At 36.8% G+C, this 72,089-nt stretch overlaps 2 protein-coding genes across 8 annotated transcripts; both read right to left on the bottom strand.

The window, feature by feature from the left end:
- Positions 1 to 14,066: 14,066 nt before the first annotated feature.
- Positions 14,067 to 15,524, bottom strand: LOC132044978 (uncharacterized). The gene has a single exon (XM_059435512.1). The coding sequence runs from the start codon at positions 15,522 to 15,524 to the stop codon at positions 14,067 to 14,069; it is 1,458 nt and encodes a 485-aa protein (XP_059291495.1).
- Positions 15,525 to 55,323: 39,799 nt separating this feature from the next.
- On the bottom strand, positions 55,324 to 65,295 carry LOC132044976 (uncharacterized). Of its 7 annotated transcripts, none has more exons than XM_059435510.1 (7): positions 65,109 to 65,295; positions 59,363 to 61,947; positions 59,137 to 59,224; positions 58,500 to 59,054; positions 58,267 to 58,386; positions 57,291 to 57,532; positions 55,324 to 55,481 (listed from the first exon to the last, which is right to left on the bottom strand). In XM_059435510.1, exons 2-5 carry the CDS (start codon positions 60,718 to 60,720, stop codon positions 58,381 to 58,383), a joined length of 2,007 nt encoding a protein of 668 aa, XP_059291493.1. In that variant the 5' UTR covers positions 60,721 to 61,947; positions 65,109 to 65,295; the 3' UTR covers positions 55,324 to 55,481; positions 57,291 to 57,532; positions 58,267 to 58,380. The 7 variants fall into 7 exon arrangements, with proteins under 7 accessions (XP_059291493.1, XP_059291494.1, XP_059291490.1 ...); XM_059435511.1 differs by having other exon boundaries at positions 58,307 to 58,386; XM_059435507.1 differs by having other exon boundaries at positions 58,267 to 59,054.
- Positions 65,296 to 72,089: the final 6,794 nt, after the last annotated feature.

The raw sequence follows: 72,089 nt of genomic DNA, 5'->3' as shown, positions 1-72,089 counted from the left end.
TGGTTTGACAAGGCATTTGGACAAGAAAGGTTAAACTGAGAAGTACTCTCAACTGAGTCATATATGAAAACAGCTTTCAAAATAAGACTTTGAAACAAAAATGTGTGTTTTGTCCTTTAAACCTCAGGAACTTAATCTTGTAAGCAGAGTTTTAGGGGAGGGAGCTCTTATTCTGTAACCCAGACACAACAGATTTGAACTAAACTATGAAACCTACTGCCATATGCTACAGTTATTAAATTAGTATTTAGAAACAACATCAAACTGAACATTTCTTTTTGTAGTGAATTCATTTCTACAAGAAAAGCAAACTGGTTTGAAGTAGTTGCTTTAAAAAAATCAGTTTTAATGCTCAAACTCATGGAGGACAGTAAAGGAACAAGAGAGTTATGAAACATGTGAGCTAAGATTTCACATAGTATTACAAGAGGTTAATGGTGTTGATATTTAAAGCAGTAGCTATTTTAGAAGAGAAAGGAATTAATTCAGAGAACAATTTCAGATGAAGATATGAACCACATCAATTTTCCTCATGATATTAGCTTAAATTAAACTATTCCCAAAGCATTGTCGACATAGCCACTTAAATCTACCTCAAGCTAATCTAAAACTGATCACAAGGAAGAGGGATGGCCATCAAATACATTTCAAGCTACACCAAGCATAATCAGATTGAGTTGAAGGACTTGTCAATCTCTAAGTTGAAACAGTGTTCTATCCTTCAGAGAAATAAAAGTTAGAAACTCAAATAGAGGGACAAATCAGCTGATCCAACAGTGGCTAAATAATGGAATAACAACATCCAGACAAGTCCTTCCAGTGCAACAAACATTCAATAACATTTGCCTTGAAAATAGGCAACTATTTATGGCCAAAATGCAGCAACAGTGGTAAAAGAAATGCAGTGATAAACCAAGCACAACAACAAAATCCAGTGGCCCCAAAATGGCAGCAAAGGGCATCAGTTAGAGCCTGGCAGCATGGCACAATCATAAATAGGAGATGGCAAGAATTTATAGGGGAAAAGAGTGCACCAGATAGCCAGATGTATGTTAAGTGTAGCATCGACATGTGACAACAGTTCAAGCATAACTGAGCTTGTTTTTTTAGAGGCAGTTTATGATTGAGACTGTGGCTCAACTATTAATCACACATTATTCCCTACTAATTCAGACATTTCATTTCTCCAATTTGTCTTCTATCCTTCAAATGATGGCTATACAGGTTAGCCTTAATGGCACGTTTCAGATCTTTATAACATATAAAGGAAAAAGAACACTGGACTGATTTCATGCAAACACGGGGGGGGGGGGGGGGGGGGGGCATTACATATGAAAGTCATGAAAAATGAGTTTTCATTCAAAGCAGGGGAATGCCAAATCACATTAAGGAAAAGCAACATCAAAAGAGTTGGAATTTCATTTTTTAATACACCGACCACAAAAGAGGAACAGATAGTGCTAATGATATGATTAAGCCATAAGATAAAACACAGTCTCCTCTTGGAATTGATATAAGAAAGTTGGTAGATTACCCAGGATCAGCCTTAACACTCTTGACAATGAAACATGAAGCATACTCAAATATATAAGCTAGGAGGAAACTCATTTCTAGATGGACTGGATTGCCTACCTAGTTAGGAGTATCATGAGGTCATGTTTGAGTTAAAACTCAACTCCCTCAAATCAAACCAATCTTCAAAGAAGTCGTAGTAAAGAAGCAGAAAAAAAATATAATTAAAGCTTGCTATAATCCCCACACAGTTTTGCAAGAGGATTCACTTTAAGGGTTCAGGAAAAAACTAATATGATTTCATCCTTTATCATGGCAAAGCAGTTTCTATATTAGGAAAACAAAATGGGCCAATGCAGATTTCCATAAAATACTGGAGTTTTGGACACAATATATCAAACACACATATGGCATGAGTGATTCATAAAAAAGAGCACATGAATATTGTGTGACTATCCTCTAAATAAGTTGGACTTAAATGGCAGCTTTAGTGAAAGATCTCATTAGTAACTATTATCAAGAGCTTGTCCTAGTTAAATATTCCAAAACATCTTGTTGAAGTGGTGAGATTATGGTCTGAGCCTGGTCCTACTATTATCCCAGATTAGGCTAATCAAGAACAAAGGATCAAACTTATCATATTTAAACAATTGTACTCAGTCAGAAGCCATAATCAGACCTTAATAACTACTGGACCATGAATCATTATTTCAAAATATTATCTTAGGTGAATCTAAATAATTCAACCAAACAACACTTAGACTAAATTGAGAACTGCTAATCCATGAGTTTACTCCAGTTATCACAATAAAGCTAAAATGGACATCGGTGTAACTATGATTAGGCAGTGACCATTTTGGAACTTAAATCACCTAGCTCTTAACTATGTTCATACCAACATTAATCAAACTAATCCAAACTAGAGTTATGATCTATTAACAGCTATACTAAACCAGTGCATAAGCTTAAAACTATACCTTAATCTCTATCCTTGAGTTACTTATCATTACACAATCTTAAACTAATCTAATTTAAACTGAAACAAACAGCAAGCAGACTTAACACATGAAGGTAAAATAGATTAATTATTTAACTCTAATAAGGTTACAACTAAACATTCTGCACAGATTAGGAAACGACAGAATTAAAATGATAAACAGAACGTTAAGACAAGGAGGAGAATTGCACACTACAAATCAGCAACTTAACATTAAAACTAACTAAATTAATCTAACCAAGTAAAACTAAGACTAAAGGTAAATTACATTTTCTTTTTCGAGCAGCGATGGGGTTAAACACATATTCGACGAAATTGGTCGTTCTACACTAATTTACAACGAAACGAAGAGAGAACACATTCTAGCCAACTAAACCAAATAAACGACGAGAAATACTTGAATGACTACATTTCTACTTTTACAAAATTGAAGACGAAGAGAAGACGAGTACGATTACCTTCTTCGTGACAGCAAACTGAGGCTAACGTCATCGTCGAGTCTCCGAATCCGCTCGAAAAGCTTGTCGCTTTAGCCGAGAACCACCAAAATTATGCAACCAAAAGAACTTACGAGTTAAAATGAGATTTTCTGAAAAGAAACTTAGGAAGAACTACGGATTATTAGCTTATGAAGGCTTACGAAAAGAAGAGAAAGGGACTTTTTTCAACTATCTAGAAACTTATGAAGTAGTCGGATTTTCTTTCCAATGTTGAACCCTGTTTTAAAACAGACCTCAAAGGCTGGTATTTATAGGCAAAGCTGAGGGGGTTTTCAACAGCTTCTTCAAGAATAAAAAAAAAAAATTCGAAATTCAAATTTTTAACAAGAGAGGGGGAAAAAGTGACGGTTTTCTGAGATGAGATGGTGAAAGGGGTGGAAAATCTCACCTTTTCAGACTGAATGGAAGGGGGAAGAGCCGTTGGGTGTGGAGTACGATGGTTCTTGCCATTTTTCATCGGATTGGAGCTTCGATTGTCTCCCAGACCGAAGGATTTAAGAATCTTCTCCCTTTACAGCTTTTGGAAACGTCTTCAAAAGGGAAAAGGTGATGGGTGATGTCGGCGCAGGAGCTTCCCGGTGGTCTGACGGGTGCGGTGGCAGCGAGGTGACGGAAGTGACGGGGTGTGGCTGTGTTGGGGGTTGTGCTGGTTGAATGGGTCGTTTGGTTTGAAGGAGAAAGACTTAGGGATTTCATTTGGTTAAGGCTGAAAAGTTTAGGGGTTTGGGCCGGGTCCGATCTGTGGGGAGTTGGGCTGGGGCGGTTGAGCGTTGGGGAGTTGGGCTGGGGCGGTTGAGCGTTGGGCCACAGATTTTGTGGAAGTAGGAGTAGGATTTGGCCCAAATTTTAGGTAGATGAATTAATTTCTAATCCCTCTCTATTTCAATCAATTAAAATATGCTTCTTTGTCCCAATTAGTTCCCAAAAATATATACACCTATATAAATTATAATACCAGTAATTTAATATACGTATTTAGTTTTAAAAATAGAGTAAAAGATGACTAATACGGTAATAAGCAGGATTAAAGGAAAAATGCCAATGCCAATGTTAATATACGAATATCAACATTATTATATTTTTTTTATACTATTTGAATGATTTTAATTATAAAAAAATGTTTAGTCCTTTTCAATTATAAAATATGATGTTTGGTCATTTTTAAGAGACAATAAAAATGTTCTTGATTTTAGCGAAATATATCTCGAAAAATAGTGTAATAATTAGCGAAAATATTCCAAACTCATTTTCGGGGAATTTTCACGACTGAGAAGCATAGTGAAATTAATTAAATAAAAAAAAAGGACCAAAATTGGGTGTCAACAGCTTGTCCCTCTTCGACCAGGGATGATGAAAGAGTCTTTGGGCGAAGACGTTGACATAAACTCAATTTTGTCCCGACGAGTAAATCAGATTTGGTTTGGAAAGAGTACAACTGAAAAAGAGTAATTTTTTGGGAATCGAGAGGTGGGTTTATGAATTCGACCGAACTCTGGTTCCTGAGTAGCCTACATATCTCGGGTCATAAGAGAATCAGGTCGATGTAGTTCGAACAAGGAGATGGTAAAATTTGGAGAGGTCCCCAAAATTTGCCCCAGTGTCTGAATTATGAGGACACTGGCTTTCTTGTTATAGACAGGGGAATGATACTTTTGTTGGGGATTTGGAAGGTTGAGTTGTTGAAAATTTTTGAGTGATCCTCAAAAATTTATCCCAGTGTTGTAGTTATGGTAACACGAGGTTTTGGAGATGGAAAGGGTAGTAGTTTCAGCATGAGCGAAAATAGCTTAGCATGGAATATGACTGGCTTGACTCTGAGTTCCCTACATGTTGAAGAGAACGAGAATTAATTCAGTCGTGTTTCAAAGAAAACGAGAAGATAGAAAATTTTGAGGGATCCTCAAAATTTGTCCCAGTGTCGAATTATGGTGACACTAGGTGTTGTTAGGAAGATGTGGTCAAATTTTGGGAAAGATTGCTAATGAAAAAAAAAAGTCTTTCTGATGATGGGATGTACTTTTACAGCTTCTTAATTATAAATGTGGCGGCCGCAACACACCCATAAGCGAGACTCTACACGAATGCATCTATGTGCCATCATAGGACCCTATCAGCACGTCGTAGAGGACTGACCCTTAGAATTGTCCCAGTGTCGTATTATGACGACCTTAGGATGCGGAAGAATTTGACTGAGTCTCTAGAATGTAGATTCTCAAAAGAAGTGACTTCTTAAAAAAAATTGAAAGAAACTGGTTGGCGAGCTAAAGCGGAGAGCGGATTCATTGACTCAAGCTTGTGAGTTTGATGTCCTCATCAAGCGGGGCGCCTCAGTTCGCTGTGGCAGAGATAGTTCCACGTTGTATTGTGTTCATCTGCAAAAAATGTAAAGATACCTGTGCAGTTCAAAGTTGTAATGTAATAATAACATAAGGAAATAAAGGAAGGGATTGTAGACAAACTAGAATTGAAAGCACCGATTTGCGGAGCGACTGAAATGTAAAGCTTCGGGCTGTTGGAGCAACTGTAATGTAAGGGCTTTCGGCTGGCGGAGCAGCTGTAATGTAAAAGCTTCCGGCTGGCGGAGCAACTGTAATGTAAAGTAAAAATCTCCGATTGGCGGAGCAACTGTAATGTAAAGTAAAAATCTCCGATTGGCGGAGCAACTGTAATGTAAAGTAAAATCTCCGATTGGCGGAGCAATTGTAATGTAAGGTAAAAATCTCCGATTGGCGGAGCAACTATCGAAGTTAGACGGCGGTCCCCGATTGGCGAGGTAATTGGCGTTGTTAGACGGTATCCTCGATTGGCGAAGTTAGTTGACGCAATTAGATGGTATCTCTGACCGGCGAAGTTAGTCGCAGTTAGATTGTATCTCCGATTGGCGGAGTTAGTCGCAGTTAGATCGTATCTCCGATTGGCGGAGTTATTCGACGCAGTTAGATTGTAGATCTCCGATTGGCGGAGTTATTCGCAATTAGATTGTAGATCTCCGATTGGCGGAGATTTTTTTTTTTTATATATATATATATTTATTTTTTTACGAGGTTAAATTGTAGATCTCCGCTTGGCGGAGTTATTATTAAGGAACAAGGCTGCTACGGGGCCCCCATCTTCGAATAATCGACCTTGACCCTATTTCTGGAGATACCTGCAAATTTAAATAAAACGTTCAGAGATGAATAAGCTAAGATAACAAAATAAAATAGGAGAAGGTTATTTTGGCTCATGGTGTAGTGATGGATCTTGTGACGCCTCCCCGAAGCTCGCTTCGATGTCATCTCATCATAATTCCCGTCAATCCGTATTCAAAGAAAAATTCTTAGTTTGGGAGGGGTGTTGATTTGTGTCGATCGTGGCCCTAGCCTTGTCACTTGAATGCTTTGAGCTTCTTTGGTTGCGGAGATCTCTGTCCGGAGACTTGGTAGGTGGAAAAATACATAAATGCACTTTGAAAGAAAGAAAAGAAAAAAAAATATGGTATTTTAGAAATCGGATATGCATGTATATATACTACGTATAAATGCAATAAAACTCTATCATTTTTTAGATTATGACATATTCCGAAACGCATTGAGCTTCTCCATTCTGATGCCTTCATCCAAATGGTGTCTTTGCATAGTCTGTTCCTCTGACGACGCTTCTTCATATTCAAGCCAAGTGTCGCGATGTCTTTGACGATGAGACCGATCCTAATCTATAGTTACATTACAAATAAAAGGTTTCCTAAGGGTATGACCGAACCTTTTTAGGTTGCCTACGTATCCCAAATAGGAATCAGGTTTGTACATAGTTCGGGGGTACAAATGAAAAGAAAATGATATGTAATGTAATGTGACCGAAACGCAGTTCGTAACGACTCGGGCGCCTACGTATCCAAATGGAATCAGGTCGTAACGTAGTTCAATTACAATAAAGGGGCAAAATAATGCAATGACCGAGCCTGACTCAGGCTGCCTACGTATCCAAACGGAATTAGCTCATAACGTAGTTCAATTACAATAGAAAAGAAGATTAATAAAGGGACCGAATCCGGGGATTGCCTACGTATCCCACCTAGGGAAATCGAGTCGAATCGTAGTTCCGATTACATGAAGATAATGTTTTTTGGGATTTTCTATTACAAGAGACGGACCGTGTGGGTTGCCTACGTATCCCACCGGGAAGTCGTAACTTAGTTCTAAACAATAGAAATGCAAATTACAACGAAAAAGAAAAAGCTAGCTTGGATGTCTTCAGATGTAGTACTTCTTGATCGAGTCTGAGTTGATGGGCTTCGTGCTCACTTTACCATCCATTTCCGCCAAAATCAATGCTCCTCCTGAAAGCACTCGATGAACCACGTATGGACCTTGCCAATTTGGTGCGAATTTCCCTTTAGCTTCGTTCTGATGAGAAAATATTCGCTTTAAAACCAACTGCCCTGGTTCGAATTTCCTAGGCCTTACTCTCTTGTTAAATGCCTTGGACATCCTGTTCGATAAAGTTGACCGTGACAGACAGCGTCCATCCTTTTCTCATCAATGAGCATCAATCAAAGTGTCTACTACGTATCCATTCTATCGTCCAAACCAACATCTTGGATAATCCTTAGAGAAGGTATCTCTATGCGGGTATCACGTTCCGAGCCATAGAAGATATGGGAGTGTCTTTGTGGATGTTCTAGCAGTGGTACGATAACCAAGCAAAGCATATGGCAACTTTTCATGCCATTGCCTATGACTGTCTGTTATCTTCCTTAAGATCTTCTTGATGTTATTATTGCCTCCTCACTCCATTCATCCGTATTTTCACAAGTCTCTCTCACCGAAAAAATCCCAAATCGGCAAACTATATTGTTGCGAACAAAATGTCTTGGATACGTGTTCTTTAGTGAAATAATCGATAGACCAAGATGAAGCGATGCCCAATGCGGGGGGTTCGATAGGTCCAATCACATTCGTGCTGACGGAGAACGACTAGGGGAACCCATTACATTGAGCTCGTTACGAACTCGAATGAAATCTCCGTGAACTTGACATTGATGACACTTTTGTACATAGTGAATGTTGTCCCTTTCCATAGTCATCCAAAAGTATCCCGCTCTCAGAATATTCTTTGCCAAAGTGAATCCATTCATGTGGGGTCCACATGTCCCTGCAACAACCTCGTCGCCTCCTGGCATCCACACATCTTAGCAATCCCGGATCCGAAGTCCTCCTATATAGGATTTCTCCGTTAAGGAAGAAGTGATTTGCCATTCTTCTCAAGGTCCGCTTCTTTAGTTGCATTTTCGGATATTCTCTCGTCTCGAGAATTCTTAATGTCGTAGTACCATGGCTGGCCGTCCAATTCCTCGTCGATCTGAAAACAATACGCTTGTTGGTCGTGTATTTCTACCTTGATAGGGTCAATGTAATTCTTGTCCAGATGTTGGATCATTGATGACAATGTTGCAAGGGCATCAGCAAACTCATATTGGATTTGAGGGACATGCTTGAAGTCAATCTCTCTCACCTCAAATCCTTCGTTGAGATTAAGTATGGAAGAATTTTGACATTCTTGGTGGTCCATTCTCTAGTACCGATGAACTAATAGGTCGGAATCTCCTATTACCAAAAGTTCTTTGATGTTCATATCCAAATCGGCAAACTATATTGTTCGTGCGGGGAATTTGCGATACAAACACCCGATCTTACTAGGGTCACCACCACATCTCCCTTAGACTTTTACGTAAATAAGAATGAAAACGTAGTAAAACCTTGAAATTTTCTTTTGTACCCAATTGATCTATATTTATACGAAACATATAACATAACACTTATGACATCATCGATAATTGACTTTCTATGCCCATGAAGCAAACTCTCGCCAATCGATCCTAGCATACAAGCTACGATTCGGCCACACTCGATAGACGGAGCTCATTTGTGGAACATCTTTTATGCTTTTCGCATCATGCGCGAAATCGGTGCGAACAATGTCCGAGTGTGTAAGGCATGAATAGTAACATAGTAAGAAATGTACACATGAACAATAACCATTGAGAACATATTTGATAGGGGAACTCGAATGCGCTATCTCCGTGCATGCTTCTTTCCCTTGAAAAAAAAACATTTCTTTCATATATATAGAAAATAACTTATCATTTGCAAAATAGCGATCCTCCGTTCCCATGAGATCCATGTGTATCCCGGATTCTTTTTTCCCCATCTTCCCCATATACATATATATACATATATATCATACCGTGGTCGAAGGAAGCTAAGTCTATCGTGACGTAAGGTCGGTAACCTCCGATTATATTATGGTAACTATGGGCAATGTCATCTCGATTAATATAACAACTATCTCTCTCATGAGAAAACATCGCCGTTGAGATTGTTCTTTAAAAATAGTCATTATTCACGTACATAGATAATTCAAGAAATAGCTCAACGAATCCCAAATCATGAACTTGGAACCTTATCATGGAATCATCGAACAATTCATCATATAAACGCTTCCTTGACATCATCCTTCATTGTTTCATTGCCTTGTTTGCCAAAATCTTTGTTTTGGGAAAATACCACTTTGGATTTAGTAAAATAATCTCTCGTTTAGTAAGCGGAATGATAACCAAAAGTTTTCCTTTTTTAGAAACAAGTCAAATAGAACAATAGGAGGGGTTCGAATAGGTCCAATCACATCCATCTTCAACGGCGACTTCGGCCATTTATGGGGATTGTACCTATTATAGATGTTGGGTGCAATTATTCGATAAAATGTGAAGAACCTCAATTCTATTGAATGAAAAAGGGCTAATTTCAAACTCGACATTGATGACAAGCTTTTGTGCCACGTAGCGAATGCTCCTCTTTCCATAGTCATCCAAAATCTCGCCCGTTGTTAATTGATTCTTTGCCAATCTTGAATTCATTTTGTCTGATTTGGGGTCCACATGATCGTGTACTTCTCTTCTAACAACAACCCGAGAATGGAACTCGCCAAAATCACTCGTGGCATCCATTTACATCTTACTTTCTATATAGATCATTTTAGGAAGAAGTAAAATATTTAGAATCATTCTCCTCAAGGTCCGCTTATGTTTGTGGTTGGATTTTTTACTCATTTCTCATGAAGCATACTGTCGTAGTACCATTACAACTCCACCATCCAATTCATTTTGGATACGATAACAACAATGAATTCTTACAGTCGAATATTGCTATTCTCTTTTTCACCTTCTTTATGCCTGGGCCATCGATTTTGCACCAATAATTATGCTTACTCGGAGGATGGATTTTACTGATTTTGACAAAAGTTGGCTTGGTGTTGGCAAACTCTCCTATTTTTGGAGAGTTTTTGGGGTGTTTTTCGAACAATGAGGGGGGTCTCCCCCTGTCATTTTCGGTCTGTTTGAACCGACATCTCTCTCGCGTCGCTTGCACAACTCCTTCACGCAAATAATTTCCTTACGTTCTTTGGAAGACCTTCGTTCATGGTCATAACTTTTGATTCCTATCGTGGGGCCACTCTCCTAGGATGAACTTATATACAACTTTCAATTCGCCCATTCCAAACTTATAATACCGTTTTTGCCCCTCGATCATATCTTAAATCGTCAAAGATCTTTTTTGGCTCCATGGGTCCTTCTTAGGACTTACTCAATTTTGCCATATACTACTCATATGTCCCTTCACACGTCTTTCATAAAACTCCAACATGTGGGCTTCTCTTACGAATAGTCCGACTCGGGATACTTGGTTGTCAATTTGAGGAAGCACGTGTCCGTCAAAATCAAAACCAAAGCCTATTTCGACTCCTTTGAAATTTGACGCTCCATCAAAGAACATCCTCCATCCTGAATAAGGCTCTGAAATATCTTCCTCTGCGAACAGTACTTCCTCATCAGGAAAATAGGTTGTAAGCGGCTTGTATTCATTGTCTACGGGGTTCTCTGCAAGGTGATCCGCCAATGCTTGTCCCTTGACGGACTTCTGAGTTACGTACACGATATCAAACTCACTTAACAAAATCTACTATTTTGCTAATTTTTCCGTAGGCATCGGCTTCTGGAAGATGTATTTGAGTGGATCCATCCTTGAGATCAAGTACGTGGTGTACGCAGATAGGTAGTGCCTCAACTTTTGTGCGATCCAAGTCAAAGCACAGCACGTGCGTTCCAACAAAGTGTACCTCGCCTCGTACGGTGTGAATTTCTTGCTTAGGTAGTAAATGGCTTGCTCCTTTTTCCCCGTCTCATCGTGTTGTCCCAACACACATCCAAATGCACCATCCAGTACGGACAAGTACAACAATAGAGGTTTTTCCGATTCTGGCGGGACCAATACGGGTGGATTGGACAAGTACTCCTTGATTCTGTCGAAGGCCTTCTGACACTCTTCTATCCATTTTGTAGCAGCATCTTTCTTCAGCAGCTTAAATATGGGTTCACAAATCACCGTTGACTGTGCGATGAATCGACTAATGTAATTGAGCCTTCCGAGGAAACTCATTACCTCTTTCTTGCTCTTCGGAGGAGGCAAGTCTTGGATTGCCTTGATTTTTGAAGGATCCAACTCTATACCTTTTCTGCTAACAATGAATCCCAATAATTTTCCAGCAGGAACTCCAAACGCACATTTTGTCGGATTCAACTTCAAGTCGTACCTCTGCAATCGTTCAAAGAACTTCCTTAGGTCAGTAAAATGATCTGAACTCCTTCGAGATTTGATAATGACATCGTCCACGTAGACTTCGATCTCCTTATGAATCATATCATGGAACAAAGTAGTCATGGCCCTCATGTAGGTCGCACCAGCATTCTTGAGGCCAAATGGCATTACTCGGTAGCAGTACACTCCCCATGGAGTGGTAAACGCCGTCTTTTCTGCATCATCCTCATGCATCAAAATCTGATGATATCCTGCAAAGCAATCGACAAATGATTGCAGCTCATGTTTTGCACAGTTATCGATGAGTATGTGGATGTTCGGAAGAGGGAAGTCATCCTTAGGACTAGCCTTGTTGAGATCCCGATAGTCCACACATATCCTGATTTTCCCATCCTTCTTTGGAACGGGCACAATGTTGGCCAACCAGGAAGGGTAGTTTGTAACCCTCACAATATTTGCTTCAATCTGCTTGGTGACTTCCTCTTTGATCGTTAAACTCAAATCGGGCTTGAACTTCCTTGGCTTTTGCTTGATCGGCGGTTGGTGGGATCGGTTGGTAGCCTATGAGAGACGATGTCGGTGCTCGGCCCGGCATGTCGTCGTAGGACCAAGCAAATACGTCGACATACTGCTTAAGCAATTCCAACAATTCTTGCTTCCGTTCTGCTTCTAAGTGTGTGCTGATCCGAGTTTCCTTTACTGTTTCGTCGTCTCCTAAGTTAACTATCTCAGTTTCATCCAAGTTCGGTTTCTTTTTATTCTCGAGTTGCTCGATCTCTTGCGGAAGATTCTCAGGCATCATGCTTTCGTCGTATTCCTCGTAATCTTGTTCGTCGTTTGTACTTTGCTCAATGGTTTCGTTACATGTCATAATCATAGAATGAATATTTTTACTAGTTTGAGTCTTTGAAAAAGAAAGGCGAGTATAAGTAAGATATGATATTTTAATAGAAAAATAAAAATGCATTTTCATTAAAGAAGCATTCAATGCTTTTAAAGAAAGAGGCGGATGACAAAAGAGCACAGGCATGATTCAAGCCTCAATTGATCATGCTATTTTGAAAACAAACTACAATTCCACACTACCAAGACTCCCGGCGAACCAAGGATGGGCTGACAGTCCAATTCTGCAAGATCTCTCCTGGTTCGGCGTCACGAATAGTCAGTGTCTCGGCATCTGCTTTATTTTCCCCATAATATTCCTCAATCATTGTCACGAACAAGTTCTCCATTCCTTCTATGATATCTTCATCGACCTCCGGCACAATCATCTGACCCTGGACAGGAGCTTGCTCTGGCACAAAGATCCTCTTAGTGCCGCTAGTTTCTCCAAACATAGGATCATACCCGAGCCCAAAAGTACCCTTCTCGCGCTTCAGTTGGATTGGTTCAATTATGCCATCGATTTTGGGCCTAACTCGGACTTTGGTGGTAGTCGTACTTCAACATCTCGACGCTACCATCTTTCTCGCGCTTGACATCTTCATTTCATCAGATCCCGCCATCTCATCTATTTTTATAGCTTGCATGATTTCCACAATGAAAGGTGGCTCCATCTAATTCTCCCATTTCTTCAATAACCGGAATAGAGCGTTCAGAATAGACGGGGTGACCAAGTTCCCCCTGAACTACGATTTGCTCCCAGCCCCATTCGAATTTCAAACACTGATGCAAAGTGGAAGGAACAACTCCAGCCATGTGGACCCATGGCCTTCCTAACAACAAGTTGTAAGTTGATGATATGTCCATCACTTGAAAAAGGATCGGGAATTCCACGGGCCCGATCTGCAAATGTAGACAAATTTCTCCAATGACACCCCTTTGTGTCCCGTCAAAAGCTCGAACCTTCATACGGCTTTCTTTCATTTCTCCCGTGTCCATCTTCAAACTTCTCAGGGTGTTGAGAGGGCAAATGTTACACCCTGAACCTCCATCGACAAGTACCCTAGATACAAACTTATCTCCGCACCTCACGGTGATGTGAAGTGCTTTGTTGTGTTCTGTTCCTTCTGGTGGAAGTTCATCATCGCAGAAAGAAATCTTGTTTGCTTCAACCATCTGCCCGATTGTTGCGGCCAGCGTTTCACTCGTCGTCTCATTCGATATGCTTACTCCACTCAATACCTTAACTAAAGCGTCCCTGTGGGCTTCAGAACTCATCAACAAGGACATGATCGATATTTGGGCAGGTGTCTTCTTCAACTGTTCCTCAACTGAATAATCTTTGGTTTGCATCTTCTTCCAGAATTCTGCTGCCTCGGCATCAGTAATGTTTTTCCTTTGATGGTGCTCTTTGCCTGAACTTCCTCTGTTTAAATCCTCCGGGACATAACATCTTCCTGACCTCGTCATTCCATGAGCATCGCGGTTTCCATCATCTTAGCCTTCCTTTTCAATTGATAGTCCCATGGGACCCTTCTAGAATCATAATCGTGCTTTCTTGCTACAACGGTGGTCACCACGAATTTTGGTTGGTATGTACGAACGATTCTTGAGCGCCTTCAACTGTACCGTGATGATGGGAGCGGTTGGGGATGTTGCAACAAATGCCTCAGTGTTTCCAACGGGCACAATGGTTCCCTCCAAGTCATATTCCTCATTAAATGATATCATATTAACTGCTCGGTTTCCATGATTTGGTAGCGGGTTGTTGTTCACGTTCGGGGGCGCTGTAGTGCATTGAATTGCTCCACTCTTGATTAAAGCTTCAACTTGGTTCTTCAAACCAAAGCATTCCTCGGTGTCATGTCCCTGAATTCCCGAATGATATGCACAGCGTTTGTTCCCATCAAAGTTTCGAGGAATTGGATCAGGGATTCTCCCTTCAACTGGTTGCAACAATCCTGCTGTCCTCAACCTTTCAAATAACTGGGCCAAAGGCTCGGCTATGGGGGTATAGGTTCGGGTATTTCTGACTTCGGGAGTTGGGCGAGGTCTTGGGGCATATGGTGGTCTATTCTGGTGAACGGGTGCTTGGATAGGGGTGTAAGGTCTTGGAGGGTTTTGGTAAGTGGGGGCTCGTGGTGGGTTGTAATGTGGTTGGGCGTTATAAGCTGGGTATGGGACATAAGGGGCATGAGCAAAGATTTGGGGGTTTGTGGGGTATCGGCGAGATGACTCTCCTCGCCGATAGTAAGGTGTGATATTGGATATGTCCTCCTTCTTCTTCTTAATTCCGCTAATGGAACCTGACTGTATGGCTTTGCTTGCGGCTTGTAGCGCAGCCATTGATTGAATCTTTCCAGACTTGATTCCTTCCTCCAAAAAGTCTCCCATTTTGACCAAATCTGCGAACTTTTGGCCCATTGATCCCATCATCTTTTCAAAGTAGATGCCTTCCTGAGCTCGAATGAAATACTTGCTGAGCTCGCTTTCGTCCAATGGGGGCATAACTCGGGCAGCCTCAATTCTCCAACGTCTTGCGTAATCCTGGAATGATTCAGTCGCCTTCTTTTGTATGTTGCTCAGAGAAAATTTGTCTGGTGTGATCTCAGTGTTGAATCCGAAGCGATTCATGAAATCCCCAGCCATATCCTGCCAGTCGCTCCATTTGCGAGGATCTTGGCGAGTATACCAAGTGAGCGCCTCTCCTGACAAACTTCTAATAAACAATTTCATCCTCAATTTCTCGTTCCTTCCCACTCCTACTAACTTGTCGCAGTAGGCCCTCAAATGTGCATGAGGATCACCTGTCCCATCAAAAATATCAAACTTAGGAGGTTTGTACCCTACTGGCATGCCAATATCCGGGTGTATGCATAGATCATCATAATCCAAACTCTCACTTCCCCGAGTGACTCGCATGTTCCTCATTTCTTTCCTTAGACTGTGCAGCTGGTTCATGATTGATTCGTCTTCTCCTATCTTGGCATCTCTCTCCATTTCTGCATACTGATCCACCTCGAACGGGACCCTGACTGTGACAGGAGCGGTAAAGGTTGGAGCCCCAGCTGCATATACCGGTGGCACGTGTTGCTCGTAGGAAGTGTCAACGTGTGCCCCTGGTATGTCTTTGCCGCACGGTGGGGTAAGTAGGTGCGATGCAGATTTGGGTTAATAGTGAGTTTTGTGAAGTATGAGTGTAGTCAGGGACGTAAGGAGTTTGTTTAGGCAAATTTGGTACATTCGCCGGAGCGACTGGAGGTAGGTTGGAAAAAGAAAGGGGTATTGGAGGTGGACGTGTGGATGGAGGGAAGTGTTCTGGAACCGGCGAATCCAAAGACGGAAAGTGAGGTGGGTTTGGGAAAGCAGTCACAGTGAGATGGGTCAGGTCCCGAACTTGGCGCAGCTCTCCTCTTAGTTCGTCAAGTTGTAGCTTTAGCAAAGCGATCTCTTCTTCATCGTTCAGATTAATCCTCTCTCTTGAGCTTTCTGGATTTTCATTTGTTATGGAAAGATTAGCAGTTGGGTTGACTTCGTTGGTGATAGTCATTTTTCCCTTAGATCTCAAATTGTAGTGTGACTCGGCCAGCCAGTTGAAGATCAACACAAATCAACCTCTCGTTTGGGGGATAAAAACTAAAATAAAGACAATTGGAAAACAAAAGTTAGTCCGAGAAGCTTTAAAAAGAGTAGAGTAACACATTTGATCACATAATTACGTCAAGTCGACGTGCAAACAAGCGTGTCCTAATTGTGGAGCCTCTTTTTGCCAGAGGTAAGCCTACGTTACACACAAGTTGATGATGATGATCCTTTTTTGACACATTCTGTGAATTTTTTTTTAGAACAAACATAACTTCCATTCCAACAAAAGGTAGCTCGAGAGCTTACAAGGATAGGCCTATGGCAGCTTGAAATGATAGAACACAAAAGGGGATGGCCATAAAGGCATACAAAAGGAATGGGTCGATGGAAATTTAAAATGAAAATGCAAAGGGTGGCCACGAGGGCGTACAAAGGGATTGGGCCATACGACACTCTTTTGGAATGTAAAGAAAACAAGAAGTGGAAAGAAAATAGTCTAGGGCCATGTCGGGCCGTCATTGTCATCCCCATCATATGCTGGATCATAATCGGGCCCTGGGTCGTACTCAGGTTCCTCCTCTGGGTCTGTCCAACCTGCCTCCGGATCATACTCAGGTCCCTCCTCTGTACCATGTACTGTAGGCCTGTGCTCGGACTGCACCTCCAGATCCTCCTCGGAAGGTCCGGCCGGAGTATACTCGGGTGATTTCTCAGGCTCCACCTCCATTGCAAGGTCACGTTCTGCTTCCCACTCTGGATCTTCTTCCGGATCCTCCTCCATTGGTTCGTCTGACTCTGCCGGATCCTCCTCCTCTACCAGCTGTATCAAATGGTTTACTGAACCCGGAACTACCTGCCTGTACATGTCATTGTTGACGTTCATGAGGGGCAGTACCTCAACTGTAAGCCAATCGGCTACATCATAGTCTATGAGCCTGTCGAATCCGTCTTCGGTTGGTAGAAGCGCCAGGCCTCCCACATTATACCAGGCGTAATACTCGGGTGTGCACCAACTCTCGTTACCCATACCAATTGTGATCATGTTCAACCATTCTCTTTGTAGAATTCTCACTCGTGCCATGGGAACCACCCTATCATAGTTACCTTCATGCAGTGCCATGCGGGACCAGACTGGGACATCCTGCGTAACTCCAAACTGCCTCAGGACTCTGAGAGGCGCATATGGTTGAATCCCGTCCAACCCGATTAGCTCGATGAAGTATAGATTTGCAGTTCTCACCAAAGGTCTCCCCGACAGCCAGGGGTATTTCCACTGAACAGCATCTCCCGTGAGCTGTACCAAGAATGTGCGCCACTCCTCTGCTCCTGTAGGTTCAGGCCAGTACCTCATTCTTTCCGTATGGCTCTGAATTCTGCTACGAGTATCTATGCAGTAATCCATGATAGGGGGCGAGTATAGAAGTGTTCCACGGCCCATAACTGCAGCAAGAGATTACACCCCTCAAAAAAGTTATGCCCTCTTGAACAGGCCGATAGAGCTCGGAGCATCTCCGCGAGAATCATAGGGACCAATGTCAATTCATCCGGTCCCGAGAAGATATTCATAACAAGTGGCAAAAGGTTGATATTGATTCGGTAGGCTCTCTTTGGGAAGACCAAGACTCCCAACAAGGCTATGGCGAAGACTCGTGGCCGCATTTTCTCCCACCTTCCGCGGTCACATGCAAACTCATCCCGATGTTGATCAAAGCTTTCTCGACGCCCAAATCTCTGAAACAGAAAGTCAAACTTCACTCGATCATTTTCCACGTTCCTCAAGACCGGGTAGACATTAAATCCCAAAATGCGCAAGAATTTCTCTCCCGATATGAAGGATGGTAACACCGGCATTCTTCCCTCAAATGGTAAGTCGGTGAATCCACAAATTTCCTCTAGAGTAGGGGTTATCTCGAAATCTAAAAAATTGAAGGTTACACTGGCGGGATCCCAAAATTCTATCAGCAGCTTGGTGAGAGTTTTGTTAGCTTGGATACCCATTAGCGACATCAACGACCCCAGGTGTTGCCTGACTTCCTCTCCGTGTGCCACTTTTATGTTCCTCCACCAAGTTTGCAGGTCGTGAGGAGGTGAGACTATCATTTGGATATTTGGTAGGTTTTGGTTGATTTCCATCTGAAAAAGAAGGGTAAAGGTTATGATAAGTATTGTTTGTTAAAAAAATCATCTTGTGTCTTTTAAGGATCATTTCATCAATTCACATAAAGGGTTATGTCATTCAGGTTTCAAACCTTTGACAAAATGGTGGATTCCTAATTTGCAGCGACAATACCTTGGATTGTCCTGCCTAAGGTGTATGCAGCATGACTTATTTTTTCTAGAATAAGATTTTTTTCCTAAGAGTTTCGGAGTGGGACTGAATGTTTGCGAGAAGGTACGTAGTAAACTACCGTACCGACTCTGAAACTAGAGAATCCAAAGAAGGGGTGGAGGTGTGTCAGACAACACCTCGCGTGAACCACAGTGTGTGTAAGTGTACGGCCAAAGACTCGATAGAAAGTGCAATGACATTATAAGAAAAGCAGTAACAAATAGTGTTTTCTCAAACAAATAAGGAGCACAAGTTTGGCTTTGACTTGCGTCCTTTCAAATATAGCAATGTAGCAACTGATAAATAATAGGCGATAAAATAAATAAACAAACATCCCTCGAGTATCTACTTCTTAAACTAAGTCTACTAAAGTCAAAACCTAAGGTATGATCCCCAGCAGAGTCGCCATTCTGTCATGCCCTATTTTTAACGGATTAAAACTAGTTCACAACTTATGACTATGTTTCCTCTGGTTTTGTAAATTTTCAGAGTCGCCACCTAATTTTAGGAAAATATTAGGAAACCATTCGTAAAAATGTAAACTCCATTTTTTAGTCTTTGAAACCTGTGAGATTCTAGGTAAGTGTTTTATTTACCCCGAGGGGGAGGTGTTAGCCATCCCTCAGAGCCTATCCGAGGACAGTCTTTAAACTTAGTTTAATTAATACTAGAGGGAAATTATTTAATTATTTATTGTTACCTATTTTTTAGAAGCACTGTGAAAAGAAACTATTCCTCCAAACGACTTGTAAAAGAAAAGCGGATTTTAAGATGGTTATGTTATGTGAATAAATGCACATTTGTAAAAGTAGATAATGATGACGCATGCGTGAGAAAATATATATAACGTTTATTTTAATAGTATGTTTAATGTAGAATAAGTAGATGTATATTTTTATAGGATACTAATGTATATATGTGATATGTAAATTGTAATATGTGATATATATGTGCATGAGAATATACATATATGATATATAGGGATGCATAGTATATTTGTAAACATATATATATATATTTTTATTTTGTATAATATAGTATAAAAATGAGAGTATTAGAATATAATATATATATAGAAAAATAATTAGAAAATATATGTGTATTTATATATGGCATGTCATATAATTTCAAAAATAGTTATTTTGTGACATGGAAATAATATATATATATACACGTTGATGAAAAGATGATTAAAGGAATTATTGATAATATATATATATATATGCGTGTATATAAAATGAAATATTTACCTTATAACTTTCGTAAAATAGCTTGAGCCACTATACTCGGGCCCTAATATGATTTCCTCATTTAAACTTAATGAACCTAACCTGTTCAATATGTTAGCATAAAATAGAAAATGATTACCTATAAAATACGCATCTTATCCTTTTGAAACCCCTATCTTAAATCACTCGTTTTGTTAAAATGGATTTAAAAAAAAAAAAAAAGGAACGTTAATTAACTTTAAAGAAGAGAAAAAAAAAAAAATTCAGCCTTGTCTATTAGTTAGAAAATGTTTATAACCTGTGAAATGCGCGAAGTTTAAATGGAAACCAAGATTTGTATCTAAAGAAAGTGACCAACGACAAAGTTCGGGCGTTCACGAGTTCACAAATAAGCAAGAAGCAAAATACTACAAATACAAACTCATAAAAGATGTTAGTCAACGGGTCCATATGACATAGAATAATACAAAAGATATAAAATTTTAAGAGAGTAAGAGGGACGGAGACTCTTGACACGAAAGAAGGACATCTAGACACGAGATGCGCGAATGCGGCCTCTTTCTTTCTTCTAATATGGGCGAATTGGAGTTGCCATAACTCCAAATGCTCCCAAGTGTGTTCATGAAAAAAAAAAAAAAAGAGAGAGAAGAAAAGAGATTAGAATGACAAAACAAAACTAACTAATCAAGAAACAATATGTTATAAAATAGAAACTTTCCACGATATATGCCATTACTTTAATCAAGTGTCTCTCTCACACACACACGCTTTGTAATAGCAAATTAACAACAAAACACTTATTAAATGAGCCGGATCCTAATATCACTTTTTGAAAGTGAACTAAACTAAGTAGATCATTTTAATAGTGATGCAACAGATTTTAAGGCAAGCAATCAAGTGTACCAATGATAGAACAATCGACGGATGAACAACGGAAAGGTGTACTCACATGAGTATTTCCTTTTCCTTGAAACCATTTCTATTCAACTAACAAAACTTATAACAAAATACGAAATTCAAACTCTATATCAATATTTGACCAAACATAATAAGACTACGGGGAGCTAATATAAATAACATTGTCAATGGGACTAAAACCTAAAAGTTACCTCAAAAAAGGGAGTTCAACCTTGAAAATTATTTCAACATAACAAGCTATACTTAATCGAAGCTACATAAATAAGTAAACAGACATATTGAGATTTTAAAGTCAATTACTCCCTTAGAACCGGAACAAATTTTAAGTTCGAGTTTATTTTTTCAAATCTTGTTATACTAAGTGTTAATGAAAAAATGGAGAACACACGACTAATAAACAAACAACCATGTTAGACACATCTACTTAACATCTTAATCGGGTACTTATTACTCAAAAGCTTGTCCACTATAATTGAATGCATTTTATGATCATTTAGTTATGTGATCCCTCCTAAAACTTCTTGGACAAGACTCATACTTATCCCCTTTTATGTTAAAACCATTTCTCTTTTAAGGACGGACTCAAGAAAGCCAACAAATGGGGTTTTATCACCTATATACATACACACATTTATCAAATACACAAAATTAAGCAATAGCCTCCTCCAATCAAGGACAGATTAAGTTCTTACTTTAATTCCACATTGAAACTCCTCTGGCAACATGTTTAATAACTTTTGGAAACTAATGGACACACCCAATCATTTTATTCAACAAACAAAATTCTTGTTTTTAGGCTAACTTGATGATCTTAAAAAGCCTACGAGTCTGCAATGATGGGCACAAACCCAAAATGGAACTCAAGTTCAAAATCAATATTGCTCTTATCCTTACTAGGAGGTTATGGAACTAAATTCAAGGAGAAAAAAATGAAGTCATATCATTGGTTTACAAAGCAAACAAACCACCCCAATAAAATTTCAAGTGATTATTATAAGACTTCTTTTGGTTTTAAAATCAATTATCTAATAAAAACCAATGCATAGTAAAAACAAACTAAGATACTACCAAACATTTGATAGGCAATCCTAAAAGATTAGACAACTACTTACTGGACAAATTTGAACTGATATATGTGTATCATCAAGTCTCAAACACTCGAGTTTAAAGGAATATCTTGATCGATTCGTTTAAAACCACATCTTAATCATATTGATACGAGTTTGTCAAAGCACATAAATGACTCTATCTCGATATATAGAATCATGAAAGGAACAATCACAAACCACATTAGGATCAACTATGCTACCAACTATCCCTAAAGACTTCGTATTACTAGGTGTAACATAATATCAAATTTAACCTTCTATACCAACTTAAACCATCCGGGAAATTAACAAATGTGAACAACTATAAACAACATTCTTATTAACTAACCCTAGCATTTTTACAAATCATATTTCCTAAAGGCACTAATCTAAAAATCCTCATGAAAGAATTTGGAAACTAAACTATATTTAGCAAATAATCGAACAAAAATGAATCAACACGGGCATTGCCAATGCATCAAGTTTAAACTAAAACAACATTAAGATTTGAAGCCAACAAATAAATAAATCCAAACAATTCCAAGATAACATCAAATATACCAATAATGTTCTTCTGCTTCCAAACATATGAATATAATTAAACTAGGGTCATTTTTTAGTCAAGAGGTCGGGAAAACACAACTGACCTGGACTGAAGATATGCACTAAAGGGAAGAAATCTCTTCCCTTCGAAAATGAAGATGGGGCATATCTCCGAGTTTGAACTACAAAATTAATCATTTTATTGTCAGGGACCTTGAGACTTTCTTGGTTTTCAGATCAGAAACGGAACATACTTTTAAACATGGTTAGCTCTTGAAGAAGCAAGCTAGCTTGTTAATTTTGGACAAGGGAGTGTAACCAAGTTTTCTCATGCCTATCTTTGAAAAGAAGAGACATAGAAATGAGAGAGAATCAAAGGAGCAACTTATCACTTTAAAACGGACATAGGCGGTCAAATATCTCCATCTTTAGTGGGGAAATCATGGTAACATTAGTTAAGACTTAACCTACCAAGAACTTCAAAGATACGTGTATTTGGAGCAAATAAGTTTAAATCCACGGTCATATCACCACAAAGTGTCCGGGACCATCAAGTTTTAAGACACACAACCTTGGTTTGACAAGGCATTTGGAAATTAAAGGTTAAACGAGAAGTACTCTCAACATATGAAAATAGCTTTCAAAATAAGACTTTGAAACAAAAATGTGTGTTTTGTCCTTTAAACCTCGCAACAATCTTGTAAATTGAGTTTTGAAAGTTCATTACGAACCCGGAACATAACAAAGTGAAGACTACACTAAAAACCAAATGGAATAGTGTCACATCTTAAATTAGTATTTAAAACAACAAGAACATTTCTTTTTAAAGTGAATTCATTTCTACAAGAAAAGCATCTTTTGAAACTTGCTTAAAAAAAAGTTTTAATGCTCAAACTCATGGAGGACGGTAAAGGAGTAAATTATTATGAAGCATGTGAGCTAAACAAGATTTCACAAGAATTACTAGAGGTATGAAGAAAGTTGATATTTAAAGCGGAGCTATTTTAATCAGAAAGAATTAATTCGGAAGAACAATTTCGGATGAAGATATGAACCACATCAATTTTCCTCATATATTAAGTTAAATTAAACTATTCCCAAACAACATAGCCATTTTTTCTTGCTAAGTTCTAAAAATGATCACGAAGAAGAGGGATGGCATCAAATACATTTCAAGGCTACACTAATTTTATAATCGGTTATTAAATTGAAGGACTTGTCAATCTCTAGTTGAAATTCAATCCCTTTAGAGAAATAAAATTAAACTCATTTTGATAGAGGACAAATCATATTTATCATAGGAAGGTGGCTAAATAATGGAATAACAACATAAAGTCCTTCGGCAACAAACTTTCAATTACATTTGCCTTGAAAATAGGCAACTATTTATTGATATCAAAATGCGAGCAACGTTGGCAAAATCAAATGAAAGGATAAACCAAGCACAACAACAAAATCCGTTTATTTTTTATGACATCAATAGCATCAAACCCTTGAGGAACACAAACATATCTTGTAGTAAATAGGGTAAAGATGGCAAGAATTTATTACAAACAAACTGCAACTATAGCACATTCATGTATGTTAAGTGTATTCTCGACATGTGACAGCTCAAACAAACACTTGTTTTTAGAGGGCTTTATGATTGAGACTGTGGCTCAACTATTAATCACACATTATTCCCTACCGATTCAAACATTTCATTTCTCCCAATTTGTCTTCTATCTTTCAAATGATGGCTATACATGTTATCTTTAATGGCACGTTTCGGATCTTTATAACATATAAAGGAAAAGAACACTTGATTGATTTCATGCAAACACGGGGGGGGGGGGGGGGGGGGGGGGCAGCATTACATATGAAAGCCATGGAAAATGAGTTTTCATTCAAAGCAGGGGAATGCCAAATAACATTAAGGAAAAGCAACATCAAAAAAGTTAGAACTTCATTTTTAATACACCGACCACAAAAGAGGAACAGATAGTGCTAATGATATGATTAAGCCATAAGATAAAACACGGTCTCTCTTGGAATTGATATAAGAAAGTTGGTAGATTACCCAGGATCAGCCTTAACACTCTTGACAATGAAACATGAAGCATACTCAAATATATAAGCTAGGAGGAAACTCATTTCTAGATGAACTGGATTGCCTACCTAGTTAGGAGTATCATGAGGTCATGTTTGAGTTAAAACTCAACTCCCTCAATTCAAACCAATCTTCAAAGAAGTCTCAACTATTGAAATTTGAGCAGGGTGGTAGTAAAGAAGCAGAAAAAAAGAAAGATAATTAAAGCTTGCTATAATCCCCACACAGTTTTGCAGGAGGATTCACTTTGAGGGTTCAGGAAAAACTAATATGATTTCATCCTTTATTATGGCAAAGCAGTTTCTATATTAGGAAAACAAAGTGGGCCAATGCAGATTTCCATAAAATACTGGAGTCTTTGGACACAATATATCAAACACACATATGGCATGAGTGATTCATAAAAAAGAGCACATGAATATTGTGTGACTATCCTTCTAAATAAGTTGGACTTAAATGGCAGCTTTAGCGAAAGATCTCATTAGTAACTATTATCAAGAGCCTGTCCTAGTTTAATATTCCAAAACATCTTGTTGAAGTGGTGAGATTATGGTCTAAGCACAGTCCTACTATTATCCCGCATTAGGCTAATCAAGAACAAGGATCAAACTTATTGTATTTAAACAATTGTACTCGGTCGGAAGCCATAATCGGACCTTAATAACTACTGGACCATGAATCATTATTTCAGCTTATATTATCTTAGGTGAATCTAAATAATTCAACCAAACAACACTTAGACTAAATTGAGAATTGCTAATCCATGAGTTTACTCCGATTATCACAATAAAGCTAAAATGGACATCGGTGTAACTATGATTAGGCATGACCATTTTGGAACTTAAATCACCTAGCTCTTAACTATGTTCATACCAACATTAATCAAACTAATCCAAACTAGAGTTATGATCTATTAACAGCTATACTAAACAGTGCATAAGCTTAAAAACTATACCTTAATCTCTATCCTTGAGTTACTTATCATTACACAATCTTAAACTAATCTAATTTAAACTGAAACAAACAGCAAGCAGACTTAACACATGAAGGCAAAGTAGATTAATTATTTAACTCTAATAAGGTTACAACTAAACATTCTGCACAGATTAGGAAATAATAGAATTAAAATGATAAACAGAACGTTAAGACAAGGAGGAGAATTGCACACTACAAATCAGCAACTTAACATTAAAACTAACTAAATTAATCTAACCAAGTAAAACTAAGACTAAAGGTAAATTATAATTTTTTTTTTCGAGCAGCGACGGGGTTAAACACATATTCGACGAAATTGGTCGTTCTACACTAATTTACAACGAAATGAAGAGAGAACACATTCTAGCCAACTAAACCAAATAAACGACGAGAAATACTTGAGCGATTGCATTTCTACTTTTACAAATTTAAAGACGAATAGAAGACGAGTACGATTACCTTCTTCGTGACAGCAAACTGAGGCTAACGTTGTCGTCGAGTCTCCGAATCCGCTCGAAAAGCTTGTCCCTTTAGCCGAGAACCACCAAAATTATGCAACCAAAAAACTTACGAGTTAAAACGAGATTTTCTGAAAAACTACGAATTCTATTAGCTGTGAAGGCTTACGAAAAGAAGAGAAAGGGACTTTTTTCAACTATCTAGAAACTTATGAAGTAGTCAGATTTTCTTTCCAATGTTGAACCCTGTTTTAAAACAGACCTCAAAGGCTGGTATTTATAGGCAAAGCTGAGGGGGTTTTCAACAGCTTCTTCAAGAATAAAAAAAAAAAAAATTCGGAATTCAAATTTTTAACAAGAGAGGGGAAAAAAGTGACGGTTTTCTGAGATGAGATGGTGAAAGGGGTGAAAAATCTCACCTTTTCGGAGGCGAATGGAAGGGGGAAGAGCCGTTGGGTGTGGAGTACGGTGGTTCTTGCCATTGTTCATCGGATTGAAGCTTCGATTGTCTCCCAGACCGAAGGATTTAAGAATCTTCTCCCTTTACAGCTTTTGGAAACGTCTTCAAAAGGGAAAAGGTGATGGGTGATGTCGGCGCAGAGCTTCCCGGTGGTCGATGGGTGCGGTGGCGGCCGGGGACGGAAGTGACGGGGGATGTGGGCGTGTGTTGGGGGTTGTCTTTGGTTGAAGGGGTCGTTTGGTTTAAAGGAGAAAGACTTAGGGATTTCGTTTGGTTAAGGCTAAAAAGTTTAGGGGTTTGTGCCGGGTCGGGTCGGTGGGGAGTTGGGCTGGGGCGGTTGAGCGTTGGGGAGTTGGGCTGGGGCGGTTGAGCGTTGGTTTAGGAAGTAGGAGTAGGATTTGGCCCAAATTTTAGGTAGATGAATTAATTTCTAATCCTCTTTTTCAATCAATTAAAATATATGCTTCTTTGTCCCAATTAGTTCCCAAAAATATATACACCTATATAAATTATAATACAAGTAATTTAATATACGTATTTAGTTTAAAAAATAGAGTAAAAGATGACTAATACGGTAATAAGCAGGATTAAAGAAAAAATGCCAATGCCAATGTTGATATACGAATATCAACATTATTATATTTTTTTTTATTTTTATTATTTGAATGATTTTAATTATAAAAAAATGTTTAGTCCTTTTCAATTATAAAATATGATGTTTGGTCATTTTTAAGAGACAATAAAAATGTTCTTAATTTTAGAGAAATATATCTCGAAAAATAGTGTAATAATTAGCGAAAATATTCCAAACTCATTTTCGGAGAATTTTCACGACTGAGAAGCATAGTGAAATTAATTAAATAAGAAGGAGGGCCAAAATTGGGTGTCAACAGTTATGTGGGCTTGTCGCCATATGTGTTATTTTCTGTGATTATCAGCTGTTTGTATCTCTGTCATATACTAGCTCCCTCATTAAATGAAAAGGAATGATAACATTTATATGACTTGTATTTGTTGATTGTATATTGGTGATATTGATGAGACTGATATCATGTATGACATGCCTTCCATATTATTCTTGTGATGATGGTGAGCCGAGTGATTGAGAGACTCCGAGATTTTTGCCGGAGATTGAGAGTGACAGAGAGACTCTGAGGTCCTTGCCGGAGATTAAGAGTGATTGAAAGCCTCCGAGGTTTCTGCCGGAGAGCACGAGTGGTACATGGACTTCGCGGGTCCCCCATGGGTCATGGCTTTGAGGCATTCGCCCTTGGCATGTGTGTGTATGAGAGTGGAGTGAGAGAGAGTGATCGTTGTTGCATTGCATTGCATTCATTCACTCATACATTTGACCGATCATCCGGTGAATTATATATCTGTCTTGGTTGATTTCATGATTCCTTTACACTTTACGTGTATATTATATGTGACCATACATGTTTGCTCTATGTGCTACTTGTTAGTTTTCACTTCTTCATGCGTTATCTAATCATTGTCGGCCTATGATGCTTACCGGTACTAGTGTTGTCTCACGATACTATCGTTCTTGCACTTTTTGTTGAGTGCGAGTACGATCCGGGCTCCGATTCTACACCCCGTGGGCGATACGCGAGGGTGACACCTTTCGGTAATTCGGGGTGAGCTACTTGGTCATCCGTGGCCCCCGATGGACCTCCTCTATTTATTTGTCGTTTTGTATTCGACGGACAATATGTAGCCTTCGGTATTTTCGGACTCATATTCCGTACTATGTTAGCGCTCTTGTACCCTTTGACCGATTTTGGGGTTGTCGTGACATTTCTAGTTATGATAAGTATTTAAGATCGGATAACTTATTCTTATTTAATTTTCCGCTTATTTAACTTGTTATTAGTAATGTGGTTCGCCTACTCGGAGGGATAGTGTAGGTGCCACCACGACTCGCGAATTGGGTCGTGACATCCTTCTTTCTAGAAGGTTATTCCAATCTGTTTTATAAATCTAAACTTGTTGGAAATGGTACATTGTTTGATGGTCTTTTCTCTCTTAATTTACAAAATGATTCCACTCCTAATGTTATGCATGTCCAAGCTGGTACAAAACGTTGTGTTATGAATGAAGATTCCTCTATTTTATGGCATCGGAGATTAGGACATATCTCCATAGATAGAATCAAGAGATTAGTAAATGATGGAGTACTTAGTACTTTAGATTTTACTGATTTTGATACTTGTGTGGACTGTATTAAACGCAAGCAGACCAACAAGTCAAAGAAAGGTGCCAAGAGGAGTTCAACCGTATTAGAAATCATACATTCTGATATATGTTGTCTAGACATGGACACGTATGGTCAGAAATACTTTATCACCTTTATAGATGATCATTCACGATACATGTATCTCTACATGCTTCATAAAAAAAGCGAAGCATTAGAAGCCTTTAAAGTTTTCAAGGCTGAAGTAGAGAAACAATGCGGAAAGCAAATTAAAATTGTGAGAACTGATAGAGGTGGTGAGTACTATGGTAGATACACTGAGGATGGACAAGCCCAAGGTCCGTTTGCGAAGTTTCTTCAAGAAAATGGGATTGTTGCCCAATACATTATGCCTGGTTCTCCATATCAAAATGGTGTAGCAAAAAGAAGAAATCGAACATTATTGAACATGGTGCGTAGTATGCTAAGTAGCTCTAAGCTACCTAAGCCATTGTGGATTGATGCTCTTAAGACGGCAGTGTATATATTAAATCGAGTTCCAACTAAAGCTGTCCCAAAGACACCTTTTGAATTGTTCAAAGGTTGGAAACTGAGTTTGACACATATACGCATATGGGGATGCCCGTCGGAAGTTAGAATCTATAAACCACATGAAAAGAAACTGGATCCTAGGACCATTAGTGGATATTTCATTGGATATGCTGAAAGGTCTAAAGGATACAGATTCTACTGTCTTTCTAACAACGCTAGGATTGTGGAATCAAGAAATGCAAAATTTCTTGAGAATGACTTGATTAGTGGGAGTGATCAATTTCAGTGTACAAATTCTCAGAAGAGATCAACCTCTACTTCAAGAGAAAGATTAGTTATTGTTCATAACACCCCTCAAGTACAACCAGGTGTTGAGCAAACAATCAATGAGATTCCACAAGTTGCTGAAAATATTCCAGTAGATCAAGTTGTTCAAGAAATTCCAGAAATCATTGAACAACAAGTTGAACAACATGATCCTCAGGAAAATATTGACACAACATTAAGGAGATCTACTAGAGAAAGAAAATCAGCAATTCCTAGTGACTATGTTGTGTATCTGCAAGAATCTGACATTGGAGTCGAAAATGATCCTGAGTCTTTTTCACAAGCAATGCGATGTAAAGAGTCAAAATTGTGGTACAATGCCATGAAAGAAGAGATGAATTCCATGAAAAGTAACGAAGTCTGGGATCTTGTCGAGTTGCCTAATGGTGTAAAAGCCATTGGGTGTAAATGGGTCTTTAAAACTAAAATGGACTCATCAGGCAGCATAGAAAGATATAAAGCAAGACTCGTTGCTAAAGGATTCACTCAAAGGGAAGGAATTGACTACACAGAGACTTTTTCTCCTGTGTCTAAAAAGGATTCCTTGCGCATCATATTGGCATTAGTAGCCCATTTTGACTTAGAATTGCAATATATGGATGTGAAAATTGTATTTCTCAATGGTGATCTAGAGGGAGAGGTTTATATGAAACAACCTGAAGGATTCTCCTCTAGTAATGGTGAGCACTTGATATGCAAGCTAAAGAAATCCATATATGGACTAAAACAAGCTTCTCGTCAATAGTACTTAAAATTTCATAATGTTATCTCTTCGTTTGACTTTGTTGAGAACATTATGGATCAATGTATATACCTAAAGGTTAGTGGGAGTAAAATTTGTTTCTTAGTTCTATATGTGGATGATATCTTGCTTGCATCTAATGATAAGGGAATGCTACACGAAGTGAAACAATTTCTCTCTAAGAATTTTGATATGAAAGACATGGGTGATGCGTCTTATGTCATTGGTATTAAGATTCATCGAGATAGACATCAAGGTATCTTAGGTCTATCTCAATAAACCTATATCAATAAAATTCTAGAGAGGTTTCGAATGAAAGATTGTTCACCAAGTGTGGCTCCTATTGTGAAGGGTGACAGGTTCAATTTGAATTAGTGCCCGAAGAATGATCTTGAAAGGGAACAAGTGAAAGATATTCCATACACTTCTGTTGTTGGAAGCTTGATGTATGCTCAGGTTTGTACAAGACCTGATATTGCATTTGCTGTTGGAATGTTCGGAAGATATCAGAGTGACCCAGGTCTTGACCACTGTAAAGTTGCAAAGAAAGTCTTAAGATATCTTTAAGGGACAAAAGACTACATGCTTACGTACAAACGATTAGATGATTTGGAAATCATTGGCTACTCTGATTCAGACTATGTTGGCTGTGTTGATTCAGGCAGATCAACTTCAGGATACATTTTTATGTTTGCCGGTGGAGCTATATCTTGGAGGAGTGCCAAGCAGACTTTGATTACTACTTCCACTATGGAGGTTGAGTTCGTTTCTTGTTTTGAGGCTATCTCACATGGTGTATGGTTGAAAAGTTTCATTTCTGGGCTTAGAATTGTCGACTCTACCTCTAAGCCATTAAGGCTATATTGTGACAATTCAGTTACTGTCTTTATGGCTAAGAACAACAAAAGTGGTAGTCGAAGCAAGCATATCGACATCAAGTATCTAGCCATAAGAGAACGTGTTAAAGATAAGAAAGTGGTCATTCAACACGTTAGCACTGAACTGATGTTAGCTGATCCTTTAACTAAAGGCATGCCACCACAAAAATTTAAGGATCATGTGGTCACAATGGGACTTAGTTCCACTATGTAAAGTTTCATTGTAACAACGAATATTATTGAAACTATATTTTATGTGATATTCTCATATTTGTTATTGTGTACACATTTAATTATTTTCAGAAATATCGCAACAGTATGGACCCCGAATAAACATAGTATTTATTCATAAAGTAATTATGGGCTAAAGTTTAGAGGCGTAATACACTGTGATACATGGAATATACTACTCGCTCTTAGAGGAACTATCGCCATGATTCATGTATAATGATTCTCTTTAGTAACTTAACTTTGGGCATTATGTCATATGGACCAAATGGGAGAATGTAAGTTAAAGTTCAATACTTGAACTTTATAAGGTCCCGTATACAAAGGGAGATAAATTCCCAACTTCTCCGCATATTGCAACTACCCATAACTTCAGAAAACTGCCGCCCCTTATCTATGGAAACTGCCGAAAACTATTCTTGATGGGGAACAATTATATATATGGCATAATCCGGTTCTGGTCCTTAAGCACAAATCTTCTCTAAATTTCACACCATCTAAAGGTAAGGTTGGGTGCTTAGAAGACTCACCAGAATTGAAAAAACAACGCCGACGACGCCGATGATAACTCTGACGACTCCGTTACAATGACTGGAGGTACGCCACACTTTTTCTGTTGTGCTATTGCTCTATAATGTCTTACATTTTTAACCCCCAGCCCAATGTTCCCCAAGCCAGTCCGTCCATAGAAAAGACAAGGTGTTTCTGTTAATTAAATTTTTTGTCTAAAGTACATTTCTACATCTAAACCAATTTTATCCATATCTGAACTAGAACTTTACTAGATTCTCTAGAATATCATCTCTAGCATGTCCTTGTAACAATAACGGCATTTGTCACAATGTGGTGGTGGTAGTAATAATAGAATATAATGCTTGACAATTTCATTCACGCAACAAACTAGCCCTTAAAGTTGATACCTTTTTATAAACTTGTCACGACCCATTTTGGGCTTGTGTGGGCACCTACCTTCCCATCTTGGTAGGCGAACCCTCTCGTTTATACAACGCTTCAATCACATAACTTTCCTTTCAAACATTTGGAAATTAAAAAAAAACAGCGGAATTTCATTTATAAATACCAACTTAAGTGTTACATAAATTGACAATACATTATTGTACAGACTCGATACAAATTTTCCCACAACTTGGTCTAGACTAATACAAGAGCAGCTAAGTAAATTCCAGAGTGACATCATATTCTAAGACTCAACCTCCAATCCCGAAATGAAATGGGAGGAGGCCTTCCCGTGGGAAAGCACCGCATAACTTCAAAGATATACTTCGATCAATCAATTAAACAATTTACACCCCAAAAAGGGTGTAGCAAGTGCAATATCAGTACAACCACACGTACTGAGTAGGTATCATAGACCGACAATGGTTAGTATCACATGTTGGTAAAAAATTCACGAATAATGATGATAATCACTAAATCAAGTCACATATCCCGAAACAATAGATCACAACCTCAATCTAACTTAGGTCACAACTAATCTATCAAAATTTATAAGTTGGCTAAACATATATACAGATTCTCAACATCCTTACCATTCCTATGTCGCTCGTCTGTGTTTTAGGAGCGAACTCATTGTTACGACACCTTCATGTCCAACCTCGCTTAACACGATACACTACTAGTTTTAGGTTTGTTTAACAGGCACGAGTCAGCAATATAAGTCACAAGAGTGGAGTCCAATTTGTTCATCATTACCTACGTATCGCATCTAAACCCTATATGATAATTCTGAGTATATCTAATCCTGGAACAATCAAAACAATAGAATCAACAACACAATGGTCACAATATAGTCATCACGACATCTCACTCAAGTCATAATGTAATGCAATGCAATAATGGTATGTATGTGATGCCAAGCCATGCAAATGAGATGTACATATGTACTCCGGACGAAAATTTCGACGTCTCGGCAAGAAAGACAACCCAGTGTGACTCGCGAAGTCTGAGTGCCACCCGTCCCGGATCTTTGCCAAACAGAAGACGGACCCACGGCTAATTGCTCACAAGGGAGTCTCATCGCACCACTCTGGGGGACCCGCGGAGCCCATGCACAACAATCGAATTCGGGATAACATCGAAAACGGCCATGCACAACGGTGCCCGAATATAACCATCGGACATCGCCCTCCTCACAATCACTCAAAAGAGTTGTCAAATATCAGTTTCTTAAATCAACGATTCCGGAATTGAACCTCGGACATCGGCCTCCTCACAATTACTCAAGTAAAAGAGTTTAGCAAGTATCAGTTTCATATAAACAACGATTTCGGAATGGATCTTCGGACATCGGCCTTTTTCACAATCACTCAAGTAAAAGAGTTTATCAAATATCAGTTTTGCTCAATCAACGATACCGGATCATCGCCGGATATCGGCCATGCATGATAATATGAGAGAATGTGTGCAATGCATATGTCAATCATCAACAAGCAAGCTCAATATCACAAATAACTCAACGGGGTACGCCAACAATATATCACATCACAATACCAACAGTGGGTATGCCAACATATATCAATAACTCAAGTACCAACAGTGGGTACGCCAATAATGTATCCTAGTACAAATACCAACAATGGGTATGTCAATCCTATCCCAAATCAGGACAACAAGCGACATTCGCTATCTACCCACTACACACGACATCAAGCCAACATAATATGAAAAGGAAGAATAAAGAGTTGGGAATAATGGGAAGACTAGGTGGTGAAATGAAAAGATGAAGAAAATGGTGGAAAAGTTTTAAAGGAAGTGTGCTTTGATTGTTGAAAATTGTAGTGCTTAGGGAGGTTTTTGAGTCACTATTTCCAAATTATGTCCTGCCTTAACCAAAAGCCTACATTGAAACCCTTTAAGTCCTAATTGATTTTGAACCAAGTGTGTCTACATTAGTGGGGAAATACATGAAGGGCAAGCTTATAGTACTACTTGTGCATTTGAACATCTTTGTGAGAGAAGAGAGTTAATTCTTTCCATTTGATATCCCATTTGTATTTTGAATTACATTTTCTAAGTGTGGGATTCTCTCTTGAAATTACATTTTCTAAGTGTGGGATTCTCTCTTGAGTGTGAGGGCATATGAGAATTTAAGTTATGAATTTGTTCCATTTTCCAATTGAAAGGAATGAACAAAAGAAAGTTGTTTTGTGATAATAAGGCAAATTTTGAAGCTTTAGTGTCATGACTTGATTGCTACTTTGATTAACTTGGTGTTTGAGCACTTGAAATGAAAATGAAGTTTTTGAGAAGAAGTTGGTGATTCATATGTTTTGGATTAATTGGTGGTACCAATCAAAGTCATGTAATTGTGCTTAAAGTAGACTTTTTGACTTGGTACGATGTTAGTGCACTTATGAATGGAGTCCTTTGAAGGAAATTGTATGATTTGATTTGCTTGAGGACAAGCAATAGTTTAAGTTTGGGGGTTTGATAAATTGGTATTTTACCAACTTATTTCTTCTTTAATCTTAGATTGTTGCTATGTTTTAATTGAGAAAATAGTGCATTTAATGTCTTTTACTTCCATTTTATAGGTTCATATGATTGAGAAGAGCTTTGGAAGAAACCAAGTGAAAAACAAGTCAAAAAGAGGCCAAATTGAAGAAATGACAAAAATGGCTAAAACTGCAAAAATGGGACAGATTTGCAAAATCTGGACAGTTTTGTTAAATCTGAAAATATGGGGTTGTTTTGGTCTTATTTTTGATTGGTAACTTGTGCAACTATAAAAGGAAGAATTGAAGGCAAATATCATGATTTTTGGTCATTTTCAATACAAGTTTTGAGACTAGGGTTCATCAACAACACCATTGGAGGAGAAGATTGGAGCACTTTAATGATAAATTTCTTAACCCCTTCTTCAATTCCTTGCTTTGTATTGTATATCTAAGTGTGTAGAATTTTATCCCATCACTTTAATCTTGTTTATGAAAATATTCATTTTGCAAAGTTGGATGAAATCTCTTGTTATGCTATTTTTATTTCTATTGAAGTGGGTCTTTGTTGTTTTAATTAATCTTGTTCTTTAATGTTTTTTAAGGGATTAGCTAACCCTAATGTCACGACCCAACCCCGTAGGCCGTGACTAGTGCCCGAGCTGGACACTCGTATACACCTGTTATCTATAGCCATATACTACTAGCATGAACGAACTGATATGAGTATAAAGACAAGACGTATGCATATCAAAGCTACCTATCTTCTGAAGAGTTACAACCTTTAACAGTTAATATCGCACAAAAAGCAAGAAGGCCGTCATGTATATATATATAGGAACGTCCCAACAAAACATAAGCCGAGAAGGCTACCTTCACGCACAACGCCATAGTAAACATATATCTACGCAAGCCGGCAAGGCCGCCACTACAAACGGGTACGCCCAAACACAAGTCATGTCCACACAACAAAACATCAACTACACACACTCCACATGACCACGGACACTCTAAGAGTGACAACGACATCATATGACGACGGAGGCCCCGTCGTACACTTCGAACGACAACATATGAGCATATCAAAAGGCTATACACGAAACTATGCTCCGGAACAAAGGAGCACTCGAAATAGCCGAGTAGATATCCTAGGTCGGGCGGATCTCCGAAACGAGCGTCCGCACTCGGCGATGAAACGAAAGAAAGTGGGGTCAAGACGGAATATGTACTGAGTATATAAAGCATGAAACAAAGTAAAGAGAATCGTATCTATGACAAGGTGAACAGGATTCAATGCAACAATCAGAGTTTCAAAAAAACTTGCCTTTGAACATATTTCATCTGTATCGTTCTCATATCAATATCAATATAGTGTTTTATAATCAAACTGCATAATCATTCTATATATAACATATATAACGTGTCCCGCCCCTCAGTGAGGGACTCGGCAATTGCGGTCATAACATCATAACCATAAACATATACGTGCCCCCGCCTTTAGGGACTCGTATTTATAATCATAACATCATAAACATAAACATATTCGTGTCCCGGCCCTTTAGTAAGGGACTCGGTAATAAGGAATATATGCCCTCCCGGCTCCATCTCCAAATCATCATATCATCATATCATCATCATCATATATATATATACGTGTCCCGCCCTCTGTGAGGGACTCGGTGAATAGTATAATAGTTGTGCGCACGAGAACGTACCCGGCCGGGACTCGGTGGAAGGATATACAAGGGTAAGCACGAGCGTAATAATAAGCAACCACATAAAAGTAAAAACATCTTTGAGACTCAATGAATAGTAACTAAATCGAGCCTCGACATCGTGACACTAATCACATTAAATTCTTTCCAATTACCATCATAAACTACATTAAGGAACGTTTCACGATTATGCACGTATCACCCTAGCATGTTACATTTGATAAAAACCCAACATACCTATGCAATTCCTTTTAAGAAAAAGAACTCCTATACGTTACATACAAGTCAATCATGTAATAGATAGCGAGATCATAACTCGACCATTCCAACATTTTCAACATTAAGGATGAATAACAATCACATGTCATACTAGGAGTTAGAGAGTGGAGTTACCCCGAGGCTCGGATTATATCTTACTTACGTCTAGAACATGCCAAAAAGAAGGAAGGAGTAGGTTTTACGTACCTTTAGCGTTTAGTCGTATAATAACTTGTACTTGCTGCCCAACAACACTTATCCTATATCAAGATATCAAGAGCTACAATTAGTTTACAAAGGATTTTAACACGCACTCGACGCTCACAATCCCTTTTCAAACATTTAGACGACGTTTCGTTCGCATACAAACCAACTAGTGCTACAAGCTAACATTACTAATCATTCTTTCTTATATCATTCCAAACTTGTTTAACATGACTTAGGGGACTTTGGACAGCTTGTATATCATTCTATTCAGTCCCAACTCACGGCCAAACAGCCCATACAACAATACCATTTCACTTTTACTACATGTTCATAACAACATTCAACAACATTACTTCACTTAGTACCCAAAACAGTCCACGGTTTTTTGGACCTGCCTATACACCTCAACATGATTTGTTTCATTAACACCTTAATTCACATATTCAACATACATGCAATATACCACAATGTGCATAACAACAACAATCAAAACTTGGCACAAAACAAATACCATAAACTCCCAAAACGCCCCCTTGCGGCGGCTAATGCCCATCCCTACAACTCCATGATTTTCACTCATTTATCCACACTACAACACCTTCAATCCATTTCCAATACATGTACAAGAAAACCAAACATAATTCCATTCAAATCTACAACACATGACTCATTTAAACTTTAAGAAAACAGCCCAATTCTAACATGCACATCATAAACCAACTTCTACAATTTTTGTTCAATTGCATGTTGACATTCATTTATTTACCAATAATACATGCAAAATGGAACCAACCATGGCTTCACCAAGCTCACGGCTCACCCTCAAGTTCAACCACAACGACAATCCAACAACAACATGCATGAATTATACATTCAAATCATCATACAACACAAGAACAATGATCATTCTTACCTTGCAACTTGTCCTTCAACCTAGGCCGAATCTTCAACTCTATTGAATGCTACACCTCCTTGTCTCTTCCCAACAACTTCTACACGTTCTTATACACTTGATGAGGAGTTAATTTGATGGAGAAACTAGATTTTTGGATCAATTTGGAGGAGGGTGTTCTCGGCCAGCTTGTAGCTTCAGAGCCTCTCTCTCATCACTAAATTTTTTGCACTTTGCAATGTTGAAATGAAAGTGAACTGAATTGTGAATCAGAAATTTCCCTTTTATATGCAATCCACAAGGTGGACATGTGTCCCACCCAAGCCTTTAGCCAATAATAGTTGGCCAATTCACAAGTAGGGCCCACACGGCCACTTAGGCTTCACTAATGGTGTAATTAAGTTCTTAATCTCACTTAGTCATCCAATCTTGGTCAATTGATCCTTATTCTCCAATAATTTTCTTATACCAAACGAAATCCATAGGAAACTTGTGCATAGAAACGAAATCGGGAGGTGAAAACCCTTACCGGGAACCCTAAAACCGCTTTGTATTTAACTTGTCGCACTTAGCTTTATAATGTCCCTATGTAAAGATACGGGACATAACACCTAAGACCCGCCCATTTACTTCGATTTGAGCTCCAGAGAGGAAGATTGAGGTTGGGAAAGATTAATTAACAAGAATTTGGGGCTTTAAAACCCATCTAATAACTTGAGCTAGAGATAGGAAAGTTACTTGAGATTATAATGATTGTGCTTAATATCACAATCTAAGGCTTGAGAAAGCTTAGAGTGAAATTCATTGATTTGGTCGAGAGACTTTTGATGAGATTTTAGAGATCATTATCTAATTAGCATAAACTCACTCTTAGTTGTAAAATCATGAAATACATTGGATCGTTACTTGGGCGTAATTTCCTTTGTATCCATACTTGTGGCCATTGATCATTTTACCCGCTTTCTAGTTAGTTTTATCTTTGTTAGTTGTTAAAACAAAAATCAAATATTGAAAAAGTGTTTGACTTAGGGTAGTTGGTGATAATTCCTTACTTGTTTAAATCGCCTAGTATATTGTTCCCTGTGGGATCGACCCCGACTCATAGTTGGGTAAATTATATTGCATACGACCGTGTACACTTTCTCTATGAGGAGTGAATTTGGACGTTATCAATTTTGGCGCCGTTGCCGGGGAATAATCTGGTGTATTTGGGTTAGTTTGGGATTTAAGGTTGCTTGCTTTGGTCCAAACTTGTGAATATGTGTTTGTGATTTTTCGTGTTTTTTTCTGTTAGTTTTTTATTTTTGTTATTTATTTTTGTTACTTGTGTTACTATGGCATCATGGAATGAAAATGGGTTTGATGGTTGCAACCCATATTTTGACGACCCATGTCCATATTGTGGAGGACCCCACTTTTGGTTAGATTGTGAAAATACTCCCTGTAGAGAGATGTGTGCACCGTCTCAATTCTATGATGGGAATATTTGCGATATATGTGGTGGTCAAGGTGGACATTGGGGTGATTGTCCCAATTATTTTGCTCTCCCTCCCCCAAGTTGTTCTAACGAAAATGCTAGTTGTGCTTTTGAGTTTGATAGGGACAATGACATGGCAAGTGAAGGACAAAGTGCCGGATTTGAAGGCATCATGGCAATGCTCCAAACATACTTAGATCGGGAAGCTAAAATGGAGGAAGAGCGAAAACTAGTCCAACAATCCATTTTAGAAAATGGAGAAGCTATGAAAAGAATGAATGATTCATTTGAGAATGCCAATTCCTCAATTGTCATGGAAGTGTTGACTCCTCAAAATGAATTGGTTGAAGAAGAGATTTCAAATTTAAAAGACGAGCCCGAAAATTCTTACGACTATGACGAGAGTTGTGGAATTGAAGAAGTGGTTCAACTTGAAAAAGAAGAGCAAAATCTTAAAGAAGAAATCTCCTATTCTCAAAAAGAAGAAATTGAGGAATTAATAAATAGCATAGTGGGGAGGAATGAAAAATATGGGCAAGTTATGGCCAAATGGTGGGAAGAAGTTCAATATGGAGATGATAAAACTATTCAAAACATGGATTTCACCATGGGAGAATTTTTACAAGCTTTGGACGACTCTCACAATGAAGAAAAACTTGACAAAGTGGAAATTTTGAGCCAAGATTGGCTAATGAATCAAGCTCAACAACTTGAAGTCTATGGGGATCATCGTGAAAGCATTTCATGGATGATGGAAGAATTTCTAAAAATGCATGTTGAGCAAAGTCAAGAAGTGGAGCTACTTGAAATTACTATCCAGAAATTGGAGGCCGAATTGAATGCAAAGATTGAGGCATGTGATGCTCAATATCAAAGGGCCATGGAATGTAATTTTGAGATGGTTTCAATTGAAGAAGAGGTCATAAATGATTTTCAAGAGCTAATGGTGAATTGCCAACCGACCAATCCAAAAATAATGCAAGATGCCGAGATTGAAGAAATGATACTAAAGTTGCATAAAAAAGTTCATGAAATGATTTTGGAAGACTCTAGTTCATTTTTGGGTGAGGATGTCAAAGATGAGGCAAATTTGGAATTTGGGCGCATTGAACCACATTCTAACCATTTTTCAACACTGTGCTTGGTTGATGACATGAAATTGAATTAACCGAGCCTATGGAGGATTTTGGAGATAAAGAACAAGGCGTTTTCATTTTGAAGTTTTCCATGCCAAGATGACAAAATGACATCCTTCACTTAAAGGCCAAAAAGTGCAAAATGCGATACCCAAAAGTTGGCCTCATTGTTTTTCTACCGCCACCCCACAAGCATCATCAGAGTCTTGATTCAAAGTTTGGGCGACAATTCATATCTTCAAAGTGGAGAGAAAAGTGTAAAGTTTATTCATGTTGTGCCACGACATTAAATGTGGCTCTTGGTGGGAACTAATCCATCGTTTTTAAAATTTTAAGTCGTTTTGAAATTTTCTTTTTTAAAATATTTTATTTTATTATTCTTGACTAATCTACCAAGTTTCATAATTTGTGGAATTAATTTGGACATGAATTGAGGTGTTAGAGTGTCTCACAGTGAAAAAAAAAATGCACAAAGGAGCTGCTTTAGAATCCCTCTCTGGTGGAATTAAGGAATTAAGTGGATGCCCAACATATTTTGGATCATTCATTTGTCCTTTATTTTTGGTCCATGTCTGTCCTACTAAAACACTAGGGCCATTCTCTCCCATTTTATTTCACACAAACACAGTTTCCTGACCCTCTCTCTCGCCACTCCTCACCACTCATCACACCAGGCCACCAACAACCAGGTCTGTGGTTGTGTGCAGGTCAGTGATGTTTTTTTTATAGGAATTTTTGGTGTCTCTAGATGATAACATGGTTTGTGAATGAGCTTCCACTTAGGTGCTGCTAAAACCAAGCTCAAGGCAAACTTTCTAATCCAAATAGAGAAACAAAGTTGCTACGTCAGTCTAACGCCATGTAACGACCCGTTTGGTCGTTATAGTCCTTTTGACACTTTCGCCACTTTCGAGCGTTTATTGACTCATTTTGACCCGAGGTTGACTTTTGGGCAAACAGACCTTTTCTGGAGTTTTGTCAACTCCGAGAGGTCCGGATGATTGTTTAGAACTTGTATGTATGATTGATTTGGTTCCCAATGCATTTTGGTGCATTTCGGGACTTGGGATGGGAAATGGGAAGTAGGCACCGGTGGTTGACTCGGTCAATGAGACCTCCGTTGGGAATTTTGAGACCACGAGTGCGTTCGTAGCGTATTTTTGTATGGGTTTAGGTGGTTGGATTATGAGCAGATGGCCTCGGGAATAACCCGAAAATTCGATGGAAGACTTAGAGAATTTGGGGATTTCTGGTGTCTGGTGCCCGCAACGGCGACACCAGAGCAGCCCCAGCAGTACCGTCGTGGCGGTGTAGTGACCGCTGGGGCGGTCATGAGTAAAATGGGCATCACCACTGCAGCGGTGTTCCGTACGCCGCAATGGGTGTTCCGGACGCGCAATGCAGCGGGCGCGTAAATAAGGCACTCCCTTCGCCGTGGCGGCCACGGGCAGGGGAATTTCATTAAATGTGTCTTAAAATAAGACTTAGACCCTCATTATGTCATAACTCAATATTGGAGCTTGAGAAGGCTGTTCTTGGGGATAAATTGAGGAATTTCTTGGAGGTAAAGCTTTGTCTAATCACTTACTTCTCTTTAATCATTATCATCTTAGAATCATCCCTTCACTTTTCAATCCCTTAGAAGTAGAATTTGAAGAAGGGTTTTCGGAGACTTCTCCCTAGGGTTATAATTGATAAAATTAATGATGTTAATACTAAAATGTGACGAATCTAAGCTTAGTAACCCCATATCTTCCACTCTTAATGTTGAATTTCATATTTGGGGAATTAGGGTTCATACCCAATTTGGGGTTTTACTAGAAATCAGATTTGGGGATAATTCTTGAGCTAAATCAACAATTAATGAGTGGGTTATGATTACCTAGGATTCAATTTGGTATTTTACCCGTGAATTTCCCGTTTCGCCAGGGGTGGGCCCGTTTCCCCAATTTCTAGGGTTAAATTGGACCTAATTGATATCATAGCAATATTAGTATCATTATTCATGATTTCTAATTTAGAATTCGATTATTCTTAGACTACTTTGGTTCGAGCTTCGTAGGAAGGGCAAGGCGATAGAGTGACTTGTTGGTGTTGCAGTTGGTGACTGTAGGTTATAGTTTACCTTTGGTGAGACTTAGTATAGTGAATCACATATTTAGATTATGATGTCGGAGACAACATGTAAACAGAGGCGGATCCAGAATTTAAATTCTATGGGTTCAATCCTAAGAGTCTTAGCATTAGACTAATTATATTTTTAATGTTATGGGTTCAAATCTACTATTTATTACAATATTAATAATTTTTTAAATATAAATTTATGCTCCGCGTCGGAAGTTAGGGGTTCAATTGAACCCCCATTTAACATGCTAGATACGCTTCTGCATGTGAACCTTCGGGTGTGAAGTTGGGATGGATATTGCCTTAGGTTGGGCCCTGATGTGTGTTGGGACTAGCCACCCCGTTATATGTGTTTGATTGTTTAATTGTGCTGGCTTGATGCCATGTGTAGTTGGTAGATAGCGAATGTCGCTTGTTGTCCTGATTTGGGATAGGATTGGCATACCCGTTGTTGGTATTTGTACTATGATACATTATTGGCGTACCCACTGTTGGTACTTGAGTTATTGATATATGTTGGCATACCCACTGTTGGTATTGTGATGTGATATATTGTTGGCGTACCCCGTTGAGGTACTTGTGATATTGAGCTTACTTGTTAATGATTGACATATGCATTGCACGCATTCTCTCATATTATCATGCATGGCCGATATATCCGGTGATGATCTGGTATCGTTGATTGAGCGAAACTGATATTTGATAAACTCTTTTACTTGAGTGATTGTGAAAAAGGCCGATGTCCGAAGATCTATTTCGGAATCATTGTTTATATGAAACTGATACTTGCTAAACTCTTTTACTTGAGTGATTGTGAGGAGGCCGATGTCCGAGGTTCAATTCCGGAATCGTTGATTTATGAAACCGATATTTGACAACTTTTTTGAGTGATTGTGAGGAGGCCGATGTCCGATGGTTATATTCGGGCATCGCTGTGCATGGCCGTTTCCGATGTTATCCCGGATTCAATTATATTGCATGGGCTCCGCGGGTCCCCAGAGTAGTGCCGATGAGGCTCCCCCTATGAGCAATTAGCCAGGGTCCCGTCTGTCTGTTTGGCAAAGATCCGGGACGGGTGACACTCAAACTTCGCGAGTCACACTGGGTTGTGCTGCCGAGACGTCGATATTTTCGTTCGGAGTACATGTGTACATCTCATTTGCATAGCATGGCATGGCATCACATTCATACCATTATTGCATTGCATTGCATTATGATTTGAGTGAGATGTCGTGATGACTGTATTGTGATGGATTGTGTTGATGATTTTATTATGTTGATTGTTCCAGGATTTGATATACTCAGACTTGTTATATTGGGGTTAGATACTTACATAGGTGTTGATGGATACTCGGTTACGATTATATTGTTTCATGCGTGATTGTTCTACTTGTTTATCTGCGTTATTTTCTGAATTGTGTTAACTATGCTTAGTCGGCCTATGATGCCTACCAGTACTGTTGTTTGTACTGACCTGCACTTGCTGCATTCTTTTATGAATGCAGAGTATCAGGCCGGATCTACTTCTCTGACTCGTGGCTGATCGACTCCTCAGCTTCTACTTGAGTTTTCGAGGGTGAGCATGGCGTCCGCTGACCTCGAAGACTCTTCTATTTTTTATGTCTTACTTTTCTTTCAAGACATGATTTGAGACATTTTATGTATTATTATTCAGACCAGAGTTATTCGGATTTAGATGCTGTTATATGACCAGACCAGATACCGGGGTGGATTCATTTACTTCCGCACTTATCTATATTATACTATATTGGGAGACTTACGTCATTTACTTCTTCCGTCATTTATTATATTTATTGATTGTGAACGTTAAGTTAAGGGTTCGGCTACCGAGGTGGGAATGGTAGGTGCCTGCATGACCTAGGCTAAAATGGGTCGTGACACGCCATCTTTTCAGGGAGTCTCTCTTAACTTTGGTTTTCACTTTTTAGTTACATTGAGGACAATGCAACATTTTAAGTTGGGGGAGGATTTATTTTGATAAATATTTTTGTGATGGGGTGTGACATGTCATGATGGATGATAATTTGGTAGATTGATTTTATTTTGGTATTTTTTTAATGACATTTATATTAGTACGATTTTTTTAATTTTTTTTTTTTATTACTAGCTTCTTTAGTTTTTAGTAGTTTAGTTGTAGGAATGGCATTGGGATGTGATTTTTGCTCCTTGGCCAATTTTGGCTTGCTTGATACCAACACATTTAAACCTTGGCATATGAATTCTTGATTTTTGAAAAAAGAAAACAATTGAAGTAAGGATTCTTGTTGTGACTTTTAGACTCAATTTTTGGCTATTGCTTTCACTAATTAGTCTCTTTAGGATATGAGTGACTTTTTGAGTTCATTTGTTTCAATTGGTTCTTGGATACATATTCTACTTGAGTTTCATGTGCCATGTGCGGTGAGGTTTATTTATGAGTTCTTTTGCATTATTTGTGGTCTAGAACTTGCTCGGAATGAGTTTCAAGGTGAAATCCTAGACTACACATGATTTGGAAAATGATGTTAGGCCTTCCTTGGACCCTTTTTGTGCCTTATATTTTCTATCCTTGCATATTTTCCCTAGTCAACCCCTTTTGAGCCTTTAACCTTTTCTTTGACAACCATGTTACAAGCTTTATCCCATTCTTCATTGATCTATCTTTTGATACCCTACCTCCTTAAGTGCGTTGAAAGTGTAAACATAGGCTAAAAGCCTAAGTTTGGGGGTGATGGTTGGTAAAGTGTGATGTGGAAGTTGCTTGAAAGGTGAAAATGAAAAAAAAAAAAAAATAATAGTGGTCTTCCTTGAAATTTTGAAAAAAAAAAAAAAGAACAAACAAAAACAAAAAGAATGAAGAAAAATGAAGGAAGAATAAAGAGTTGGGAATAATGGGAAGACTAGGTGGTGAAATGAAAAGATGAAGAAAATGGTGGAAAAGTTTTAAAGAAAGTGTGCTTTGATTGTTGAAAATTGTAGTACTTAGGGAGGTTTTTGAGTCACTATTTCCAAATTATGTCCTACCTTAACCAAAAGCCTACATTGCAACCCTTTAAGTCCTAATTGATTTTGAACCAAGTGTGTCTACATTAGTGGAGAAATACATGAAGGGCAAGCTTATAGTACTACTTGTGCATTTGAACATCTTTGTGAGAGAAGAGAGTTAATTCTTTCCATTTGATATCACATTTGTATTTTGAATTACATTTTCTAAGTGTGGGATTCTCTCTTGAGAGTGAGGGCACATGAGAATTTAAGTTGTGAATTTGTTCCATTTTCCAATTGAGAGGAATGAACAAAAGAAAGTTGTTTTGTGATAATGAGGCAAATTGTGAAGCTTTAGTGTCATGACTTGATTGCTACTTTGATTAACTTGGTGTTTGAGCACTTGAAATGAAAATGAAGTTTTTGAGAAGAAGTTGGTGATTCATATGTTTTGGATTAATTGGTGGTACCAATCAAAGTCATGTAATTGTGCTTAAGTAGACTTTTTGACTTGGTACTATGTTAGTGCACTTATGAATGGAGTCCTTTGAAGGAAATTGTATGATTTGATTTGCTTGAGGACAAACAATAGTTTAAGTTTGGGGGTTTGATAAGTTGGTATTTAACCAACTTATTTCTTCTTTAATATTAGATTGTTGCTATGTTTTAATTGAGAAAATAGGGCATTTAATGTCGTTTACTTCCATTTTATAGATTCATATGATTGAGAAGAGCTTTGGAAGAAACCAAGTGAAAACAAGTCAAAAAGAGGTCAAATTGAAGAAATGACAAAAATGGCTAAAACTGCAAAAACGGGACAGATTTGCAAAATCTGGACAGTTTTGTAAAATCTGAAAATATGAGGTTGTTTTGGTCTTATTTTTTATTGGAAAATTGTGCAACTATAAAAGGAAGACTTGAAGGCAAAAATCATGATCTTTGGCCATTTTCAACACAAGCTTTGGAGACTAGGGTTCATCAACAACACCATTGGAGGAGAAGATTGGAGCACTTTAATGATAAATTTCTTAACCCCTTCTTCAATTCCTTGCTTTGTATTGTATATCTAAGTGTGTAGAATTTTATTCCATCACTTTAATCTTGTTTATGAAAACATTCATTTGCAAAGTTGGATGAAATCTCTTGTTATGCTTATGTATTGAATGATTTTTATTTCTATGAATTGACTTTGTTGTTTTAATTAATCTTGTTCTTTAATGTTTCTTAATGGGATTAGCAAACCCTAAAACCCGCCCATTTACTTCGATTTGAGCTTGGAGAGGAAGATTGAGGTTGAGAAAGATTAATTAACAAGAATTTGGGGCTTTAAAACCCATCTAATAACTTGAGCTAGAGATAGAAAAGTTACTTGAGATTATAATGATTGTGCTTAATATCACACTCTAAGGCTTGAGAAAACTTAGAGTGAAATTCATTGATTTGGTCGATAGACTTTTGATGAGATTTTAGAGATCATTATCTAATTAGCATAAACTCACTCTTAGTTGTAAAATCAAGAAATACATTGGATCGTTACTTGAGCGTAATTTCCTTTTTATCTATACTTGTGGCCATTGATCATTTTACCCGCTTTCTAGTTAGTTTTATATTTGTTAGTTGTTAAAACAAAAAAAACAAATATTGAAAAAGTGTTTGGCTTAGCGTAGTTGGTGATAATTCCTTACTTGTTTAAATCGCCTAGTATATTGTCCCCTGTGGGATCGACCCCGACTCATAGTTGGGTAAATTATATTGCATACGACCGTGTACACTTTCTCTGTGAGAAGTGGATTTGGACGTTATCAATTTACAAATACGAAAGTGACGAAAATCGTTACTAAACAAATTACATTACAAAGAATATCAATCAATTTTAAAATATTTAGTTATTTATTTAAATAAAATATAATATTTCTTTAAAAATCAAGTAATACATAAAAAAATACATCCAAACAAATCATAAATAAATATATATCAATTCACAAATCAACACCTCATGAAAAATAAGTTAATGTAATTAATAAATCACAAGAAATAGATATAGGAAAAATAAACTCATACCTTATCCTACACAATGCAGATTATCAAATTTGTAAAATAACTAACCAAACAAAAATTGATCTGCTAGCCAATCATTAATTTGTAATATAATTTTTGTCTTCTAAGTTTCTTATTAGTAGAGAAAAGAAAAGAGTGGTTTTTGTAGTATAAAATCCTATAGTTAGAAAACTGAAGAATTAATTAGCATAAACTATGACTCATAGACGCGGATTTCTAGATATTCAACTCTAACTTGGAGTCTTTAGGTAGATCTTCAGGTTAAAGACTCCTATTCACGTACTGGAACTTCAAGCACAACTTCGGATCGGAGGTCCAATATCTACTCCAACTCAAATACATTGTCCTTAACAATTGTAAAACTTATCATTTATGACATTGATTTAATATTGGTGCTTTTATAAATTAATAATACACTTTGCACGTTATTTCCTATCAACTCCAATCATCACAAAAAATATTCAGTTATTATTTATAATTTCACATATTTATTTATGAAGTACCAAAATATTATTATAGTATAAGATTATATCCACTTAATATTTCTTTGAAAATTATGTTATTGGTATATATATTTTTCTTCTTTTATCCACACAAGAAATATGCTACGACTAAGATAATTCAATATTAGGGATTAAGTGACCATATATCTATTGATAGTCATTTATAAATATAAAGTTTTGAAATTCGTTACTAAACAAAATTAAAGCATAAGAACATATTTAAGTTTTAAGAACATTTAATTATTTATTTTAAACAAATTTAAGTTGATCACAAAAGTAAGATACACTATATAACAAAAACAAAAAAAACAAAAAAAATTCAAATCCATGTTAGTTTTCATGATGAAATATTTATACGAAGAAAACATTTCTACTATTTATTTTTCTTTCAACATAAAATTTTATTATTTTTAATTTAATGATATTTTATTATTAGTTAATAAGGAATTCAAAGTCCTAGATATCGCATATCTTTAAGATTATAATTTTATTCAACGTTACTTTAGCCATTGTCTTGAAATTAATACTTTACTTTAGTTTAATGACTCTTATTCTATCTTTTGAGACCAAACATATAAAGTAATCTAAGAATACCTAAACCTATCAAATTACGGTCTAATAATTACCCAATCATTTTCTTTGTTAGACTTAAAATTACAACGTGCACCTCCAAGGAAAATAAAGACATTCGTTTGATGCTTAAATTCATAATCTAAATGTGATAGCAACTCTTTAACTAATTTGATTCAAAACCGAAGAAGTAGTATTTGCTTTAAACACAGTATTTTTAACAGTGACATTTTTCATATTTACAAAAATAGTCATAGAAATCTAGTAGAATTAGACTAAAAGGTTATAAAAGTCCATTGTCTTGAAATTAATACTTTACTTTAGTTTAATGACTCTTATTCTATCTTTTAAGACCAAACATATAAAGTAATCTAAAAATATCTAAGCCTATCAAATTAAGGTCTAATAATTACCTAATCATTTTCTTTGTTAGACTAAACATTTCAACGTGCACTTCCTAAGAAATAAGGACATTGGTTTGTTGCTTCCTAATCCGGATGTGATAGCAACTCTTTAACTAATTTGATGCTTCCTAATCTAAATGTGATAGCAACTCTTTAACTAATTTGATTCGAAACCGAAAATTAGAAGTAGTATTTGCTTTAAACTCTATTTTTAACTGTGACATTTTTTTATATTTACCAAAACAATCATAGAAATCTCGTAGAATTAGACTAAAAGGTTATAAAAGTCGTTCAATATTTAAAAAAAAATTTGGTCAATCAACATTTATATTCATGCTTTTATAATAACTAGTCTCTATCGACTTGCGTTGCCATGTCATCTTCCAGCTCGTGTAATTTATTTTAAATTTGTTAAGCGAGAAAGACAACAAGGAAGAGGTTATACAAACATGTTATCTCGCCAAATAAAACTCGATCATCACCTTAAGCTCGTTACCTAACCAATCTTTACATCTCCCCCTAAATAAAGTCAATCCTAAAGTATATTTACATGAAAAATATTTTCTATCTTGCTGACACTATATGTACATGACTACACAACTAATGAATATAAAAAGTATAGCTCTTGGGATTTATTGATTACTTGATTAATTATCAATTTGAAAATCAAAGCATTCAAAAATTTTAGGTTTGCAACCGACGGAAAGAGTCCCTTTATAGAAGCATCGCGGCACCAGATATTTTGGACTTCGAATCAAGTTACAATAGGTTGTTTCCCGGGTGGATTCGAATCATACTCCAAACATCAAAGAGTTACAATGTCATTACAAACTCAAGTAAGCAAGAATTATGCTAGTCCTACGTAATTGAGGTTCACTTGGTTATTCCCAACTAGTTTCCAATTGCAAGTCAAATAAAATTGGTATACCCCATGTCTCCTTTAAATCTAAAAAGTACATAAGGCAATTTTACTATCAATTACGTGACTTAGTTGAAGTAGGAATAGAAAAAAGTTAATTAATACAGTTTTTCGTTTGACCGGATTCGTTCAAATAAACCCTATTAAACCAAGTATTTCTTATGAAACTCAAAAACAAATTATAGTAGGAGACTGAGAACGAATTGTTTCCCAGCTTCAGAGTATTATCCAACATAGAGTGCGATTTAATTTAATTTTTAGAGGGTATACAAGTCGATCAATATTTGAAGGATATTTTGGTCAACCAACATTTATATTCATGTTTTTAAAATCATATAGATAGATAGATAGATATAGATATAGATATAGATATATATGTACACACATGTTTAATCTTGCTATATGCTGGATCAATCTTCATGCGTGCCTTTTCATTAAGAAATTTGCTACTTAGGAAGTCCAAATATATCAAAAGATGTAAAAAAAAAAAAATTAAAAAAGTTATTAAAAGTAATTTCAAGAATCGGGCAATATATTCATAGTAGTAATATATAAACCCAACGGAGGAAGGGTTACCTCACTTCAGGGTTGTCGCAGATATTGCGAACCAATTGAAACCCGCCAATCCCAACAGCTACTCCTACTGCTGCAAACAGGGGCGATTTTATGCAGTAATTTTGGATCACGTGAACACATGGTCTCTTAGTAAAACTAGATATTTTATGTATATATTTTTTAAAATTGTATAATATTAACTGCTGGAACACATGATACAAGAAGGTTAAATGGTGCACTTGGCTGAAGGTTGAGTTATTTACCTTAGTACATTTATTTCTTCTTTTTTTAATGGTAAACCCATGTTCTAAAACTCTTAAATGCGCCGCTGGCTGCAAATAGTGGATACACCTGTAACACCACAACTATAACTTGATATCTTGATATATCTTGCTTGCAGCCATGTTTGAACAATCTAAGCAAAAGTAACGTTCAGATGTATGCATAAGAGATACATATTTGGTGGGATCCTGCTTTAACTTATTCTGGGATAACTTTTTGTATGTACCCCTAATATCAATTTTTTGGTCCTTTTACCATCAAACGTAGTAATTTTACGATAAGCTTGCATGAAGTATTAACGCTCATCTTGACTGGATTTTTATATATGACAATGGCTTCTGTTGGCTAGTTTCTGAATAGAAATAGTAAAGTTACATGATGTAAAACTTGGTCCTAATAATTTTAAAGATGTCCTGATTATTTAGCTTCGTATAACTAAAGATGTTAAAGACAGAAATTCTCTATCATACCTAATATTGGTATCTCTTCTAAATGTTTAGCATTTTGTAGCACCTGCAGAAGATATCTTCAGACCAGAGTGGCTGTTGGCAATGAAATTTGACCTTGTCTTTACACTAATAAGTGACTATATATTTATTTATTGTCATTTAAAAAGACGAAAATCGTTACTAAACAAATTACATTATAAGAATATCAATCAATTTTAAAATATTTCGTTATTTATTTAAAAAAATTAAGTTGATCACAAAAATAAAATATAATAATATTTCTTAAAAAATCAAGTAATACATAAAAAAATACATCCAAACAATCATAAATAAATATATATCACTTCACGAATCAACACCTCATGAAAAATAAGTTAATGTAATTAATAAATCACAAGAAATAGATATAGGAAAAAGAAACTCATACCTTATCCTACACAATGCAGATTATCAAATTTGTAAAATAACTAACCAAACAAAAATTGATCTGCTAGCCAATCATTAATTTGTAAGAAAATTTTTGTCTTCTAAGTTTCTTATTAGTAGAGAAAAGAAAAGAGTGATTTTTGTAGTATGAAATCCTATAGTTAGAAAACTGAAGAATTAATTAGCATAAAATATGACTCATAGACGCGGATTTCTAGATATTCAACTCTAACTTGGAGTCTTTAGGTAGATCTTCAAGTTGAAAACTCCTATTCACGTACTGGAACTTCAAGCACAACTTCGGATCGGAGGTCCAATAGCTACTCCAACTCAAATACATTGTCCTTAACAATTGTAAAACTTATCATTTATGACAATTGATTTAATATTGGTGCTTTTATAAATTAATAATACACTTTGCACGTTATTTCCTATCAACTCCAATCATCACAAAAAATATTCAGTTATTATTTATAATTTCACATATTTATTTATGAAGTACCAAAATATTATTATAATATAAGATTATATCCACTTAATATTTCTTTGAAAATTATGTTATTGGTATATATATTTTTCTTCTTTTATCCACACAAGAAATATGCTACGACTAAGATAATTCAATATTAGGGATTAAGTGACCATATATCTATTGATAGTCATTTATAAATATAAAGTTTTGAAATTTGTTACTAAACAAAATTAAAGCATAAGAACATATTTCAGTTTTAAGAACATTTAATTATTTATTTTAAACAAATTTAAGTTGATCACAAAAGTAAGATACACTATATAACAAAAACAAAAAAACGAAAAAAAAATCAAATCCTCCCGTCGCCATGTTAGTTTTCATGATGAAATATTTATACGAAGAAATAATTTCAACTATTTATTTTTCTTCAACATAAAATTTTATTATTTTTAATTTAATGATATTTTATTATTAGTTAATAAGGAATTCAAAGTCCTAGATATCGCATATCTTTAAGATTATAATTTTATTCAACGTTACTTTAGCCATTGTCTTGAAATTAATACTTTACTTTAGTTTAATGACTCTTATTCTATCTTTTGAGACCAAACATATAAAGTAATCTAAGAATACCTAAACTTATCAAATTACGGTCTAATAATTACATAATCATTTTCTTTGTTAGAGTCAAAATTACAACGTGCACCTCCAAGGAAAATAAAGACATTCGTTTGATGCTTCCTAATCTGAATGTGATAGCAACTATTTAACTAATTTGATTCAAAACCGAAGAAGTAGTATTTGCTTTAAACACAGTATTTTTAACCGTGACATTTTTCATATTTACAAAAATAGTCATAGAAATCTAGTAGAATTAGACTAAAAGGTTATAAAAGTCCATTGTCTTGAAATTAATACTTTACTTTAGTTTAATGACTCTTATTCTATCTTTTAAGACCAAACATATAAAGTAATCTAAAAATATCTAAGCCTATCAAATTAAGGTCTAATAATTACCTAATCATTTTCTTTGTTAGACTAAACATTTCAACGTGCACTTCCTATGAAATAAGGACATTGGTTTGTTGCTTCCTAATTTGAATGTAATAGCAACTCTTTAACTAATTTGATGCTTCCTAATCTAAATGTGATAGCAACTCTTTAATTAATTTGATTCGAAACCGAAAATTAGAAGTAATATTTGCTTTAAACTCTATTTTTAACTGTGACATTTTTTATATTTACCAAAATAGTCATAGAAATCTCGTAGAATTAGACTAAAAGGTTATAAAAGTCGTTCAATATTTAAAGAATATTTTGGTCAACCAACATTTATACTCGTGCTTTTATAATAATATAGATATAGATATATATACACACATGTTTAAATTTTTTATCTTGCTATATGCTGGATCAATCTTCATGCGTGCCTTTTCAAAAAGAAATTTGCTACTTAGGAAGTCCAAATATCTCATAAGATGTAAAAAAAAAAAATTTAAAAACTTATTAAATATAATTTCAAGAATCAGGCAATATATTCATAGTAGTAATATATAAACCCAACGGAGGAAGGGTTACCTGAGTTCAAGGTTGCCGCAGATATTGCGAACCAACTGAAACCCGCCGATCCCAACAGCTACTCCTACTGCTGCAAACAGGGGCGATTTTATGCAGTAATTTTGGGTCACGTGAACACATGATCTCTCAGTAAAACTATATATTTTATGTATATATTTTTTAAAATTGGTATAATATTAACTGCTGGAACACATGGTACAAGAAGGTTAAATGGTGCACTTGGCTGAAGGTTGAGTTATTTACCTTAGTACATTTATTTCTTCTTTTTTAGTAGTAAACCCATGTTCTAGAACTCTTAAATTCGCCGCTGGCTGCAAATAGTGGATACACCTGTAACGCCACAACTATAACTTGATATCTTGATATGTCTTGCTTGCAGCCATGTTTGAACAATCTAAGCAAAAGTAACGTTCAGATGTATGCATAAGAGATACATATTTGGTGGGATCCTGCTTTAACTTATTCTGGGATAACTTTTTGTATGTACCCCTAATATCAATTTTTTGGTCCTTTTACCATCAAACGTAGTAATTTTACGATAAGCTTGCATGAAGTATTAACGCTCATCTTGACTGGATTTTTATATATGACAATGGCTTCTGTTGGCTAGTAACTCAAAGTCTTCGTTTGAAGAGGTGTGTGTGTGTGTGTGTGTGGGGGGGGGGGGGGGGGGGTGAAGAGGCGTGCAAAAGGGTCATTCGAGTATCAATTGTGTCATTTTCTTTTACATTAACAATGTTCCTTTCTCGATCAATATGTAGGGACTAAGGATTTTATTGGATCGAAGAAGCTAGTTGAATAAGGTACATATGAAGGTTTGACTGTCACACCCCTTTTTCCAACCCCCGCGATAAACATACAAAGGTTTTTATTGTTAAAAAGGTTTTTCCGTTTGAAGTGACGGTTATGAATCCCTAATCAAAAGGAAATGACTCTTTTATTATTGGTCCGCGAAAACAAAAGACCGGGCAAGGAATTATGTTGACCAGGGAGAAGGTGTCAGGCATTCCTCGAGTCCCGTGGTTCTAGCACGGTCGCTTTATCGACTTATACCTAGCTTAAACCAATTTTGGATATATTATGTTCCCGAGCCTTGATTTGCTCGTACTTTTTATTGTTAAACTTTTACTAGTCTTAACCCTGATGTGTAACCGCATTCCGGATCTTGACATAGACCGGCTTAGAAGCGTAACCGCTTTTTTTGCTCGTATGTATCGCACCTAGATTTGAATTAATTAATTATTAGAACAATTTGAATAAGGTGCATAACCATATCCTTGAATTTCTTTTAAGCATCTAAAAAAAGGTCAATAGCGACCAGAATATCCCGTCTCTATAGCCTCCGCCGCTAAAGATCATTAAGGACGAGTTTGAGTGCTCGTCGTTACAACATTTTCGCGACCAGCTTAAAACTGGTCTTTAAACATCTTTAGGGACCATTTTTCTGGTACCTAATTGAAGATTTTTGAGACGAACTTAGTGGTCGTTAAACAGTTTTTGCGACCAGTTAAAAGCTGGTCCTTAACTTCTTTGCCGACCAGTTTAAAGCTGGTCATCAACTGGTAATTTAGCAACCAGATTTTCAGCTCATAAAAATGGCTTTTAAGGACTAGCAATCTAGTCCCTAAAGAAACAACTAACAGGTCCTAAATCACATTCAATTTGCAGCTAGAAAATATGGCAATTAATGTAAAGTTGACGCTTCTTTCATATATATAGAAAAAGTAATTACAAAACATGAACACCATCGTTCTGGTAATGTACATCAATGATGTCATTTAGTCACAGTATTTTGTACATAGACCCCTAAGACTGTCATATATAATTTTCCCAACATTCCTAGCAAAATGATGGTCAATCTCGTGAACTTCAATTTGTACATAGACCTTTTGCTGCTCGTGAACTTCAATTTCCATACCTGTAAAAGTATTAAAAATCCATTTAGAAAAAGACTACAATAAGTCAACTGGAAAATTGGTTAAATAACAAGACAACTTCAGCAGAACTGCACTTAGCAACAATATTAATGTAAAAAAGATTCAGATGCACATTGGACATGAAGTGGTTTCTATCTTTTCATTTTGGTGTAGCACACAAAAACAAAAACAAGGTGGATAGAAGAGGCTGACAACTGAGATCAAAAGCAAAACTGTTTTTCTGGGCATTTCTCCATTACAAATAATATTCCAGTAACCAAACAATTTCAGCATGCAACAATGATGTCTCCAAATTTGTATAAACTCTACATTTATAACAACTATTACCTATTTTATGTTTATGTTGATTTTCCTACAAACTGGTCATAACATAATAATGGTCTTCTAGTATGTGATCTAATGAGAACTCACCTAATTTCTTTATGTTTGTGACACTTAAGATGACAACTAATTTGTTTCAACTCCTAGTTCAATCCATACTTTGTATCGGTGATTGTCTACTATATTTTTCATTTATTTTCTAAACCTTGCTTCAGAATGTAGACCATTCCTGATATACATTTTTCATGTGTCTCTTTTTTCAGATGGAGGTAGATATTTTACTTAGTCTTGATTTTCTTGGCGATCAAAAACCTATGGTTCTTTCTACTTCTTCACGAATCAAACTGGCTCAGTTTTACTATTATCTACTGATGATTTTATTATTATTTTCCTCTACTTAACGATTGTACTTAATCGTGAATGTCTCCGGAGATAAACTAGTGTTATATTCTCCATAACAAAGATTCCAACTACCAGACAATTACAATAACATTTCACCATTATAAATAAGATTTCAGAAAGCCACAAGTACTATAATCGACTAGATTTCAGAATGTGTTGGTGCAAATAAAAGTGAGGACATATCACATATCTAAAAATTCTGTCTCAAAACAAAATAAATACACTTACGCCAACACTGTCACAACAGCCAAAACTCCATTTGTTCTATCAATTCTGCCAAAAAGAGAATATTCTGCATTATTTTGTGGAAAGTGATGTAGCCGAGGAGACCAAATAGGGTGCACAAGATGACTTTACTTATCAGCCCAATTATAATATGCTAGGAGCTTTGAAAGGGTATGACTTCCTATAAATATGGAGACCATACTAATAATGTGAATAAGCAGATACCATATTATATGCACTCTGAAAGTTGCACTGAATAGTACCTTTCCTAACTGGTGGAGTATCTGCCACACTATTGAGAAGCTTAGACCTATCCTTGAAAGATTAATTGTCTACTGGAAATTGCCATCTCAGTATCAAGACCTCCCAAGAGATGCTAAAGGAACATACAATCTAGATAAATGGCAGATGCCTAACATAAAAATAAGATACGACAAAGTTATTTTTTTTTCTTTTTTTTGTAAGCTAAATCTCTACAATGTAAGTACTGTGTATGTCTACAATGTAAGTACTGTGTATAACTGCAGTCTTTTGCCTGAGGTCAGGCCTAGTACCCCTTTTGTTTTGTATCCTTCATGCGATATAATACAACCCAGCAAGAACTTGGAACTTTATTGAAAAAAAAAAAACTACCAGAATTTTACACAGTTAGACTACATGTCAATATTTCATTTCTTAACCTCTTAATAGTTATTTCAATTGTAGTTAACAGTTAGTTGCATAAGGAGGGCACAACATATTCATTTGCTCAGGGCAGGGAGTCTGCTTATGCTTCAAAAAATAACCAAGCAAGCAAATATACTTTAAAGAAAAATTATAATTTTGAGTAAGTTAGTACTAACTTGGCATCATCAAAGGAATAGTCATTCTTCAGAGCATTCTGATGTCAAAGGCTGGAAATTGGAGTGTTAAGATAAAAACCACTCTTTCAATTGCTTCAGTTCTTTCATCTCATTTTTCAAAGTTAGACAAGCGATCCTTTAAACTTTGAACGCAATTATCCTCTCCATTCGTTCCATAACTCTTTCATCCATCCAAAAATATGATCCCAAAGAATATCCATGTCATCACCCTCAAATATGTCCTGCAATAAATCAAACTTCGGTTGACATCCAATACACAAGTTAAAAGTGCTCGTTTGGAGCAAACGGAAAATCCAATTACTGTATATAGAGGGCCAAAGATATGAAACAAATAAGGTGTTAAACATCTCTTTAAAATGTATCTTTAAATTTTTGCAATTCAGCAAGGTGACAATACTGAATAAGAGAAAAAACCTGTGAGAGAAGTTGTCATCTCTGCTTATGACAAGAACATTTCTACAAGGTTGTAAACTGAGTAAGAACATTTATCTGTTGGCCTATGTTACCTTTTAAGACAAAATTAAATTTCACAATTTATACTAAGTAGCTCCAATAATAGTAGAGCAGGCTCGTATTTACAGCAACATGACAATCTCTTCTATATATAAAACCATTTCCAAGTTGCTACGTTAATATTGACAATCTGATCTTATCACATTTCACATCAACTGAGAATAGAAAAACTCAATTGCCATAACCCAGGTCACAGATCTGGGAATGAACTAATATCATAGCTCTAAGCTACAATCCTCACGTGCTAAGTTCCTATATACACTAGTAAGAATATGGAATTCCATCCAGATTTTGAGTTTACACACAAGTGTGAGCTCTTAGTCCAAAATAATATTATCGTCTCAGTTGTGGATTTGTCAATGGACTTATTTAATACGTACTAAGTTTCCAGGAGCACTAAAGCCACACTTCACACGTGCTAAGAAGAAAAAAAGCATATTACATAAATTTAAGCCCTCTCCCTCGTCCCTTGCCTATAGAACCTGGTGTAACAAATGCATATTCAGTAGCTTTCACAGTGGATTCCACCTCATTTTCATTCTTTGATAGTTTAATATCAAACCTACAAAAAAAAAGAAAAAGTTAAAACATTATAAAGAAAATGTACTAACAGAAAAATCATGTAATCAGAATATATAATAATGAATCTGCTAATGGCATAAAGAGATACTTCACCTCAGTCGTTCTTTTTCGCTTATTTTGTGTAGGATTTTCTAAATCTACAACATCATCATCCAATTTTTGCACAACCTCAGAAAAATCACGAGGTTGCGTCTTTCTCGCTACACGCCAACCCTTATTGGAATTATCACTAGCATAAAATACTTGAGATCCTTGGTCCGCTAATATAAAAGGCTCATTTGTTTTTAAAAATCGCCCCCAATTAACACTTACGATGCCATATTCATCTGTTTTAATTCCTTTCGTGTTATCATATGCATCAAACCAATTACATTCAAACAAAATCACTCTCCTTCCCGTGAATTGCAATTCAAGAACATCGGTTAAAACTCCATAGTAATCAATATTCTCCCTATGTTCATCAGTCTCACCGACAACAACCACACCACAATTTTGAGTCCTTAAATGTTTATCATAATCTTCTACATGAAATCTATATCCATTAACAATGTAGCCATTATAACGTAACACATATGGGGTAGGACCACGTGAAAGTGCGAGGAGATCTTCCATGATCCGACTATTATCTCCTTTATGCAATTGTGCAACCTATCAACAAAATAAAATTGATTACTTTAGAATGAGTAATATAATATTAGATTTCCAAATTTGATGTGTATATATTACTCACCCTATCTTTAAACCATTCAATAAACTGTCTATTCCATTCTGCATCGGACAAGTGTTGAGTAGCATCTACATGAATTTGTGCAAACTCTCTACAAATTTCAGTTGAACCATAAATTTCACACAAAAGAAAAACAATCCTAAGGAAAAAAGAAAAATGAAATATGATATGAAGGAAATAATTTTCTTACGGAAAATGAAATATGATATGAAGGAAATAATTTTCTTACTCTAGAAATGGTAGAACTTCATCACAATTCTTCAGTATGTATATATGTGCTTGCTCCAATTCATCTGCTTCAATATCACGCTGTTTTGGAGCTCCTAAAGTTTTTCCAGATTTACAAAATAGAGATAGACCTCCATCGGACTTTGGTAAACCACCATCATAATTTCGTTCTGGCCGATTAAACTTTGTGTCAATTCTATGCAGATACCTCGAACATAAGGTCATACATTCATTTGCAAGGTAACCTTCTGCAATAGAACCTTCTGGACACGCCCTATTACCAATGAGAGATTTCAAAAAATATAACCATCGCTCTATAGGATACATCCACCGATACTGAACCGGTCCAGCAAGCTTAGCTTCATTAGCTAAGTGAACAGGCAAGTGCACCATGACATCAAAAAATGAAGGAGGGAAGACCTTTTCTAACTTGCAAAGAGTTATAGGAATTTGAGCTTCAATCTGTTCCAAGTCATCAGTTCTTAATACCTTTGCTCCAAGCACATTAAAAAATAAGCACAACTCAACAAGGGGTTCACAAACTGTTTTGGACAACATACCACGTAGCGCAAGAGGGAGTAAATGCTGTAAAAGAACATGGCAATCATGACTCTTTAAGCCAGAAATCTTGTGATCTTTCAAGTTAACACACTGAGAAATATTAGATGAAAATCCATCCGGGACCTTTAAATTCTTTAAAAATAGACATAAGTTGTGCTTTTCTTGAGGAGATAATGTGTAACAAGTTGTTGGAATTTCATATTTTTCTCCTTTTTTGATAGGGTGCAATTCCGACCTAATGTTCATTTCTTGCAAATCTAGCCGAGTATTAATGGTGTCCTTGGTCTTTCCTTTGGCATTCATGATCGTCCCCAAAATATTATCACATATATTTTTCTCGATATGCATAACATCCAAATTATGCCGCAACAAGAGAGATTTCCAATATGGAAGTTCAAAAAAGATACTCTTCTTATTCCAATTATCCTTTCGGCCATCATGTGATATCTTGATCCTTTTCTTTGGATCCTTTGTTAACTGCAACCCTTCAAGATCCTGTACTTGATTAAGTATCTCAACACCAGAACGCATTTTTGGTGGAAGCCTTTTCTCTTTTGTACCATCAAATGACGCCCTATCATTCCTCCATTTGTGATTAAGAGGAAGGTAACGCCGATGACCCATAAAACACTGTTTCTTACTATTAGCCAATCTGATTGAGTAAGTATCTTTGTTGCAACACGGGCATGCCAATTTCCCTTTTGTACTCCATCCGGATAAATTTCCATATCTTTGGAAAGTCATTGATGGTCCATAACAAAGAAGCACGTAACTTGAAATTCTGTCTAGTTGATGCATCAAAAGTCTCTATACCAAATTCCCATAACTCCTTCAGTTCTTCTATCAAGGGCTGCAGATATATGTCAATTGCATCTCCTGGACTATCTGGACCAGGTATAAGCATTGACATAATGAAATTTTCTTGTTTCATACACAACCAAGGTGGTAAATTATAAGGAATAAGTACCACTGGCCAAATGCTATATGAGGTTTTTGAATTCCGAAATGGCTGAAATCCATCACTAGCAAGTCCAAGTCGAACATTACGAGGCTCGGCCGCAAATGAGGGATGAAGCTCATCAAATGATTTCCATGCCATTGAATCAGTAGGTGCCTCATTATTCCATCATCAACTCTTTCATCATGATGCCATGTCATTAGAGAAGATGTCTTTGTAGACATAAACAACCTTTGAAGCCTGGGCTTTAACGGAAAATAGCGTAAAGTCTTTGATGCTATCTTTTTACCTTTTCTATTCTTTACTTCCCCGCTATGTTTTTCTATTTTCCATCTGGACGCACCACAAACTTTACAAGAATCAAGTAAGTTATCCTCCTTCCAGTATAACATGCAATCATTTACGCAAGCATCAATCTTGTGGTAGGAAAGCCCAAGGTCCCGAATTACCTTTTTTGCCTCATAATATGAATTTGGTAAATTTGCTCCATCTGGCAACAACTCCTCTTTTAACATTTTCAATAACATTGTAAATGACTCATTGCTCCAACGACCCATACTTTTTATGTGAAGCAATTTAATCAAAGTTGAAAGCTTTGAGATTTTTGAACTTTGGTATAGTGGCTTCTCGAAATCTCTCAATAGACTATAAAATTTTTTTGCTTCAACATTCGGTTCCTCTTCAGGTAAATCATCACAGCCACTGTTTGCAATGCGTTCATCATGATTAGGATATAAATCTCTCAAAATTTCTTGTATTTCGTCCTCACTCTCACATTCTTCTACTTCATTATCATCTTCGCATTCCGACAGCGGCTCACCTAAAACTTCCCCATGGTGATACCAAAAAGTATAATTTTGAATTATTCCATATACGTTCAGATGTGTCTCAACAGTCTCGCGCGTTCCTAATGTTGTGTTACAACACTTGACACAGGGACATCGTATTTCATACAATTCTCCTGTTCTTCGAAAAGCATAATCCAAAAACTTTTGTACCCCGATTAAGTAGGCTTCATTAAGTCGATTATCAACAAGTTGCATCCATTGCTTACTTGGTGCCATAACCTAGAATAGTAAATAAAAATTAGATCAAAATACAACAGAATAACAACATTCTTAAGATGCACATAACTTTTTATTAAACTTGTCAACTCATATTTTTGATTAGAAAACTCTCACAGATATCACAATAGTAAGATAAGCTATAAAAAAATTAGCCAAAAAAAGAAAGATAAGCTATAAAATGCTATGCCAAAACATATAACAAACAACTGCTCAAGTAAATGCGATATTTTTTCACTTCAAAGAAAACCACTATATGAATCATTCCAAATAATGATAAAAAATAAACAATTAAAGTGGACTAGGAGTCATGCAAGATTATGTTAGCATCCATGAAATTCACTAACGTACAAATCCTCAAATAATTGCATATGACCTCAGTCGACTAACTTTGAATACAAAAAGCAATTCTTCTCACCAATGATTAAAAAAATATCCATTTAATAATCTGAAAATGGATGCCCAACAACAACTCTTTTGTTCCTTTTTTTAGAGCAGCAAACAACAAACGCTAATTGAATTCGGTAATATTTCTAGAGGGTAAACAGTCATAACTTTCTTTTCTTTCGTATAATTTTTGCATAACCATTTTTCAAACCTGTGATCCACATAAAAGTATAGATATCTGATACACCAATTTATTTTAAAACAACATTGTGCTACATTGCTTCCAAATTGAACTTGTATTTTCTGCATCAACCATTAACTTTGCCTAACTTTGTGCTATGGCCATGTACTATCTAAATAACAAAGTGACAACTATGATAGTCTTTATTTCAGACTACAACTCCAATTCAACTAATCAGTTTAATTTTCTCATTCTAATACAATAGAATAATAAGTTGGAATGGAAGGTAAACTCTACAAAGAACTCTATTACTGCTACACTTTTTAGTTTCTTTATAAGCTAATATTTCAATCATCCACTTTCAACAATAAACTGGGATTATGGTTTCCTGTCAATCAAGCATCAGCTCATCTTGTAAATAAATTTCATTTCTGTTTTACTAAACTATGATGCAAAGATTGTCTTGTCCTACTTTTCTTTCTTCTTCAGCGTAGATGCTCTATTGCATATTAGGTTTATAATTGACAAAATGATAAAATACTTCAGTTATTCATTTAAATTTTCAGGCTACAAAAAACTATGAAAAACTTTCCAGCTCAATGAAACAATCCAAAAGTAATGTTTTAATAATCTTAAGTGCTTTTGTACAAGTCATCCTTATTGAATTCTCAAGTCCAACAGACTTATGAAAAACAACAATGTTGTTTCATCTATAGTTACTTTCTGCTTCTCTTCCTATAATTTAACAGAATCATTTCTGCTTCTCTTCCTATAATTTAACAGAATCAAGGATAGCTGTCAGTCGATTAAATGCAAGTACTCCCTCTACCAAAATTAACCATCCTACTCATCTTTTTCTGTTCGTCTAAAAAGGTGCCAAATTTCCTAAAAGAGGAAATTCTATTCCTGCACTAATCGATGCCTTCTCAATATCATATTCCCGAAGAAAAAAAATGTAGGTTAATTTGAGTTCAACAATTTTTTTCTTTGTATCAATGTATTGATGTACTCCCATTAATAGATTATTAGAACCTAAAATCTTACCTCAAGCTTATACCTTATTCAGCCGTCACAGTTGCTGCAGGAGGCCATTTCACATGAAGTTTGCCAATTCCTTTCCAAGGTTTTCGTGATATTGCTCTTAACTTTAATTCCTGCCCACATCGTAGCTTCACAATTACGATTCCCTTGCATAAAATAGAGCAAGATGGTGAATACCCTCTCTGGATAGTTAGCGCGTATAAACCAAGAGATTTCTGCAACACATCTCCAAAATAAGCATATTAGAAAGAACATTACTTTCTCATACTGTGACCAAAAAAAAAAAAAAATCAAGATAAACTACGATCTTTCTTTAAACATTACTCTTTAACATCATCTCCAAAACTATTCTCCTTTCAAGAAATGACCCCCCTTTTTACTAAGTTCGTTAGGAGCTTGATTGATATCTAATTTATTTCTTGAAATCCATACGATAATTCAACAGAATTATAGCACCCTCATAGAATGACATATCAAAGGCACCTTAATATGCACTGCGGAAAACAGTTTACCAATTGGGAATCGGGATCAAGTTCACCCCTTATAATCCTACGGCCAAACCACGGTGCACAAAATTCTCAATAACACCAAGATTGTTATTGCAATCTCTATCTCGAAAAGTGTCATAAAAAGGACTATCCCAAAGCAAAATGAATTAATTCCTAGTTCACGGCTACGTAAAAAAATAGTACTACCAGATATTCAGACAGACTCAAAGAAATCAACAAATCACTCATTCCCAATCCAAAAATGGCAACTTTACTACTCCTCCGTCCCAACCTAACTCCCCTTATCTAATTTCTATTCAGCATATGCAAAAACCAAGGAATGAGCTTTGTTAATTCAGTGAAGAAGAGTAATTTCATTCCACAAAAAAAAAAAAAAAAATTACAGATCCTAGATTATAATGCTTAAAACTGAGGCAATGTGAATCTTAAATGGTAGGGAGCAGATCATAACAAAATAAACGCAAATATTGACACCGAAGATTTTCGGCGAGTGAATCTGTTACTCCAACTACAGTGCTACTGAATAAACAGAGTTCCACCGGAAAATCTATTTGAGATGCTTTAACAAAGCCAATTCACATCATCGTTTCTTTCTCGCCTAATTTTTTTTTTTTTTTTTTGAAATCAGATTAGACTTACCAAATTGAATAAGTTGGTTTAGGCAATTAAAACACCATAAAAGTTCAAAGTAAAGAAACTAAATTAGAGTCTCTACTGGTTAAAAAAGTTGCAAATTCATCACCTCATGGGAAAAACCACAATGACAATCCTAATGAAACTTTCATGGCCCTTTAAGAAAATCCCCATAAGACATGCTTATGCAACCCTAACAGACAAAATCCTAAAATAAACTCTCAATATCTCCTCCTTGACCTTCAAGCCCTAGCTTTAAACCCAGAACTATCACTTTTTAATTAGCCCTCACATAACAACAATTAGTATCCTAAACAGCCCAATCACAGAGATAAAGAAAGAACTAAAGGAAGAAAATTTTGGTTTCAATAGAAAAAGATGATGAAGAAAGAGATGAAGAATAAAGAACTTACTGTTGAAGGATAAAGAAACTTCTGGTTAATTTAAACAGCAGTTGTACGTAGACAAGATATTGAGAGAGGTGAGATTTAGGGATTGAAGATATTGAGATGAGATTTAGGGATTTTATTTTGTGTGTGTGAGAGAGACATTTTAGCCTCTTTTTAACTTCGCGCCTTTGCTCCTTCTAGTCCGCCCTAAAATTTTAGCGTTCCCTTTTTTATCCCACTTAAATTTTCACTTTTAGGGGCGAGATGTGTGTTTTTTAATAGACCAGGTTGAGCCCCTTTGCGAAATAAAAGAATAAAATAGCGAATTTGGGACTAGAAAAAAAACCTATCATCAAATTACGTACGTTTCGAATGCGTATACTTTTCCATAGACCATATTTACAACCCGTCAGAAGTTGAATAATAATGATGTTCTTAGAGAAAGAAGAGGATAATAGAGAAATTAGAAGAGAAATTAAAAAAGGAGCTAAGTCTGCAGGAAACGTAAATCATGGAGGATCTTAGGAAGGTGGAGGCAGACAGTATTCTACAGTTGCTCATCAGAACCCACTCTATCTGCAGCTAATGCACTAGTCTTGAGGTCTAGATGTGATCAAAAGGGTCAGTTCAACTAGAAACAGATTTTAAGAGCACGCCTCTCAGTGACATACCAGTGTGAGCCACAGAAGTTTTCAGAATCTTATGTGCAACAAGTGTTATAGGAGACACTAAGAGGTGTATCGTTTGGGCCTTGATATGTGTTTCGGTGGCTCCTCTTAATTCTCAAGCCCAGTCAGGTTGTAATACAGCTAAGCCTGGTATTTCAGTTCTCAGTGAAGGCTGGCAGGCGGATGCTTGATGCTTCGGAGTCGTCGGGATAAAGAGGCATCCCCAGTTATCACCATAGATGAAATTTCCGTACGAACTATGCCTGTTAAGAAAAGATGTATGTATGAAATAAGAACCATGAGCAGACGATATTAAATTTTCGGGAATGATTTTAGTTTGTTTAAGTTAGTCAGATCAGAGTTAGAGAGTACGATGGTTGTAAGTTACTATAAGAAGTAATTATTATTATGAGATAAGAAGATGTGACAGTTCTCGCTTAAGCTATGTGAGTAAGTGTTTATCCCAGATGTGTATAGTCTGATACGATTTTGAAGTGTATAGAATGTTTGGGTTTAGTTGTTCCAATCTTTCGTATAAGATAGATAAAGGTTTGTTAAGTGTGATCCATAGTTCAGAAAAGATAGTATACAACCGTAGAATAGCGTCAGATGATGAGGGAGAGTTAGAAATAACTTAGTTCATTCAGAGCAAAATAAGAAAATATGAAGTTAGCAGGTGATTAACAGAAAAATAGCAACTAAGTTTTGAGTAGATATAATGCATTAGCAATTTCAGCAGAACTAGTAGAAGTATGATTTGATTTCCTTAGTTAGATGAACATCTTAAGTGGGTGACAGTTCGGATACATCCGAATGTGTGTTAGAAACCAAGGGCTTAAGTCAAGTTCGGAGTAGAGTGATTAGTGGAAGAAGAAATCAGCTAAGCCGTAAGAGAGCAAACTACAGAAGAATAACCTTTAAGAGTTGTCAAAAAGGGGTTGTCCTAAGATTTACAGTGTGAGCAGAGTTAAATCGTTAAGATGGAGTATGCCAGTTATGAATACAGTAGCAACCCGTTCATATAAATAATTTAGTTTTTCCCAATGAGAAATTGCTCAGAAGTGAGTCAAAAAAAAAAAAGAGTCATCAGTGTTGCAGAGTACAAAGGAATTACAGAAAATAAGGAATGTTAATTGGATCCCATCAAAAGAGAAGAATTTATAAGTATAAGACGTTAGCCTTGGTCTAAGGGGGAGATGCATAAATCGCCGAGAAGTCCGGTGAGATAATTGAAGACCCGAAGGGTTAGTACGAGATATGAAGAACCTCATTTCGGTTAGGTTGGCATAATGAGATAGTCTCCATAAGGAATATGCCTCGACTTAGAGGAAACCCGAAATGAGTAGAATGATCGTCGAACGAATCGTGTCAAGTTCAATTATTCTCGATTAGGCGATCACAGAAAAGCTATAAGATCATGCCCAGTTATGTGTCACAAAGGTAGTGCCATTGCACGAGACTCTAATCTTTAAGGTGCTAGTCAAAGACTTAGCTCACAACAGTACTATGAGTATTTTAGGAAGTATCTCAGAAAAAAAAATCAAGTATGGGAAGTACAGCTCATGATTTAGGCAGACAAGAAAACTATGGTGAAAGAAGTTCACCGCTTATCCAAGCTAGGAATTCGACTTTCGGACTCCGAAGTGGGTGGAGTTGTTGCCCAGAACGTGGCTTATTCCTCCTTAGTCATCGAAGTTAGAGAGAAGCGGTTGGTGATTCCTACTTGTTGCGGATGAAAGAGGGGATTCACGAACATAAAGCGTCGACTTTTGAACAAGGGGGAGATGGCGGTACCATGAGATACCAAGGCAGATTATACATTCCAGATGTAGATGGGCTCAGAGAGCGGATTATGTCAGAGGATCACAATTCCAGGTATTTCATTCACCCATATTCCACGAAGATATATCATGATCTTAAGGAGATTTATTGGTGAAATGATGTGAAAAAGAATATGGCAGGGTTTGTGGCTAAGTGGCCCAAATTTTTTTGCAAGTGAAAGCCGAACACTAGAGGCCCTGCGACTTGTCTCAGAATATAAATATTCCTGTTTTGAGAATGGGAGATGATAAATATGGACTTTATAATAGGTCTACCTCATTCAGTTAGAAGGCACGACTTTGATTTGGGTGATTATGGACGAGACTTACGAAGTCGGCACACTTTTTGCTGTTAAGATGATAGATTTAGCACCAGAATATGCCAAGTTGTTATTCGAGAAATCGTTTGACTTCATGGGACCCAGTGTCTATCATTTCAGATCATGGTGCCCAGTTCACAGCAAATTTCTAGAGATCCTTTCAGAAAGGATTGGGTACCAAGGTGAACCTTAGCACAGCTTTTCATCCTCAGACAGATACGCTATTCAGATCTTATGTTATAATATTCATGTTAGTTCAATACTCAGATATTTATGTCAGCTTAGTACTCAGATATCAGTCCAGTACTCACGTATTCATGCCAGTCCAGTATTCAGTTACTCCAGTATTCAGTCAGCTCGGTATTCAGTTAATCCAGTATTTAGTTAGCTCAGTATTCAGTCAGCCCAGTCTTCAGTCAGTTCAATAGACATTCAGTTTAGTATCTCAGCAGTTTAGTAATCTTGTATCCATTCAATTCAGTAAGCTTGTGTCCTTGATTTCAAGGTAATTGGGATGACCATTTGCCTCTCATTGAGTTTTCTTATAATAACAGTTACCACTCTAGTATCCAGATGGCACCGTTTGAGGCCTTGTATGGGCGGAGATGTAGGTCGCCAATTGGTTGGTTTGAGGTTGGTGAAGCAGAGTTGTTAGGGCCAGACTTGGTCTATCAGGCTATGGAGAAAGTCAAGTTGATTCAAGAGCATTTGAAGACGGCTCAGAGTCGCTAAAAGTCCTATTCGGACATGCGGCGTAGAGACTTGGAGTTCCAAGTTGATGATTGGGTGTCTCTGAAAGTTTCGCCTATGAAAGGCGTTATGAGATTTGGGAAGAAGGGGAAGCTTAGTCCTTGCTATATTGGGCCATATAGAATCCTGCAAAGGATCGGGCAAGTGGCTTATGAGTTAGAATTGCCACAAAATTTGGCTGCTGTACACCCAGTATTTCATGTATTTATGCTGAAGAAGTTCATGGGAGACCCGTCTCTAGTTGTTCCTACAGAAATCATAGGAGTTAAAGATAGCCTGTCTTATGAAGAGATCCCAGTGGCTATTCTTGATCGTCAAATTCGCAAGTTGAGAACTAAAGAGATTGCTTCAGTGAAAGTACTATGGAGAAATCAGAAAGTTGAAGAGGCTACGTGGGAGGCCGAAGAGGACATGAAGTCCGGATATCCCCGTCTCTTTGAAGAGCAAGCGAGAAGAATGCGAAGGTAACTAACCTTTTCATTTAGATCCTTATAGTATAATCTCCATGTTTTCAGTATTCAGACAGTTCAGTAGACATTCAGTTTAGTAATCATGTATTCATTCAGTCAGTGATCACGTGGCTCAGTCAGTTAATTTTAGTTATCTTAGTTACAGAATAAACGCTGCCAAACTTCCATAGAGTCTCAGAATTAGCCGTGGTTATAACCAAGACCATTATTTGAGGATGAATGATCCCAAAGGGGAGATAATGTTACAACCCGTATCTTAGAACTAAGGTTAGACTCATATCATTAGAGTTTTAGTGGAAAAATTGAAGGTTTGAACGTTTTGCGAAAATGGTTGATAGGCCTACTTCGGGCAGTGATAACTCCTTGACTAGTTGGGAATTCGGTAAAGTAACCTCAATGAAAGTTGTAGTACATAAAAATGGCTTTCTAACGATATAAGGACCAGGCCAATCAGGGATCGAAGCAAGGATATGTGATCATCTCAATATGGCTAATAGTAAGGCGTTTAAAAGTCTATAGAATCGGCTAAGTTTTGATATGTCTGCCTTCCAGTCGAATTTCATGAAAATCCGTTGAGAATTTGAGAAAACTTAAAACATGATAGTTGTAGCTCTTTGAAATAGCTTTCCAACGGTATATCATGGGCCTTGAACAGAGCTATGTACAAGAAGTTATGCCTATTTTACCGAACATTGTGCAGAACCAATACGTGTCGCGTGCGGGCGCGTGCGATGGCTCCGCATCGCGGGCCGATCGCTGTCTGAATATTGACCTGCAAGATGTCGCGCGATGCCGTGCATCACGGAACCAACGCTCAAAAGGCGGGTTTCGAGGTCAAAGTCGGGATTTCGCGTTTTAAGTTATATTTAAGCTTGGGGTTTATTTCCTAACATCCTAGTCACGAAAAATCACCCTAAAGTCGGAGGAACAAGTCCCGAGCCTCAAGAACCCTCCAAGGTAAGTTTTATCATGATTCTAGGTTAAATTCAAGTCCACTAATCCTTTCTAACTTGAGTAAACCCTTCTAATCCATAGAGTTGTGATTGGAACATTATTGTTGGAGGTGGAAACCTAGAACCCAAATTCAAGAGGATTGAACGTCAAAAGGTAATGCTTCTACACTCTAATCATTCATAATAGTGAATTGATGAGTTCTTGGGAGAATAGTAAATGGGTTTAGTAAAGAGAATTACACGAACTATAGTAGGGTTTTGGATTGTTGACTTGAGATTGTTATAATCATATGGGTGATGGAGAATGATGTTAATTACACCTAATTGAGATTGTAGAATCAGCTAGAAGTAATAGAATGGGGATTGGGTGAAGAAAACACCATTAATGAAGGTTGTGGAGCTTCAATCCCCACCAAGTGTTTGATAAAATGCTTAGATGACCAAAGCATGAATATTATTGCTAATATAGAATCCCTTTGACTTGTATTGATATAGATCAAAGTTGAAAGGGTGGACGAACATTGTATTACGCTCAAAGGCTGGAATTAAGGTATGTGAGGCTAACTATCTACGTTAGGGAATGTTCATGATTCTCCCTACGCCTCATTCTTCATACTTGTCGGTAATTTGACTCGAGAATACGGTTTAGCCCTAGTTTTATGATATGTTGTAGAACTGTTATCTTCTAGGGTTGCAGTTATAGAATTCGTTCATGGTTGTCAATTTGAATATCATGAATTCAGCACGTAATCTTTATAGACTTATGTATTATTACCACATGAGTCTCAGTCTAGAAATTCAGTATGCTCAGAAACAGTTAGTGTTTTCATTCGATCCGACATGTCTACTTTCGATTCGGCATTGTTCATTGTTGTTATGGTCTCAGTCCTTATTAATTAACCATAATTAAACATATGTGATTTGCCCAAAGGCACAGCACAGTCTTGTGTATACGTATACATGGCTGAGGCCATTAATCTGCTTGCCCCCAGGCCGAGGCCATAGCGTGCATTTATTATTGGGCGAGGGCCCCGCGCGCACAAACACGAGATAATACGGATGATTCGGATCGAACGGTATTCATAGCTCTTCCTTGTTATTACGATTCTGATTACGATTACGGTTCGAGTTATCGGTTTCGGTATTTTATTGCTTCGGTTGCTTTACATACCGAAGTACAATTCAAATGTCTTTGATGCCCGCTTTTATTGCTTGGGGGGCACTGCATCTCGCGATGCGAGTAACGACATATACGGAGTTGACGACTCGACTATTTAGGAGTGCATGTATCGACTGCTAGTGAGCCCTAATTGCTTCGGGGCATTGTCGGCTCATGCGGTTCTTTCGGTTCATAGACACCTCTTTTTCGGTATTCTTAGAGGCTTCATAGACACAATTCGACGATCGGACATTTGCTATGTTAGTCTTGTTGACGAGTTATACTCAGTTGTTCAGTTGTTTTGGTTTAGCCATGTTGGCTACTTTTCAGATATTTTCAGATTGTCTAAGTATTTCCGCATTATGATATTTCAGTCAAACTTTTAGTTAATTAGCATGTGTTAGTTTTATTTTATAAGTCAGTTATGTTTTGGTATCACATGTTGATTCGGCCGGCCGATTTCAGTTCGCTCGGTCACATGCGATCGGCAGCCAGGTGCCGTGTTACGTCCGGAGCCCGAGGTTCGGGGCGTGACGTAGTATGAGGGTCAAACACTTAATTTTGACCATGAAATCAAGTATAGATTTTTTAAGTATCTCGAGATAAACTTTACATATTTGATAACTACGCAAAAATTATTACAAATCAACATAGCTAATGCTTCAAAATACTTCTATGAAGTTTGAGAAACTTATAGTTATAGAAAAACTTGTTTGACTTCCCAAATACTAACACCTTCACATAAATCGGGAAGGAAGGAGTATGAACTTAGGGCATACGCTAAGATCTTATCACCATGAATTCATTACGTGTTTGTCATGTGGAGTACCTTTTTATGAGGTTAATAACTCATGAACAATAATAT

The sequence above is a fragment of the Lycium ferocissimum genome, unplaced genomic scaffold, assembly GCF_029784015.1.
Source record: "Lycium ferocissimum isolate CSIRO_LF1 unplaced genomic scaffold, AGI_CSIRO_Lferr_CH_V1 ctg5710, whole genome shotgun sequence".
Lineage (NCBI taxonomy): Eukaryota > Viridiplantae > Streptophyta > Magnoliopsida > Solanales > Solanaceae > Lycium > Lycium ferocissimum.
This window is presented reverse-complemented; position numbering and strand designations above follow the sequence as displayed.

Coding starts and splice junctions, on each gene's coding strand:
- LOC132044978 (XM_059435512.1), bottom strand. CDS start 15,524: ATGGAGAGAGATGCCAAGATAGGAGAAGACGAATCAATCATGAACCAG.
- LOC132044976 (XM_059435505.1), bottom strand. CDS start 60,720: ATGCATCAACTAGACAGAATTTCAAGTTACGTGCTTCTTTGTTATGGA. Junction 59,225..59,362: donor GAAGTTCTACCATTTCTAGA/GTAAGAAAATTA, acceptor TGAAATTTGTAG/AGAGTTTGCACAAATTCATG. Junction 59,055..59,136: donor TTGAATGGTTTAAAGATAGG/GTGAGTAATATA, acceptor TTTTGTTGATAG/GTTGCACAATTGCATAAAGG.